Raw genomic sequence first — 72,089 nt, 5'->3', positions numbered from 1 at the left:
TGTATCTGCCATGGGTTTGATCCCCTCAATCTCCACCAGGAGGAACCTGAGTGCAGAGCCAGGAGTAAGACCTGAACATCATAATATGCACATCCTCCACCAAAAAAACAAACAAAAAAAAAAGTCATAAGAAAAGCCATTCCATACTTGTGGTTCAACTATACATTTGGCTGGGGCAGATGGGTGACACCTGGCAATGTTCAGGTTTTACTCCTGGTTTTGGTCTCAGGAACCACTTCCAGTGGGCTCAGGAGACCGTATGGGAGCTGGACATCAAACTCAATAACCCAGGTCAACTGTCTGCAAAGCAAGGAGTGCTCTACCCACAGTACTGTCTCTCTAGTCCCAACCTATGTATTTTAAATTAAATATCAAAAACTATTTTTATGCCTCAAGTCTCTCAGTTTTGGAAATATCTAGTGCATAATTTTTTGAAATAAAATATTTTGCTCCACAAAAGAATAATTTCATATATACTCAAAGAGACTTTCTGAAGGGACAAAAGTGAAGAGGAAAACACCAGATGGTCCCCCCAGGAGCCAGTAGGTATGATGGTGGTGGCTGACCAAATAGCACCACCAACCCTGGACTGTCAGGATCATGACTGGGTAGCATCACAGGGAGTGAATTCCTAGAAAGAAGAATTAAAATTGATTCAAGTTTCTAAAGTGCTAGGAAGCTTATTGGAACAAAATGAATACCAATCAGTGGATAATAAATAAAAATACTAAAGGAATTAATTCCCTAAGTTTTTATTTTTTATTTTATTATTATTGTTTTTATTTTGTATTTTGGACCATACCTGGTGATGCTCAGGGGTTATTCCTGGCTATGCGCTCCTGGCTTGGGTGAACATATGGGACGCCGAGGAATTGAACCATGGTCCATCCTGGGTCAGCCACATGCAGGGCAAATGCCCTACCACTGCGCCATTACTCTGGCCCCATCAATTTCCTATGTTGACCATATTTTATAATTATTAACGTAGATGACTCAATACTTTGTATGTAATCAAAAATTCAAGTCTATGGTCCCACAGATTGGGCCTTTTCTACTATATACTTAGGAGCCTATGGAATGAGTAGCTCATTTGCCATTAAAGAATTGTATATTCTTTATACAATTTAATGCAATTTATACAATTTAATGCCATTAAAGAAGTGTATATTAAGAATATAGTGTTGGGGCCCGGAGAGATAGCACAACGGTGTTTGCCTTGCAAGCAGCCAATCCAGGACCAAAGGTGGTTGGTTCAAATTCCAGTGTCCCATATGGTCCCTCATGCCTGCCAGGAGCTATTTCTGAGTAGACAGCCAGGAGTAACCCCTGAGCACCGCCAGGTGTGGCCCCCCCCCAAAAAAAAAGAATATAGTGTTGAGGCCAGCGAGGTGGCGCTAGAGGTAAGGTGTCTGCCTTGCAAGCGCTAGCCAAGGAAGGACCCTGCGGTTTGATCCCCCAGCGTCCCATATGGTCCCCCCAAGCCAGGGCAATTTCTGAGCACTTAGCCAGGAGTAACCCCTGAGCATCAAACAGGTGTGGCCGAAAAACAAGAAAACAAACAAACAAAAAAAATATAGTGTTATCTCATGGTAGATTTTTGAAGTCATAACACTGTAAACCTGAAACTCTAATAGAATATATTTCGTAAAAAGATTGTATATTGGGGCTGGAGAGATAGCATGGAGGTAAGGCATTTGCCTTGCATGCAGAGGGACAGTGGTTCAAATCCTGGCATCCTATATGGTCTCCTGTGCCTGCCAGGAGCGATTTCTGAGCATAGAGCCAGGAGGAACCCCTGAGCGCTGCCAGGTGTGACCCAAAACCCAAAAAAAGAGGGGGGGGGGGTTATATATTAGAGGCCGTTAGGACAGTACAGCAGTTAGGGCATTAGCTTTGACATGACTGACCCAAATTCAATCCCCAGCACCCCATACAGTGCTCTGAGTCCCACCATGAGTGATTCCTGAACCCCAAGCCCAGAACCAGGAATAAGCTCCCCCCAAAAAAGTATAGTGTTTTTTGTGAAGGCTGAAGTGATAGCACAGTGGTAGGGCATTTGCCTAAATGTGGCCAACCAGGGATGTACTAGGGTTTGATTTTCGGCATCCCATATGGTCCCCTGAGCCTGCTAGGAGCCATTTTTGAGCGCAGAGCCAGGAGCAACATGAGCACCAGTGGGTGTGGCATGAATAAAAAAAGAAAAAAGAAAATTTTTTTTTGTTTGTTTTTTTGGTTTTTGGGCCACACCCGGTTGACGCTCAGGGGTTACTCCTGGCTATGTGCTCAGAAATCGCCCCTGGCTTGGGGGGGACCATATGGGACGCCGGGGGATCGAACCGCGGTCCGTCCTAGGCTAGCGCAGGCAAGGCAGGCACCTTACCTCCAGCGCCACCGCCCAGCCCCTGGGTTTTATTCTAAGTTATTTATTCTACTCTATATCCCATCATAGAAAAACACCATCTACACATTTAATAGATTTTAATCACCAGAACCATACCTGGTGAATCACTCCTGCCAGGCTTGGGGTACCATATGAGATGCCAGGAATCTAATGCTGTTTCACCACATACAAGGCTAGCACCTTCCTGCTTTATTCTTCCTCTGGCCCCAATTATAAACTCATGATTGCACTCACATGACTATTAATGAAGTTAGTTTTGTGTCACTAATGAATTTTATGCTATGTTTTCTTTTTTAATTGAAAATAGTTATGTTTTCTATCCTTTTTTTCTTTTGGGGGGGTACACCCAATAGTTTTCAGGGCTGAGTCCTGGCTCTGCACTCATGGATCACTTCTGATAGGGCTTGAAGGAGTTTCCACAGTGCCATGTAATGGACATGGGTTAATCACAGGAAAGACAAGTGTCTCACCCACAACTCTCAGGTTCCATATAATATATATAATATATGTATATATTATATATATTTAGATTAAGGATGTTCAGATCGGGGGCCAAAGTGGTGGAACGAAGCGGTAAGGCACCTGCCTTGCCGGTACTAGCCTAGGACGGACGGTGGTTTGATCCCCCGGCGTCCCATATGGTCCCCCAAGCCAGGAGCGATTTCTGAGCCCATAGCCAGGAGTAACCCCTGAGCATCACCTGGTGTGGCCCAAAACAAACAAACAAAAAAGAATGTTTAGATTGGGGCTGGAGAGATAGCACAGCAGTAGGGCCTTTGCCTTGAACACAGCCAATTCAGGACCAAAGGTGGTTCAACTTCTGGCATTCCATATGGTCTCCCCAAGCCTGCCAGGAACGATTTCTGAGCTCAAAGCCACTAGTAAACCAAAAACGAAACAAACGAAAAAAAAATGGGGAAAAAACGATGTTCAGATTCTGTACTTAGTTTCTCCTACCCAATATATTTACCTCTGTAATATTCCTGCAAGTAGCTATACAATCATAAATTTTGGTGTCACTTATCTGTCTTATTTTATGTGAAATATCTTGTCACTGCTATAACTGCAAAGTCAGTTATGACTGTGGACATATACCCATTATAACACATAAAGCCTTATCATTTATTTAAAATATTAGAATTAATCAGAAAACATGTTATTTTATATAGAATTGTTATGGTAAAGAATCCAATAAATATATAGTCAAGAATAACTTATTTCCATTTAACGATGAAGGACTCTGTAGATCACAATTATTTCAATAAAATTAGTTTTTAAAAAGTTTCAAAAAAGAATAACTTATTTTTTTCTTTATCTGCATTGGTGAGATAGCCTTGGCCAGGAGAAAGGAAGAGGAAGAGAGAGATTGGTCTGGGGCCAGGGCAAGGTCAGATTGAGGGCCAGGTAAAAAGAACAGGTATACAATGTAAAGGGGATAAATAGTCCAAAAGGATAGAGCTGAAGGTAACCTAAGGTCTATCAAAATCAGGGAGAAGAGCCATTGCCAGAAGTAGAAAGTTGGTCCAATTGCTGCTTCAACTGTCTTTTTAACTGCCTCTCAACCCAAGCTCTTCTCAGGGGCACGGGTGGGTTATGCCCCTGGCCACCCTGGCTGGTAAATTTCCATATCTCTCTCTCTCTCTCTCTCTCTCTCTCTCTCTCTCTCTCTCTCTCTCTCTCTCTCTTTCTCTCTCTCTCTCTCTCCTCCCTCTCTCTCTCTCTCCTCCCCCCCCCCCCTCTCTCTCTCTCTCCCCCCCCCCCCCGTTAGACTCTCCTTTTCTCTTTTCACCCTCTCTCCTTCTCTTCCTCTTTCCCTATCCCACCCCACCCCCCAACTTGTGAAAAACTGCCAGGTGATTCTACCAAATGGTGCCCTTAACAGGCAGGTGAACCCTAGATACAATAAGGACTTCAAAAAAAGAAAGTAAAAAGATGAATGACTCAAAGAGAGATTTGAATTAATGTAGAAAAAAATGAAAGACATAATTTAAAAAGAAATTGAGGAGGGCAGAGAGATAGCACAGCGGGGTTTGCCTTGCAAGCAGCTGACCCAGGACCTAAGGTGGTTGGTTCAAATCCCAGTGTCCCATATGGTCCCCCGTGCCTGCCAGGAGCTATTTCTGAGCAGATATCCAGGAGTAACCCCTGAGTGCCGCCGGGTGTGGCCCAAAAACCAAAATAAATAAATAAAATAAAAAGAAATTGAGATAAAGGTAAGTATGTATTATACAGAGGAAAAAGGATTCAGAGAGAAAAGAAATTGAGCAAAAGAGATTTATTATATAAAGAAAAGAGATTTAGACAAAAATAGACAAAGAAAATAAGCATAAGATTATATAGAGTAAAAAACAGAGAAACAAAGAAAAAATGAGAAAAGGATTTTTTTATAAAGAAAAAGATAGGGGCTGGAGAGATAGCATGGAGGTAAGGCGTTTGCCTTTCATGCAAGAGGTCATCGGTTCGAATCCCAGCGTCCCATATGGTCCCCCGTGCCTGCCAGGAGCAATTTCTGAGCATGGAGCCAGAAGTAACCCCTGAGCACTGCCGGGTGTGACCCAAAAACCACAAAAAAAAAAAAAAAAAAGAAAAAAAAAAGAAAAAGATAGACATAAGAGAAAGAGAGAAAGAAAAAGTTTAGAGAATATTTTCCCCTTAGAAATAGGTGAAAAACTCTGATAACCCCAAAACTGTCCCCTATCAGAAGGAAGCTGCTAGAAAGGATTTATTTCCCCTTTACCCAAAAAGATTGGAGTTTTTCCGCTTTCAGCTAGGAATAGCTAGGAATTAGGAATAGGCTTGATAAAAGTTATTGGTTTGTTTCTTAAACATTATTTCATTTCTTCCCTACACCTGTCTCTTAACTGTGGAGTTTTTAAATGAACTTTCAGAGAGAAATGCAGCTGACAACCACCATGGCTTTTTCAGACCATCATCTGAGAACTTCACCAACCACTGAAGATAAATCTACATATATCTTTTAAAAGACATAAAAGGCAGAAATCTGCTGATGTAATGGTAGTTGAACTTGGACACGCCCTTTGGATACCCCACTGTAATGACAGTTGAACTTGGACATGTTTCCTGGACACTCCCCCTTGTCACGCAGGGAATGAATTGGAAAACTTGAACCAATGGAGAGGGGCCCAGGATAGTGACCAGAGTAATGCCTGCAGGGTCTGCAGGGGTCCTGAGATTAAAGCATTACATGCTGCCTGCTTTGTATCTATTCCTCCATTTCTCTATGGAACCCAGGATTACAGGCCTCCTGGCCACCTCTAGCAGGTGAATTTGGCAGGCAGCAGCTGCAGGCCTCTTTCTCCTCCTCGGTCTTCTCTCTCCTCCCCTCTCCTTGGTGAGCAGTCGCTTCAAGATAGTGCAAGGGTTATTCCTTTTATACCAGGAATAGCGGTTGAGCACTGCCAGGCCTAAACACTCCTCCACAAAAAATTAATTATTCTTATTATCTGTAGTATTATTGAACTTAGTTTGGTGAGTTATCAGTCCTTCTCTTTGTGAGTGATGGGCTACCATGCTCTATATATCTGTTGAGTGGGAGGACAGTTGAGAGGAAGTGAACTGAGACCACAGACTCTCACTAAGCAACCAACAATTCAGAGCAAGAAAGCACAATTTATTTACTAATTTAACACTTAAGTGCAATTTATCATATGCCAGGCACTCCCAAGGTATTCACAAATATTAACTCATTAATCTTCATTACAGTTCTAAAGTAGATACCATTTATATACTGAGTTTATGTGTTCCCGTCTATGCTCCCCAGTGTCAAATGCAGGCTCATTTAGCAACAAAAGCTAAGTGCCAGATTTAGAATGCAAATGAAAGGGCATAATCTGCTAAACGCATTATTATTCTACAGTGAACAATATTGTAGTGTCTCCTATAATGCTGATTAAACTAAAATTTGTTCATCCTTCCAGTGCAAAAAATAAGACTCTTTGGGTTTTATAGCCACCACCATTTATAAGTGAAATTTAAACTGAGTAAAGAGGGCATAAAAGTTATAACAAGTTATGAGGCCAGCGACGTGGCACTAGAGGTAAGGAGTCTGCCTTGCGAGCGCTAGCCAAGGAAGGATCGCGGTTCGATCCCCTGGTGTCCCATATGGTCCCCCCAAGCCAGGGGCAATTTCTGAGCACTTAGCCAGGAGTAACCCCTGAGCATCAAATGGGTGTGGCCCGAAAAAAAAAAACGTTATAACAAGTTATGAGGCCAGAGAGATAGCACAGCAGTAGGGCGTTTGCCTTGCATGCAGCTGATCCAGGACAAATGGTGGTTCGAATCCTGGCATCCCATAGATGGTCCCCCATGCCTGCTAGGAATGATTTCTGAACACAGAGTCAGGAGTAACCCCTGAGCACCAGGTGTGACCCAAAAACAAAAACAAAAGTTATAACAAATTAAATTTACATTATACTTTTGATAAAATGATTGGTGCTGCATGCTGATAATAACACAAAGAAGTAGAATATGGGCTTTTAATATCAAATGAAAACATAAATTTCACATGTCCACTGTTTTATTGCAAAGATTAAGATCTCTATTCTGGGTAGAGCTCAGGTATTTATATTAGAAATGCTTAACCACAACCACTGACACATTGACATGGCAGACACACTTTAATATGGATATTATTAAGAGTGAAATTACCATGACCATCTCCTTTTCTCATGAAGCAACTTCCTCATGAATCAACTTCAATATTGTGCCTTAGTAACCACAAGGCTGATGATTATTCTCTGGAATTAGCTGTCCCCTCACCTGCCTGCTCCCTTCTATGTGGTTCTACAGACCTGATACAACCTAAGTCAGCTTGGGTGCCTGATCCCTCCGTGGTCTTTCTTATATTAATTAATGCCCTCCCATCTACTTTTCACATCACAGATACATGAAAATCATTTTTCTCCCAAGAAGATTCTCTAAATATTTGTCTTTTCTATTAATTACCATTTTATTTCTGTGCCTTACCCACATACTCTCTCTACCTGACACAGTTTTCAGCCCTGGCCATTCTGCATCTGGAAATGTCCTAGATTTAGATCTCCTCTGGAAGTTTCTTGAGGTAGCTCTCAAAAACTTTAGGTTCGATCCCCCGGCATCCCATATAGTCCCCTCAAGCCAGGGGCAATTTCTGAGCGCTTAGTCAGGAGTAACCCCTGAGCATCAAACGGGTGTGGCCCGAAAAACCAAAAAAAAAAAAAACAAAAAAAAAAAAAACCAAAAAACTTTAGGTTCAACACTTATTGCACTCCAGATGTCAATATATCATGGTCATCAAACAACATTTTGTGTATACATTCTTAACAGAGAAGCTCCTTAGTTGGGGAGACAACTCAAGTGCCTTCCATGCAAGTCTCATCATGCACTTCATAGCACTCCCCAGCACTGCCTGATTTAAGCAACACCTGACAGTAGCCTAGGCACTGAACCATCAGGCCTCTAGAACTGGGCCCCAGGTCCCTCCACAGCACCACTGGAGAAGCACCAATGGAAATCAAAATAAGATGCACATGGGGCAGAGTATCTATGCTTTATAGCTGTCTCATGGTCAAAATCTATGCTTACAACTGGACTTCATAAAGTATTGACAGTACAAGCTGTGAAAATGATTGTTTTATCTTTCTCTTTTCAAGTTAATTTTAGTTGAACTAAAAACAAAACAGAGGGGCAGAATGGTGAAAGCACATGCCTCACATGTGTGAAACCCTGAGTTCAAACTCAAAACTAAAGGGAACAACAATAGGATAACATCTCCAATTGCTCATTGTTTAAGGTACTGACTGGCAAGTCAATTTCTATAAATTTATAAGGAACTCAAAAGCATCATTTAAATTGTGTCCTCACCTAAAATCACCACAGAAATAAAATTTATTTTATTCACATCTTGAGATGTGAATTTTAAATAAATTGTCTTTTCACAAAACCAATATTTTACTTTGAAAATTGGGGAAGACTAACTTTTGCTACCCACAAGAAAGCAAAGCCATTTTTTTCTTGTGATGTGATTTGAATTTCTCCTATGGTTATATCTACTTAATATAAATCCCAAAGTTCTGACACCAAGAAACACATAAGACCTTTAAATTATGACAATAAAAAAGAAAACAAACAGGAAATGTTCCCTGAGCACACAACCTGGAATAATCCTGAGGACCACTAAGTGTGGCCCCAAACCATAGGAATTAAAAACACAGAAGTGGAGTATGCAATCGTATCAACCAACCAAAAATAACAAGTGCCTCCCTGTTAATTCTGCATCACTCACACCTATTCAGGTGGCAGCTAATTGCCCTGAGCTCTGACTGTGTCAAATGAGAACTCGAAATGTCCCAATCTCTAGAGACACACATCTTGCTTCTCAACTTCCAGTGGACTTTTCACTTTTCCCTGACAAAGACCTTTGGATTTGATAAGGCTTTCTTTAGGTGCCAGAGCAAGCTCAAAGATCATAGAGCTCTGATGCTTAAATCTTTTAAGCTCTAAAATATAACTTCCATTCCTACAATGCTCCAAGTGCTTATCAATTAAAGTCAGATTCTACACCTACTCTCCTTCCCAGCAACCACAGTAGTCCTTGAAACTTCAAAAGCCAACTCCAGATACCAGAGAGAGCTCAACTAGCCAAATGCATGCTCTGCACCAGCAGACCCAGTTTAATCCCTGGCCTCCTGCTTATTGCCAAGAGTGACATCTGGCATAGTACTGCCAGGTGTGGTTCTAAAACAGGGATGGGGTAAAAAAAAAAGAGTTCATTCCACATAATTGCTGATAGCCATAGGTACCCAAGGCCTAAATAGTTGGCTTTGTGTCACAATTAACACTGAAGCTAATTAGAAACTCACAGAGGGGCAAAAGAGAAAATGCAGCAGATAGGGCACTTGCCTTGTACAAGGTCACCCTGGGTTCAATCCCTGACATCCCATATGGTCCCCTAAGAACCACCAGGTATATAATTCCTGAGTGCAGAGACACAGAAATATGCCCCCAGCACAGCCAATGTGCCCCCCCAAAAAAAGAAAGATAAAAGCAAACTAATAGAAACATCTAAATATAGTTTACTAATATCTAACAAATACAGATACAGAAAGTTCACCAGGTCAGACAGAATTTAAGTAGGTTCTAGCCCCACTTTGGACACTTTGTCTTAAAGAAAACTGTACAATCTTTTCTGAACTTACACACACACACACACACACACACACACACACACACACACACACACACTAAAAAAGATACTTCTTCACTTGCCTTAGCTATTACAAGAAACTAAGTTTTTTTTTTAAATATAAAATCACTTAAAGTATTCCTTACTTGATTCTATTTATTGGTTTTGTTTTTATTTATTTGGCTTGGGTTTTTGTTTTTCCTTGTGGCACACAGGATTTACTCTCTTTGTTCCATTTATTTGGGGGTTTTTTTGTTTTCGTTTTTGTTATTTTTTGGTTTGGGGCCCACACCCAGTAGTGCTTAGGGGTTACTCCTGGCTCTGTACTCAAAAATAGCTCCTGGCAGGCTCAAGGAACCATATGGGATGATGGGGATCAAACCCAGTTCGGTTCTGGGTTGGCAGCATGCAAGGCAATGCTCTACTGCTGTGCTATTACTCCGGCCCCCCTTCAGTCCATTTAAACACACTAAGCATTCATGCTGTGGAGTAAAGAGAAATGAAGTACACTGATATCAAAGTACAATGAAAGAGGAAAAGCTAGGAGTGAGGAAAACATTAATCAAGAAAGATTGCCCAAAGAAGTAATAATTTAAAAAAAATTCAAAAGAACGAGTAGAAATTTATTAGCAAAGAAAATGAAGAAGGGAAAAATGTAGAAAAAAGCTCTAGAAGAGAAACAGACGTCATGAAAAAAATAACAGTCAATGTGAATTTCAAAGACACATCATCTAACATTGTTTTTAATTCACAAACTACCCTTTTTCTTTAAAAAGCCCAATTCATCTAAGCTTTCCTAGAATTTGTTTTTTTTCTAATTTAATGGTCTAAGAAAATAATGGAGACCCTAATGTATACTATATATATATGTACACATATATTTATATATAGGCACCTACCATGTACTAATATTTTGAAAACAAAATATAAAGGTTCATATAGGAACTATACTTTGGAGCACAATAAAATTCTGAATATTCTTGTACCTACAGAAAAATTTAACATACAAGTTCGAAAATTTTAGTTTCATGGAATATTTTGTACTTAAGCATATGTAACACAATCTTTTTCCTAATATTTTAACAAAAATATTAAAAAGATTATGCTCTGAGGGTATTGCCTTGTCACAACGCTAGAATTTCTATGTTGATTTGAAAAAATTTATAAAATTTAACATTATGACTCAGTTTTTGGTTACTCTACAAGTTTTTTCAGTTTTAATATTCTTTGGAAAAAATTTGATAACTGAATCATGGTGTATATATATCTAACAGACATATTTTAAATACATTATAATGTATAAAGGTTTTCCCTTGTTGCAAACTGAGATGTTAAGATGATTCACCTGAAGATTTTGTTTTCCTAAGGCACATAGGATATAAAATCATTTTATATCAACATATGCCATTTATTTTCTTGAATTTCAATCCTTCTATTTAATTCCTTAATTTGCATGGTATCTTTATACAGATGTGAAGTGTTAAACTTCCCTATTCCTACAACTGCTAAAAACTCCTCTGTTCTTCTGATTTGCTATGTTTATTGTTTAGCTATGTCTCCTATCTTGTTGTAAGCTATTTTTTAATCTCCATTCTTCTATGTAAATACCTAATTTCTGCCATATAGTTAGCTTATTTATGTTGTTTGAAAGCAGTTATATTTTTTTCTGAGAGCTTCTATTAGCTTATTTCCAAAGATTTCTTAAAACAACCTGAGTGGCCAGGTAATCCAATATATCACAAAACCTGTTGTTATTTTTAAATTAAACAATTAACTCAGGCTATTAAAACTCAACAAGTAGAACCAACTATGTCTTATCTATACAATTAGTCACATATTATTGATTATTCAAAAATAGTAATATCATGGGGCCAGAGCAATAGCACAGCAGGCAGGGGGGTTGTCAAATTTTTTTTATTTTGATTCACATCCAGCAATACTCAGGGTTACTCCTGGCAGGCTTGGGGAACCATAGAGAATGTCCGGTATTGAACCAGGTTGGATGCATGCATGGCAAGTGCCCTACCTGCTGTACTATCTCTTTGGCCCCACAACCCATTTTTAAATAGTTACAAGACAACAAGCATCTATGGTTTAAGAATATATGAAGAGATTTAACAAACTAATGTTTTTATTTAGAATAAATAAAATTTATAAGGAACAATATAACTAAATTATAGGTATTATGTCCTTTCTAGTGATAATTTTGATGAGAAAATATACTTTATTATTCTGAGGAAGATATTTCTAACACTTTGCTATGGAGGTTTCTTTAATACTTTTAGAACATCAAAATGCAATGAAAGAGAGCAAGGATTTATGGTGAAATAAACCTCCATAAATAAATTTTATTGTCAGGAATAAAGCACATTGCTATCTTATGCCACCAAAATGAAGTCACTTGTCTGGGAAAAAGACTTAATTATACTATTTAATGAATACATTTAAGCATGATTCATTTAAAATTATTTTAGATAGAGCTTACTGAATATTAGAAAAGTGTATAGCAAATATTAAAGGGGTATTTTTAAGTAAAATAATATATTAAAATGTTCACTTAAAATTAGTGTATTTCATTCTAGATCAACTTGAAATAAGTTCCACAGGAAAAGAAAAAAATCTTGTTTCATGGGTAGACATAATGATGCCACTATTAAACTAAAATGTAACATTCTGTACCCTAAATGCTATCTGAACTTCCATATTTCAGCAACAAAAATTTAAAGTCATTTTTTTAGAAAAAAGTTTTTGGTTTAGTATTATCCAGAAATTAAACATTTGTTAATAGCAAGTATATGCCGAGTAGAACTGAGAGGAAGAAACTTTTAAAAATTGCACTTCAAAAATGTAGGATGTTTTGATAAACTTAATATGCTTGAAACAGCATTTCAACACTTTTTATTACTATGAAGAGAATACATGCATGCACAAAGCATAGATTTGTAGAAGAAAATTAACCCATTTGGAACAATTCTTGAACAAAAAATAATCACCTTGAAAATATTCTTGAGATAGTTTTCCCAATGGAGATTAATAGCTGCCCAACAATCCCAAAGGCAAGAAAGGAGTGGGTGATTAGAAAAGGGCCCCAAGTATCCCCGGGCTGAGAATGTCCTGATCTAGATCTTGACTGTAGTGGTCATGGATACACAGGGATAAAACTGAACAGAACAAGCAAAACTGGGGAGACAAGTTTTTATCACTGACAACATTCCCGTTGTGAGATCATAGTACTGCATGGGATTTCTATGATTTCTTGCACGTGCACGTGAATCTATAACTATTTCAAAATTATTTTAATTATAGGATACTTTGATTCTAAAAACTACCCCCTCTCAAGAAGGTATCTAAAAAATTACTCTCTGGATGGGGGAATGATTCCCTCAGAGAGTAAATATTGTCTAAATAATCATGCCCTGTTAATATGTCCTAAACATTATTTTAAGTATCTTAAACGAGTTTTTAAAATCACATAACAGAAATTATTTCTCCTGCCACCGTGGTGATAACTTTGATTGCAAAAGGGGGGATCACAGTGGGTCACTCTCCCTCTGCCTCCCTCCCCACTTCCCCTCCTTCTGGGAGGCTTAAGATAAGCTCCGGTGGTGGAAGGGCTGAACTGTATCCAGCGCCCCAAGTTGATGTACATCTTCACCTACTCTGGACGTTGGGGCTAAGGGGCATCAAGCACATCACTGCTCTTTTACTAGCTCAAATGGCGTTCCTTTGTTAAGGGAATGGTGATCAGGGCACGCAGAGGCACCCAGATAAAATGAGGCCATTAGGGTTCCTGGGTAGTGAATGCCTTCTGGTTCTTCCAATGACCCCAGGGGTCAAGGTAACCAAGATATGCTCAGAGACAATCGAAAACCTCAGGGCCTCCCCTGAGCTGCAGACCCACGGAGTTTAGGAGTGACTCCCCCCTTCCCTGCAAAGCTCAGCCCGACGGACTGCGGGGTGACTGGAAACCGGGGAGTAAGGTAAGTAGTGGGTGTAGCGAGAGATGGGGGGTCGGAAGAGGTGCAAAGCGGAAACTCGGACCTAAGAAAGCCGAAGGAACGGGCGGTGGGGGACAGGGACACCGAAAAACGGGGGTTCGATGCTCTGGGTGCAGGAGGTGACGTCGGGCGGGCGCAGCGGTGGGCTCGAACTGGGATATGGGGCGACCTGAGCCGCCCAAGCGAGCCAGCTGAGCGCCCGGCGGGCGTCGGAGCTGGGGCTCCCCGCTAGCCGCAGCTGTTTTGGGGAGCCGGCGTGAAGCCCGGCCGCCTTCCCTGTTCTGAGTCTGGGCGTCGGGCCTTAGCACCATAGACAGGCGGCCCGTCGGGCCCCACACCCGCGAATCTCCGGCAGCTCCTGCCCCCTCGGGGCGTCGAAGGGGCGCGACGGTCGGCCGGTCCCGCTCTCGGCCGCCACGACGACGCGGCCACCTCGACTAACGGTCCTCTGGGGACCCCCGTCTCCCCGGCAACCGGCCGGAACCGGAACTCGGGCCTCACGGGGCCAACACCAGGCCCGCTTGTGACGTCACGGCCGCCTCCCGACGTCCAGCCAAGCGGATCGGTGTGGGGAACTAACTGCAAGGGCAGAGGCTCCCTGGGAAGTGCCGACCCGTGCCCCAAGCGGTGTCACTTCCCCACCACTGGACCCCGAGCACTGTCACCCACCCAGATGGGGGTTTCTGGCTGCAGGAGGAGCAGGACTGCGCGCAGAGACCCGTCCAAGGGTAGAAGTATGCGCAGTAGACCCCCGGCCCAGACCGCCCTTGATTTCCAGGTATCTTGGCCAGGGACTGGGTGGTTAATACCGGCTTTCCCCTCCACTTTGCTTTGACTTTTTGCCTGGCATTTCTGGTTTCAGGATTCCTGGAAGGTCGCGATAACCACCTTCAGGCACATAATTACAACGTGGAGAAAGCAGTTAATAAGCACTCCCTTGAGTCCAGAGTCAAAAAGCCGAGGAGGAAACAATGAAACAACCGTCTTCCTTGGATCGTTCTTAATTGCTGCTAACCTGGCTTTTGCCTCACGTGTGTGATTTTTTAAAACACTTTGCCTTTGTCTTTAAATATATGTTGTGACTGAAGGACTATTTCCAAAAGCAAGGGGGAGAGTCTAGATTCAAAGGATTTTTAAACAGACTTTCCTAACTTCCGTAGATACCTAATCTCTTGACTCAGCCTTTTCCAAAAATGAAGCATTTAGTTTTTCTTAGTGGTTTCTATCTTGTCTGAAAACTATGTCAAATGTTTCCATGGCAAGTGTCGACTTGAACTGCTTCTCCATCAGAAACTACAATTTCACCAGGTGCCCACTAGTTACTTAGCCACAGCTGCCCGTGGAGTAGAGCTAAGACCACGTCTTGACATCTTGACAAGAAAACTTGACATCTTCCGCAGTGGAAGAGAACATGCAAACTCAGCTGGGTCTCATGTTTCCGGGTAGTTTTAATAATTAGTAGCTTTTGTGGACTTCCTCTGACTTAAATTCTCTGAGGGAGTCCTGATATTTTGTGGATCCCACCACCGAAGTAGCTGTGTAATGGGCCAGCAATCAGTGAGCAAAGTTCCTGCAACCACTAAAGGAGTTAGTTACTCTTCTTGGATCAGAGTTCAGAAGCCTCACAACCCTTTATCACAATTTCCCACATTTTCCCTGAAGAAACAGGTTCTTTAAAATTAAAGACAGTGTTCTCTTTTAGAGATGTAAGGGAAAACAACCTGAAGCAGATCATTAAAGCTGCAAATAAGCCATTCTAATTTTGTTTTCAGTTCCTCATTGCATTATTTCTTGAAGTCCCCTTATCACTAAGAGGTTCCATATTCGGTTTCAGTCCTTAAATAAGCCAAACTCCTATCGCTGCCTTTTGTTTGTTTGTATTTTACTATGTATTTTTATGCTCTAAAATTTTTGATATGAGCTCAGTAGCAAGAAGGGGCTCTACCTCCTACTCTATAAACTATAAATAGCCCACTTAAGGAACAATACAAAGTGAAAACGTGAGTTCAACTTGTGTATAAAGTATTTTAACTAGATTCTGAATATCAGTTATTAACAGTGTCTACAGGTTAAGTTGTATTTTTCTTGCTAAAACACAATGTAGGGATTCTACTTTATGTCTGCAATTGGACATATTAAATCTAGATCATTGCTCTTTTTGCTTATGTATTAAATGAAGAAATGTAACACTGTTCATGGCATACATACATTTGTATGAATAATTCACATATAAAATATGGCAATAGATGATTTACTGACAAAAGTACCAGTCTATATTTTCTGACTCACTTTCAACTAAAAAAAAATGTTTTACAAAGTTAATCAGATGCCCCATGGTCACATACATTCTTCTAATAGTTAAGCATTAAAAAGAAAACTTCAAAGAAATAGTTGTTTTTTTTTTTTTTAAAAAAAAAGATGTGTTATTTAAGATTACTATTCTTAAAATACCAGCTGACTTTAAATGCAACATACAATAAACTAGAATTAGATATTATTCAAACAATGTGGGAAACTTTTTCTATAAATAATAAAGGACTTGTTTGAAAGTCTTTTGTTTCTTTTTTTGGGGGGGTCACACCCAGCAGCGCTCAGGGGTTACTCCTGGCTCTATGCTCAGAAATCACTCCTGGCAGGCTCAGGGGACCATATGAGATGCCGGGATTCGGACCACCGACCTTCTGCATGCAAGGCAAATGCTTGACCTCCATGCTATCTCTCCAGTCCCAGTCTTTTGTTTCTTTTGTGACAAACTAATCATACAAAACTTTCAAATAACTTTGATTTTTATTTCTCTCCTTATGAATTGAGCCTGTAAAAGACAACAATATAAAGCCAGATTTAGAACTCAATTTTATCTTTAAAAAAATCATTGAAAATTCAGAAAAATCTCACTATCATGGAGCTGTAGTCTTCACAAACCTAAAGAAATTTTGTTAATTTTAACAGAAGTGAGTTGCATATATCTATGTACATATACATGTGTGTACTTATCTATCAAGTCAAACTCATTAAATATCAATGTGTGCCTTCCATTTTGCACATAACAAGATGTGCTTACTTTCTAGGACAGGAAGTTTTGAAGAGGACATACCTGTAAATCAAGTATTATTTCATTTAATAAGCACACACTGCAGGCTGTTACCATCGTTTTAAGGGCTCTACTAACTTTAAACACTGTAGATGCTTAGGAACAAACATGAACTGAGGTAAATCCAGGTGAAGAGATGAGAATATCTTAGAACATCGCCTAAAAAATACAGGACTTCTTATTTTTAAGAAAATTTAGCTGTTTAAATTTTCCTGTCCTCTTAGATTTAACACATAGTGATGGCATATAGTTAAACACTCACTTAGGAATCTAAAGTAAGTATTCAAGTTATGAGACTACAACAATCACTTGCCAACACATAATTTGAAATTTCTGAAATAACGTCATGTTTGCACAGCTGCATTACTCCATTAATACATTACTCTATATTGGCTCATAATATCTAAGATGGCAGCTCTTGAAATAATGTATTGCCCCACTTTGGAAAATAATTTCAGAATTTGGGGATGAATTGGAAGCAGGCCATCTGATTGTGCTATTCATCTAGGCTTGTCAAGTAGGACATAAGAAACTTCCAACTCAAAAGACTGACATTTCTGTGTTGAGCTTGTCTTGCTTCTTAGCCTTTCCTTTTCAGTTCTACTAATGTAAATTCTTTATTTTTTCAATGTTTACACTGTGTGTGTGTGGGGGGAGGGTTGGTTGCTGCATTGTTGGGCTGGGGATTCAACCCACCAAATGCTTACACTTGCAAGGCAAGTAAGTGCTCTACCACTGAGCTACATCTTCAGACCCAAAGTTTTCCATTTTTAATTAAAACTTTTACATTTTGTGTCAAGGTGAATAAAATGTTAGAATGAGGGTGATATTTGGCTCCCAGCTTTCATACACCTGTATTTGCTTTTTTCCATCGGTTCAATGGAGGCAGAGATTGTATGCATCGTTTTAACACACAAAGTAAACTGGAAAGAGAAAATTCCGTACACGAATGTTTTAAGGATAGTATAGTACATGATTAATGTAATTGATATTTGTTAATGCAGAGTTTTGCAACACAGCATTTTGTAAGTCAGAAGCACATGCATTAAAGTCAAACTATTCGTTTACTGTATGATAATCATCTTTCTAAAGACATGATTGTTCCGTAAAAGTTGCTTCCAGATTCCACATCGCCAGTGAGAAGTGCCTGGAAATCGGTTACTTCACGCACTCCACACCTGCATGTCCGCAGCCCTCTGAAGCTCTGGTACCCAATGTTGCACTTGATCTCACATGAAGTAGTGTCCCTGGGATTCCCGTCTTTTTTCTTTTAGGTCATCAGAGATACAAGGTGGGGAACTGTCCCCACAGAAACTACCCCTCAGAATCCATCTAGCCGCCTCCCTCCCCACAACCCTTCATGCTCCTGGACTGGGTCCGCTCAAAGCTCGCTCGGGAACCGTTGCCGACGGGGCGGCTTAACCGACGTCACAACGCGAGAAGCCCGAGGCAGCCGGTGTGGATGGGCGCCGAGTGTCGGGCTTCAAAGGACTGGCCCGGGAAGGTTAGGTGTCAGCTGGGGTGATGGCGCCGAAGGGAAGAGAAGGTTGTGCTGCGCCCCGATTTCCTCCGTCGTCGTCGTCCCCCCCCCTTCGGCCCCCAGTCTGGCCAACTCCAGTCCCAGGGATGCTGTCTGGTCTCCGAGTTCTCTAATGGGCGGGTTAGGTGACGGGAATCGGTCGGAGCTGGGGGTCAGGGCTTGGGATTTGAAAACCGCGAGACCTCGGCTCTGAAATCGAAAGTCGCGGGCAGGGCAAGACAGGGGTGCGCGAGGTGCAGCGCGGGGACCCGGGCGGGAGGAGCTGGGCGCAGGGACGCGCGGTCTGAGAGCGCCGGTGCGGAAGCGCTGAGCCCGCTCGGCCCGGGGCCTGCCGCCGCCTCCCGCAGCCTCGGAAGCGGCCCGGGGCGGGTGCCAGCGGGGGCAAGTCACGCTCGCTCGCTTCTAGGCGGCCCCGCGGGGCCACGTTCGGGGGTATCTTGAGGGCAGGGGCCGCAGGGCAAAGGCCGTGACCGCCTCGGGTCCAGGGGCCGGATAAAGGCTGCGGTCCTTTCGCTCGGCGCCCAGGGTCAGGCCTCCAGCGGGAACCGCACCGCCACGCGGGCTCTCCCGGAGGTTCCGGGTGGACTGCGCCCCGCGGCGTGGCGCGGCTCGCCCGAGCGCGTAGGACGGGGCCGGCCAGCCCGTCTGCAGACCCGGAAGGGGACGAAGAGCGACCCCGGGGCCGAGGTTCCGCGGCGCTGGTGCAGCCTGAAAGGCTGGCAGCGGCCGCGGGGCCCTGCTTCCCCCTTTTTCCTTGCAGGCCCGAGAGCGCGCCCCGATGGTGGGGGGAAGGGGAGGGAGCCCGCGGACTACTTTGCTAGGGATGCAATGAGGAACGTAGCCCCACTTCTCACAGGCCAGCACCCCGAGACCTCAGGGCGCCGGCCGGACCCTAGAGGGTGGACGGAGACTCAACGCTGCTTTTAAAAAAGGAAAAAGAAACAGCTGCACCTCACTGCGCATGTGCGAGCCTCAATTTTTTTGACGTCATATCGCTCGCTCAAGCCCCGAGCCCAAACTTCTTGCTCTTTGATGACTCAGAAGAATAACTGAGTGTACACCCGGACACCTAGCAAATAGTGCCGTGGACAGGCTCCCAGGTTTCCTCGCCATTGTCGGGGATTTCCGCTGCAAAGAACCTGGGAGCAAAAAGGAACTCCATAGAAACGTAGCTTAGAAAGCTACGTAATGGCTCGCAATTTCAGTCTTTCAAAGTTGCGCTGCAAGATTGCATCCTTATCATCCAAGTATATTATAAAACATAACTACTATCTAATTAGCTTATTCTTTGATATTTTAAAGGAAACGTCTGAATATTGCTATAGCTCTATTACTCTAAATTGCCACCTACTCCAACAATCTCCCATATTTGTTTTAAGTAGGGAAGTTTTTTTTGGGGGGGGGGGAATAGTTTATATGATCACAAAAATGAGTACCTATGTGAAGCAATTATGAATGCATCAGTAAGACATTTTTTCAAAGAGATAAATTCTTAGTCTGGAATTTTAGTTTAGGAATACTTTTTCTGATGAAATAATGTCATTGCTTATCTCCTTTAAAAGACAATAATAAAGGTCTTGGGAGTTTAAAAAAAAAAACTTGGAAGTATACAAATATGCTGTGACCAAATTCCAAAGAGAGAAGCATGAAAACTCTTGGCTTAAGGGGCAACAAATGGGTACACCAAAGATAGAAACTTCTTGCAGCAAAATAGAATCCCCCCAAATGGATTTTTTTTTAAAATCTGGTGCTTATGTATATCTTAACTGTATGACAGAAATTTGAGTGATATCTTCTTTAAAAAATGTTATTTTTAGAACCCACTGCAGACTATGAATCAGATTTCTCCTGTACTGAGAAAGTCTCTGTGAATTGTGTAGGTTAAATATATTATGAAGATCCATTTTCTTAAGTATTTTAAAGGTTGCTTATATTTTTGTTGTAAATTTACCTTACAGTAGGGAATTCCCTAAAGTGCTAAGACGTGCATGCGTTTAGCATAATGCTTGTTTGGAAAAAGTGAATAGAGTTCCTTGTATCTCATAACTCCCTTTTCCTTAGAAAGTAATGGTATAGTGTGAAGAGAACCCACGTGAAAATACTTGTAAGAAAGTGGTCATGAAACATATTTAGAAACAGCTGGTAAACACATTTTCCCAAGCGTATTGACTTGAGTTCTTTACACTAGAATACAAACTGTAATGAGACATGTTCAAAGCAAAAACACTATCCTTTCTTAATTACTGATAATTTTGTGATTCATGGATACTGTAGATGTTTTCTAAACATCTTCCCAGAACAATTTACATTCAAGTATTTTAGAATTGTGTTGAATGTAGGAGCTATATACAGAAGATTGGAAAAGAGTCAAAAATTATGTAGTAACATTGTATAGAAATATAACTAATTCCAGTAAAGAGTCCTCTGTAAGGAAATACATTATGGAAATGACGTGGCTGTCAGACCTAATTGCTTGGCTCTGAGTCCTCATGGAAGAAATTCTACAGCCTTAGGGGTGTAGACTAAAAAGCAGCAGTGTTTCTGGTTTCAGTTTAAATAAAACAATGAAATCCATCATTATTCAAGTCAATAGCGATAATTCATATGAATATGAATGCACTTTGATCTTATCCTTCAATTCTTTGAAAGACACAGTCGTAATGAAAAAGGGAGATAATCTCTTTAACTTGTTCCAAAGCAAGTTGTTGAAGCTTTTCTTTTTTGAAAGACCATAGGAATTTTTTTTTTTTACTAAAGCCTTACTTTCCCTAATTTTTTTCCAGGTGGACATAGGGGTGTTTGGGTAAGCTACCGGTCATTATGTTGCACTCAAGAAGCAAATAGTGTTAACTTTCTTCTTTAAAGTAAACTCTCATTTCATGAACTTGGTGTTTTTGTGAAGCTTAATGGTGAACCACTCTCTTAAGATCCATCACTTTAGAAAGAGTCATTTTAAGAAGTATTGAATTTAGCCCCCATATCTGATCAAACCTATTACTTTTTTTATACTTTAAAGCATATTTAGACTTTCAAGATGCATTTAGATATGCAAGACTCAGAAATTCCCATTGTATCCTGAAGACAGTAAATACCTGTGCTTTATGGAAGTATGCAAGTTACATGAATAATCTGATTTTACTCAGTTACATAACCGATTTTCAGATATTTTGGGAAGGAAAATAGCAAGGTTATAAATTTGTATATAGCCTATCATTCTTAAAATTTTGGAAACATTTGCTAATTTTAAGTACAATGACCACTTTTGTAATACAATTAGGTTAAATGCATAAATGAGGATATCTAATGAATATTCCTTGGCAAGTTTAACTTTCATTGAGTTCCTTAAACATGTTCACACTTCATAGTAATGGTTAGTATTATTTTTTTAAGTTTAATTGGGATTGTTGGACTTCTGCAACTCTGTGAAATTCAACAAATATCTATTCTAGTGAAAGGACTCGGGGTTATACAAAGATGACTGCGATTTGGTGCTCTAAATTTTAAAGCACATCTGCACAACTTTTTTGGCACATCTGTGACTACATAAAACCCAGGTGATTGAGTGGGTATTAAAGACGGGATAATTCTTTATGGAGAAGCAATTTCCCGGGTCATCTTATTTGTAAAATAAAAATCATTGCACAGTAGTTTGGACTTACATATTTTCAATGAGACTCATTTAAACCACTCAAGAATTCTAGTTTAAACAACAGCAACAACAACAACAAAACCCACAGCAGGGTCCTAGAACTAGTTAGTTGCCAAGGCAAAGAGAGATGCCTAAGGGTTTGTGTCCATCTTTATGCATCAAACCATCATCAAATTCAGTCCACACTGCCAAGGGCTGATGAGACAGACACTCATCGCACGAAATGGAGGCAAAGTGCTCACTCCACTTCTAAGAGCACTTAGGCATCTGGAACGTAATGTTTCCGCCCACGCGGATGGTTGGGCAGTGGATTTCACGCCAACTCTTGGTGGGAGACAAAGGAGAGCGAAGATGGTCGCGCCTGTTCCGTGGCTCTCGCCCAGAGGAAAGCAAGCTACGGTTCCCAGGATCAGACACCTCCATGAGCTCTTTGTGTGGACGCGCTCAGAAAGGAGTGGCCGTCCGTCTTGTCTCCTGCTTTTACCCCTCTTCTGCCCCCCACCATCCAGTGTGCTGATGTCAAGGCAAGTCCCCCCAATATACTAGCCCTCGACAAAAAAAAGCCTTTGGGCTCCAGTTGGGGTCGCGGGGCTGGGAATGAATGAATGAAGCCAGCCCAGAACGAGGTTGGGAAGCCGGCTCGGGTGCCGGTTCTGCGGGAGGCGCGCGCCAGCCGCCCCGATCCTATTGTCTGCCGTGGGGTGGGGGCAGGGCCGGGCCCGGGGGATCCCCGCCCGTTCTGGAGAGCGGCTGAAGGGGAAACTGAGGACCCCGGGCCGGGGACACGCGCGGGATGGTCAAGCCAGCCAGGCCACCCCCACCCGAATTGCACGGGCTCGACCCCGAGGTGTCCGAGGAGGCAGAGGCAGAGGGAGCGGGAGCGGGAGCGGCGGCGGCGGCCCAGGCTGCAAATCGCCGTCGTGTGGTTGCTACTGGCAACCGAGCCTGTGCCGAGCGCGCAGCCCCTGGAAGGAAGGGAGGCAGGGAGGCAGGAAGGTGGCGGCGAAGAGGAGCCACGGAGGCGCTGCCTGGGCCGCTCACGTCGCCTCCCTCGTTTGGCCAGGGCCGCCTGCGCTCTTTTGGCGGCTCCGACCCCGGGCCTGGTGGTGGGACTGAGGGGCCGCCTCGGAAGCGTCAAATTTGGTGGGGGGGGGGGGGGAATTTTTGTAAAAATTAAAGAAACAAAACATGGCAGCTCGAGGACCGGCTTCCTCGGCTCGTGCAACAACCGGCTTCTCAGGGGCGCCTGGTGGACCTCACTCGCCCCCCCGACTTCGAGGCCTTAGCACGGCGGTGGGCGCCCACTCGTCTCCCATTTCCCCTCCACCCCCGCTGCAGCCCTTTGTTCTCCACACGGTGGGCGCCTCCCGTTTCCAGAGCTTTTTCCACAGACACCCTAGATTAGGGGACGCGGCCACCCGGGCAGCGACCTCACACCCCAAACCCAACGAGGCCTCTGAGGAACGGTCTGGCGCACCCGACTGCGCACGCGGGAAGCCCCCCGAGGACACGCCCCTCGTCCGTCGGGCGGCTTCTGATTGGCCGGGCCGCGGTTGTCCTTTCCCGCCTTGGGTAATCCCGGAAGCCCCCTCGAGGACACGCCCCCGTCGGGCGGCTTCTGATTGGCTGGGCCGCAACTTCCTTTTCCCGCCTGCGCTGGGCTTTTGAGAGGTGTGAAGGACCTGGGGACGCACAAAGCCAGCTGGGTTCCACGCTCCGGGGAGGGTGGGTGGAGAAGATGAACCTAAGTAGGGACTGGAAAGCTGCGGAATCGACTCAAGCCCAACTAAATGGGGAGGGAAACTCCCCTTGGGCTGCCAGCTAGCGTTAGCGGGGCCGCCGCCATCGCCCCCAGAGTCTGGGCTCCCGGGAAGAAGCTGAGCGGGGTGTGACAGGAGCCAGGCCTGGACAGCTGTCGCCCCGTGCACCGAGATTGGGGAGCAGGAAGCCAGGCAGGCGTTCGTCTCAAGGCAACAGCGCCCGGCGGCCCCGCGCTCTCGAATCCCACCGCGCCACGTTCCCCAGCCAGCTGTGACGTGGAGCAAGCACAACGTGCGGCTGAAAATGCCGAAACCCGCCGCCAAATGGCGGCTCCCGCAGGCTGCCGAGGCGATCGAGGCGACGCCCATCGGCGGCTGCTTTCAGTTCTCGGCGGGCCCCCCACGCCTCTCCATTCTGCTCCCCGCAGCCTGCCTTCCTTTCTTTGCCTTTGGCTCGCAGCACCCCCGCGTCCCAGGAGCATGAGCGCCCCGGGGATCATCAGCCTGAGGCGGCGGGCTCTGCGGGGGAAATCGGCTGCGTCCCTCCCGTTCCCCGTTGCTCCGAGGTTCGCAGGCCTGCCCGGGGGATAGATAGTCCAGCCCCAGAGACCCATTTAGGCGTAGCTTCCCGGGCCCTCCGAGCAACATAGACTCGGATAATTGATTCGCGAGCCCGCAGCCAGCCATCCCTTTGTGACGGGTTTGCTTGCCCGGGCCTGAGTCCGTCCTCGCCGCCGAACCAGCCGCACCAAAAAGGCCCCTTTCCCTTTTCCCCTTTGCAATCGCCGTCCACCAAGCGGGGAACCTTCAGGAGAGGGGAAATCTTTATTGTTTTAATCATTGATTTCGCAGTTTGGCCCCCCTCCATCTCCCAAAAAGCTCAGCAGTGCGAGGCGGGCCCCAAGGCTAAGCGATCATCTGGAATTCGACGCGCTTTTCGGGGAAGGGGGGAGCCGGGCAGGTGATGCCGCCTCATGCCCGCACTTTTGGGGTGGCCTTCCCGCGGCCCCGGAGCTCCCGGCCGTCGCCCTGGCAAGCCGCGGGTCGCAGCTTCGCACCGACGACCTCGATTTCCCCGCGCCGGGCCCGCGGGGTCTGCGACTCGGCCTTTCAAATTTGGCGGGAGCCGGAGCGGCCCAGCCGAGAGCGGCGCGGCGCGGGGCGAGGCGAGCGGCGCACGCGCAAAATGGCCTCCCACTGCCGGGCGGCCTGGCACCCGCGTAGCGCCGCGCCGCGCCGCCCCGCTCCGCTCACTCCCCGCTGGGCGATCGGCCGCCCAGGCCTGAGCTGTAGCCCCGTCCTCGCTTCGGGGAGCGGCTGGGGCGGCGCAGAGGGCCCCCGAGAAGGCCGATTTCCTCCGTGGGGTGGTCTCTGGGGGAAAAGGCTTCCCTGACCTTTTCCTACCCAGGCAGAGCGCCGGGGAGAAGGAGGTCATTTTTCTCCGGGTTGCCGGCCCGTGCCCGCTCCATCAGGCACCAGAAGAGAAGCAGCATTTTGTGTTTGTCCTTCCCTTTTTCTTTTTTTGGGGGTCAGGGGGAGCCGTTTTCTCCTCCACCCCTACCACTCCTTTCCCCCCTCAGTCCAGGCTTTATCTTCCTTCCATGCCACGCCGTGCGCTCCCGGTCTTGAGCTTTTAGCTTGATCTCTGGTCTGGACTAATTCGCGGGGGTTGAGCCTTTCGCGCTCCCTCCGGCGGCGCCTACACGGACTTTGTCTGGCTTTGGTCACCTCTCACCTGTTCTGGCACCTCGTAATTTTTGACACGTCTCCCCAGGACGCTGGTTCTTTCCCCCTTCTTTCCCCCCCCCCCAAAAAAAAAGCCTTCCCCAACTTCGGCTCTAGTTGACTTTGGAGAAGAGAGTCATCTGCAATGAGATGGAAATCACGTTCGTTTGCAGTCTGGGTTTCATGAGAACCCCACAATCAGAGCCAGAAAATAGTGTTTTTTACTGAAATGTAGATCAGTCCGAGGGAACCCAGCCTGCTATTTCGGGGAATTCCTTCTCAGAGTCGAGATTGAACGGCAAGAGTCTGAAAATGGGAGGATTGAACTCATTCTTGGGTTTCTATTGAGGGATCATTTATTTGGAGGGTTCAATGAAACCGGGGTGAGTCTTCCACAGGCACTTTAACTTGTTAGAAAACCTACAAAAGGTTTCAGAGTAGCTTTTCCAGTGATAAATGACTCTGGAGGTCGTCGACTTGATGAAGCCATTAGTTGATATTCAAATTTCATGCAAGACTTCTAGAAATTGCTCACTAAGAAAAAGAAACTGGTGCAAATAAAGGAAATCCGTTTTAAGAACCAAAGGAAGAAAAAAAAGTTAGAAAATTAGCTGCGGAAACAGGAAACACTCGACTGTGTAAACATATTCGGAGACTTCATACTCAAAACCAAGCGATCTTGAGATTTGTAAGATCCACAGGTTTGGTCAAGGTATTCCCGGGAGTATTTGCCAAGTGGGTTACTGGGAGACTCTTAACATGAGGTACTTTCTGGCTCATTTAATTCTATGGTCTCTGTAATTCTATGAACTTTTAGTTCAAAGTTCACTTCGGGGGAGTCAGACTTTTTTTTAAAGGACTTTAGAAATAATCACCTGTTGTGCTCATTTTATATAGAAAGACCTTCAAGTGAAACGACATAACTAACCCAAAAGTCTTATGTTGGGAGCTACTTAATACTTTTTGCACCATGCTAGAGGTCTGTCTGTCTGTCTGTCTGTCTATCTATCTATCTATCTATCTATCTATCTATCTATCTATCTATCTACCTACCCATCATCTATCTCTTTTAAAGGATCATTATAAAATATATTTATCAAGACTTTCTGCATCTTTTTGGATGTGAGGAAGACTTTTAAAGACAGTATTTCAGAATCTTCATTTTATAGAAGCACTAAACTAAATCAGAATTTCCAACTGTTATTCCAGGAACAATGTGAAGAGATTTGCCAAACCTCTAAAATATAGAAAGCAATGAAAAAAAACTGTCATCCTTGCCTAAAGAATTCCAAGAGACAAGGACCCATAAGCAGATTTTCTGAAGTTAAAACCCACCCCCTGGAAAATTATAAACTTTAAAAAAATCAAGCATTTTGATTTCTTGTTTGTCAGTGCAAGTATTTCATGGGCAGTTTTTAAATTCTTACTAATTCCATATAAAAATTAGCTTGATAGGCCTATGGGAAGAGTGAATCAAAACACTTCACAAATAAATGAACTGCAACTCCAAATACTGGGAAAATAGAGTAAGGGGAAGAAGAAAACCCTGACATTTCACTCTGCCAGCTGCCTTTTACCTCCAAAGATCGTACATTTGCACATATAGACATGAAAACGAAGAGGTAAGGTTGGCAGAGTAAGTGAATTGAAGGGTAACTTTTTTTCCAACCTAGTGCAATTAACGGCCCGCCGGCAATTTTAAAAGTAAAAGTACTTGTAAAGCTGTATGCATGTGTAAAACAAGATAGATCACTATTGACACAGCAGCAACAAGCCTCATTTTCCTTTTGCATTTAAGCGAAAACCTGTGAAATCAATTTAGGATTTTTCTGAAGACTATTTTGCCAACACTAACTTTGTGAGATAGAATTGTAGGATCATTTTTAGAAGCAAATGCCAAACTTCAAGCTAATTTCTCATGAATGTAGCTTTGACTGCTTTGAGTTACAAAGTTAGCAGGTCTCACATAGGCGTTTTTAAGTAGAAAAAATTTAAATGGTAGTTTAAGATCTTACTTGTTAGTACTATGATGGCTGGTTATGAGAAAATGCAACACAAAGTTATACAACAGTACTTATTTAAAAATCTAGTTGAAATATTCCTAAAATGTAAGCAATTTTTAGGGAAAAATCCCCTTTCAAATGGAAAATTTTCAAGCATGGTATATTACATACTATGTGATATGCAATATCTAATATTTGTTCATTTCAACAATAGGTCCACTATAAAAAGATTAAGAGATATGAAGTCTTTTAAGTTTCATGTTGACCTTTTAACTTGATTTTTTGTAAATTATTTGATAGTCCACTGGTATTTCTATTCTTTGAATGTTTTTTATCTTTCCTAGAATCCAAATTACCAAAAACTTATGTTAGCTTTTGTCTTTGAGAAAAGCCTAGAAAAATAAGTTGAATTCACTAAAGTTGGCAAACATGGGAAACTTTTACTTCAAAGATTGTAGAGTAAATAAACAAATACATCTTCCATTGGGCTTTCAAGCAATTATACAACAAAGCATGTATTTCTTAGCAACATCACTATTTAAGACAACAATGGGTTCTCATTAGCTTTTACCTGTCATAATCCACTGTAGGGGTCCAAAACACCTGCACATTGTGCTTTTCATATCAAATTTTTATTAAAGTCTTAGCTATTTTCTAAATGAATATCCTTTTTATTGGATTTTTTCCAATTACAAATGAAATTTAAATTTACATCTATAATTAGAAACAACACTTACAATGGGACTGTACAAATTCAGGTCAAAATAAAAATATATGTATTTTGTGGTTTTCATAAAATGTCATTTACTGTATTGTTAAAGAAAGCAGAAGTAACAGTGATATATGTAAAAGTAATGATTTAATGACTATAAGCAAGACAAAGCAATAGAATTGTGCTTCTTTTGCGGACTGGGACAATGAAATGTTAAGCTACGATTTTCCCATACAAACATGAAACAATATTCATATAGAATAAACACCCTCATAAATAACTGATGAGTGATGAACACACACCAAGTTCGACCAAAGCAAAACACAAACTGAAAATATTGGGGCTATTCATATATTAGAGTCAACATGCTCACTCTACTTAAAAATTACCCATAGAAGCTCATAATAAATTGCTTCTATTTCCAGACATTAGAGAGGACATTTTCCATTGCAGACCATTGGAAAAGCCTCTCTGATGATTTGAAATAACTGTTATATCACACATTAAAGTCACTTTAGATAAAATGCCTTCATCCAGCAATTTGTTGTTTTATTTAAAAACTGGTTTTAGAATTACAGCAATCAATATGCATTTTAAAAACACATTAATTCCACCAAAAACAATGGGAAACTATTTCAAATCCCTTAGTTAAAAAGTTCTTCTTTACTCTAACAATTACCTTAAAAAGTAAACATGTATTTCTAGAGAAATATCCAGATTAAGATTTGCCAATTGCTTCCAGTAGAAGAGAATTTAGAATTCATTAACCATGTGAAAAATATCCTAGGCTGATAAGGCTTAAGCATTGGGTATCTGCAAAGGTCGAACCAGTTGGGAGTATTTTAACAACCATTTCTGAATGCATGAAACACAATATTTTCTTTATAGTATTTATAAATATATCATACAATACTGTTTCCTGTTATGTCATATACCAATATGGCATTGTCCAACAAGCATAATGCCATCTGATTCTTACAAAAGTGAATCATTTAAACAAGTCAGTAAAATAAACGGTTGTACCCGCTTTTAGGCATACAGACTGTAAAACTGAAGTTTACTTTCCTTTGATCGGCTTTGTGTATCAACAGAGAAGTAAAAATCAAACAGGAATCAAATGGCTAAATATGCAAGAAATTGTTGTTCACAGTGACATGGCTACATAGAATGCAATCTTCTATGCATATTCTTTCTGTTGAATTTCAAGATAAAAAGCACTTGTTTCCTACAGGTTCACAAAACAGCATAATAACAAGAACAATCAAGGAGAATGTAATGATGTAGGCATTAGTTGAGATTAACAAACTCTGGCCCAAAGTTTATATCCACCGCAGAGTATTTTCCCATCTAAACAATGGTTTACAGAAACCATTTCACATCTCTTCTAACACACAGAAAAGAAATCTGGTCTGTGTTCTCAGAAACCAACTCTTCATAAGAACATTCTTTTTCATTTTAACGTCCACATGAATATCATATCTTAGTTCATCTTTTATAGCCGAATGTAATGTCACTACAAAAGAAAGCGAATTGGACGATAGTCACATGTATTAGCATCTATAAAGCTGTAATGGCATGAAGATAGCTATATAAATCAGGAGTTTAAAATGGTTTCCTCAAGAGTCTCAGGGATCAACCAGAAGATGTTGCTGACGACCCATTTACTGATGATTTCCGAGGTCTGTTGGCAAAGGAAGATTGGTGGTTACCGCTGGGACTGCTGCTGGTTCCATTCATAGTACTGGAGATATGAGGAAACTGTGGATGAGGAGACTGCACTGGAGTACTGGGACTAGGCAAACAGGAAGAGGTGGAGGGAATCCCCCCTGCTGGGCTGTTGGCCTTCTCACTCCCAGAGTCACTTTCCAGTTCTCCAGCATTTGTCAGTCCATCTCTCTGGTGACTGATCTTCATTCGTTTACAAGTTGGTCGAACTCTGTATTTCAAAGGAAGAGGACCATTCTACAGGGTTAAAAGAAAGAAAAAAAATATCAGTCTTAACTCTGTTAAATAAACTTGACACAATCATCTGACACTCATTAGATATGCTTCTTACCCTTCTCCAGGTATAAATGTAGGCAATATCCATTAGTGTATAGTAATCCTTTAATGGTTCCTCTTCATACATAACATCAATCTATTGAGATAGAATATTTCAATTAAAAATCACAAAGATGTTATTTTTTGCCAACTGAATATAATTCAAAACATTTTTAAACTACTTCTTCCAAACATTTGGACAAAGGATTTTGACTCGATACTTTAAATGAGGAAAAACATTTCTTGAAATTATTAAGAGATTTGTTTTCTCGGCATAAACTAGAATTCATACCAAATAGAAAATATTTCCAATTTAAGTGCTAATTTTTTAAAAAAAGATTTTTGCTTATCTGAAATCAGAATCAGAAAAGAAACAGTTAATAAAATTAAAAAATAACGTCATAAAATTCATGAAGATACCTGGAAAGTATTAGGAATATCCATTTTACTTCTGAGAAACTTTCTCAGGTGCATCACAGTCATTGCTGCTGGACATCGCAAATATCTTTTATCATTCACCTACAAGCACAGATCGAAAAGTGATTCCTTTTCAATTCCTTTTAAGTCAGAAAACATTTCAATCATATAGCTTGACTACAATAAAAGGTCCAATACCAAAACGGTTATTAATGCTTCTCGACTATGATTTGAGTTTACTCTTTTATCAAACTACCAAGTAACAAAATCCTAAGAAACTAAGAATATCAGAGCATTAAGCACAAATTGAAATGTTTTGTAAGAATAGTAATCTTAGAAAATAATTTCTAACAACTATTGGATACATATCACTCTTGAATATCCAACCCTATTCTTTTATTTGACGTCATCTGAGAGGAGATAGTCAACAAAAAAACAAATGATCAGAAGAAGTAGAATCCAATACTTTTTCTGTCTTTGTAACATCCAACATACCTCCTCCTTAGATTTCTCTTTGTCTTTGTTTACTTTCCGATCCAATCTAAGAAAAAGAGTAAATTGTTAGTGAAACAATGTATTTCATTAAGGCAACAAGATGAAACAATTCCAAAAAATTGTACCTGTTTTGGTCAAAGAATTCAATGGATAAACTTATTATCTCATCATCAGTTATAATTCTTTTATCTTCATCTGCAACTTCTCCTCTATCTTCATTAGAGCCATTAGCAGCTAAACAGACATTTTTAGAATTAAAAATTTCAAAATTAAACATTTATTATACACAGAATGGAAATACTATTACAAGATAAATTTTCCCACCAAATAAAATGGTTTTCCCCTTTCAAAGACTTTACCATCAGCTGAGGGATGAGCTGCATAAAAATCTCTTCTTCTCTTCATCTCATCTGAAGGGAGAGATAAGACATATTTGGTAAAAAGTTTAACTGATTTAATTTTCTTTGATTTAATTTTAAGCAAGTGACTTACTTTTGAAAAGCCCTGGAACTAATTTGTATACAATATCTTGAAGAGTTTTATCAGACCTGAAAGGGAACAAATTAGAAAAGTAAACGCAATCCAACCCACATGACAAAAAGCTAAAAATGCCTGTACTATTATGTATTCTTTGTTTTCTTTGCACTATAGTATTTAACTAGGTTGACAATGTCTTTGATTTCTTCTATAATCATAAAAATAAATGTATGTATAGCACTCAGAGTAGAAACATTTTATATTCACTACTCAATTCCTCACTTTCACTGTATCAGTATTTCTTTCAAGTTACTAAATTGCTAATATGAATATAGACTAGAGGCGAGAATGAAGCACCTGAAACACCACCATCCTGACAGAGTCAAGAAAGAATGCAAAATTAGAGAATTCACTTTTTCCAAAGATGCTTAGAAAAATTTTAAAATCACTTAAGCAACACTGAACTTTGAATAAAATTAGTCATCATTAACATAGCAAGAGGAACCCTCTACAAAGCAGATTAGGAGGATAGGATAACAGTAAAGGGTCTGTGCAGAAATAAACAGGGCAGCATTCACTAATTTATGCAACTCCACTCACAATTACAAATGGTAATGTCAAACATTTTCCTACCTTATATTCAAAAGTGGCCTGGTTTTGTGAACTTGGACATCACAAATAGGACAATACTTGCTGGTCTCCAGGTAACGCACGATACATGTTTTACAGACTAGAGGCAGAAACAAGGTTCTTGTAAGTGTAAAAAAATATCAGACTGCTAAGCCTTAAAATTAGTGCCAGAAACAGAATTAAGTGCAGCCAAAAATATTTCTATTAAATAATTCAATGATCCGTAAGAACTTAAGACCATGCATCTTTTTGTTAAATGTGTGTTAAAATCACGGTATGTGCCCAAAGAAAATGACCCCATCACTTTGTACTTGCTGTGATATACAGATTTCATATTTTGGTACGCAATGTGCAATTTCAGGGGCACAAAGGAAATCTAAATTCTGTACTTACAGGAATGTAGACATTCTATTATCGTTGTGGCATCAATGAAGTATCCTCCACAAAGTACACACATTAGGTGAGGATTAAGCTCAGTGATCTTGATTCTGGTTGTTCGATGCATTTCTGCTTGATGAAAGATCCTGCAAGACAGATAGATTGGCCATAATTCAAAGAGAATTTGAGAGGATCTCCAATGCACTCTGAAACACTCGAGACTTCATAACACTGTACGGCTGGACCGTCCCACTGTTTTCCACAGGAGGAATGAAGCCATCAGACCTAAATTAAGGCCACTGAAGTGGTGGGAAAGGACCCATAACTTGTGATTCCTCGGGTCATTCCAGAAGAGAGAGAAAGAAAAGGTCGGGGTGGGGGCTGGGAGCCGCGAGCACTCGGATCTTTCGCGCATTTGTCTTCCAGCCCAGCAAGTCCCACCAGCTGCAGGAGCTGCCTGCCACAAGGTCCCGGCAGCTATTTCATGCACCAGACCACTGGGCTGGCTCCGGGTCTCCAGCTTTCGGGTGAAAACTTCCTTAGGAGTCTTCAATGGAAAACCCGGGAGCTTATGCCTCCCTCCGCTGCCCAGCGGTTCTCCTCGTTGTCGTCCTCGGCGGCGCCAGCAGTCGAGTCGATACAAAGGGAAAACAAATTCTGCTCTCTGCATCCCTGGCATTTCCGGAGCTGGGGTGCCGAGGCCGCAGGAGAAGCACCTCGAGTAGAGCCGGCCTCCGGCTGGGGCCTGAGCGTGGACGCTGGGCCGGACTGGGATGCCAGGGGGGGGATCGGCCGGCGGCGCCCCGGGCTCCGGGCTCCCTCTCGCTCGGGATTCGGAACTCTTCTCGGTCGGGGTTTCCATAGCAACTTACACTTACACTTGGCATCCGGCCACCTCTGCAACTCCGTGGAGCCGGGCCGCGCCGGAGCTTCAGGCTGGCGTGCGGGGTGGACGGCGGGCGGGCGGCGGCGGCGGCAGCGGGCGCGGGGGCGGGGCCGGCGCGGAGGCGGGGCCGGCGAGGGGGCGGGGTGGGGTGTGGGCGCTGCGGCGCGGGGGTGGGGCCGCCCTGTGGGGCTGGCGGGCCGGAGGGCAGGAGGCTGGCAACCTGGGGCACCCCGGGGGCGGGCAGACGAGGGGTAAAGGAAATTGCAAAGGGAGACCCTGGCCATTTAGGAGAGGCTCTTTGGGGGGCCTCTTTTCCACGTCGACGGGGTGCGAAGAGTTGCTTTCAAATCTGGAGTCTTTTGGTCTTTCCTGGTAGCAATCACTAGGTCAGAAACTTAAAACTTCATGGAGGGATCTTTCGAAAATCGTCAACTGTGCACTTAGCCTGAAACTGTCAGGGCTCAATTCGCAGAAATGTTTTACTGAACTGAACTTCTTTTTTAAAGCTGCTTTCTCTAATATAGTTCTGTGCATCAGAGGAGCGGTTGAAAGTTGGGGAGAAGGTTGAAATTAAAATCTGCTTGACAGGAAGACAAGAGGGCAAAACCCCTGTTTTATATAAATTAATTAGAGGCAAGAAAAGCTACTTTAAATGGCATGACAGCGGCAATATATAAAGAACCATGTGACCAGACCATTCCCAACGCTAGATCAACACCTTGTCAATCCAGAGCAACCATGGGCAAAAAAAACAAATGCCATTTTCTCAGCTTAACCTCTCTAACAACCCCCAACACGATGAGATGGTATTTCCAACAGATAACATACATTGCAGAGCAGTCACGGTGGGTCATAATTGACCCAGGGGGGGTCAATTACTGCATGCAATGTTCCTGAAAAAAAAAAATTACTTGCACTCCTTTCCTTTCAGAACCTGAAACAAGACAAAGCTATCTAGACCGTCAGAAGTACATTCTCCAGCTGCACTAAATAGAAATCAGGGAACCTGTGAAACTTGAAGATGCATCTGAGTTTTAATTCTTAGGGAATGGAAATGCAGAAGAGAAACGCCAATCAACATACCTCAGTGGCTGAGACCAAAAGCTTTAGAGTACCAAAAAAAAAAAGTTAAAAAACAAAAAGACAAAGCCTCTTTTATGAATGTGGAAATACTGGCAAACTAGCGACTTTCACCAGAAAACGTCAAGTGGGACTCTTCAGTTATCTTTAGATTACTTGCTCAGAAGAATGTTGTCAACGTATTGTTAATAGAACTGTAAGTGGGGCTGCAGAGGAGCTGTAGGTGGAGCAGAGAGTAACAATTTTAAATCCATTGTACTGAATGATTAAAAACAAGCCTTGGGTTCTTCAAGAAACAAAACAAAACAACAACAAAAACCTCTCCTCGTGGAGCCACTGGACCGTTCCTAGAAAGACAGTTGGCAAGGTGAAACCTGTCTGCCTGTGAAAGCAACAGCACACAAAGGTCTCCCATCACCAAGTTTAAGAAGAGGCTTCAGTGAAAAAAACTGTCCTTATTTCTCTTCTACTTTCCAGAAAACCAACACCAAGCACAAATACTGAGGCACAGAACAATCAAATGTCAGGGAAGGGTTATCTACTGGTGGCTTTGAAGGGTTAAGTCCCATATACTTAAACAAAACCCTTTCAAATTCAACTTAAGTCTTAATTCACACAAGTCCTCTACCTCTAGTTCAGAAGAACTTTGTCACAGTCTTATTACCATTTATAACTCTAGTAAATGGAACTTTGTTACTTATATAAAAGTCAGCTACATAATTAAGACTTCCAGAGCAGTCTGGCATGCCTGGTAAGGTTTAAGAAACAATCTCATGCTCCTTGGAAATGAAAACTTTCTAAGTCCCAACACAGAATCTGCCAATTAAGCAAGCAAAGTACACCACACACAATGGTACTAATATTCCATAGTCAGAACTTGCCATGTAACACACTCATTTGGGGCTGTCAGTTTAGTTGAAGGCCTAACACCAGTTATGTCAAAATGAAGGAAAACAGAAGCAGATTCTTATGTTAACAATCGGCCAGACTATTGAAATCTAAGAAATGCAAATGAACTCCATAATCTCGGTTGGGGCTCACAGTTCAACACAAGCTTGGGCTAGGGTGGTGTTAATTTGAGTCCCAGGGAGAAATTTGCCTATCAGAGCATCTAATGTACACCCAAGAACAACTTGATGGTAGAGGATAGGAGATTTATCAAGTACAAGTAAATGCTCAATTTTCTCACAAATGCCTGTGTTATGTATGTCTCTACGCTCATTCATTCATGGAAAGTTCTGTTTGACTTTATAGATAGCCTTACTAAGTATATTAGCTGAACAGGTACGTTATTTCAAATACCTCTGTACCCTGGGGCAGAAGAACAGAAATGAACTAAAATATTAAGCAGCCTACCAATTTACTGATAAAAGGAGCCTCTCAGGGTCAGCCTACTGAAAATACAATTTAAGTGGTAGTAAGCTATAACGAACAACTTGTAAACTAAGTATAAGTCCTTAGGGTAGCTTGATAATGTGTCTCCAAAACTTGAAGATTCAAGCTCCTATTTAAAAAAAAAAAAAGGTTGAAAGGTTGAATTGTTCATAACCTTCCAGGTATCACCAACCGACAGTTGAATTTGGATGAATATGCCCAGAATTTTGCCTACTTTAAGGGAAGGGGTTAATACATGCTTCTCTTTCAAATATTGAACCGTGACCACTAAGCCCACTAAATCCTTTTATTGCAATTGGGAATGATCAAAGCCTCTTTACTTGTTTACTTCCAATTATTAATTGTTAATTCTCCAGGGGGAAGAAACATCTATGCCGTGTCGCTGTCAAACCCAGAAGGCTGCATGCACACAAGGCAATCAACTTTCTGATGCTCCTTTGCCAAAGCATCCCTTTGCCACACACACTCCGACCTGGGCTCAGAGTGAGCCAAACCCACAAAACGTTCGGGGACTCAACCCGAACGTGGTGCTAAGTGCATCCTACCGTCGAGGTGGAGAGGGAAATTGCTGGGGGGCCGGGGGACTCGGGGGGGGGGAGATAGAAAAGAGGAAGGAGGAAAGAAAAGGAAACCTTCATCCAGGCGAATGTCCAGTTGCCATCATCACTCCCACCCCCCCTCCAAAGCTCTTCCTTTCCAAAGCCCACTTGCCCCCAGAACCCGTCCCGAGGAACGCTGCGAGAAACTCACCCGGGACCCCCGAACCCATCCCACCTCGCAAGTTTGCCCCTTTTCCCACCCAAACGCAGGAGGACCTCGGAAACAACCGGGGACCGCCATCTTACCAGCCCTCCACTTTCACACAAGTGTCCCTCCAAGTTAAGTTAATAACATTCGAGCGGAGGCTCCCCGCGGGCTAACAACCCCCGGGGAGGGAGGGCCCACCCCCGGGGAACCCGTCCCTATAAAATGGGGGCATTCTTTGGCGGTTGGGACCCCCCCGGAGCCCCTTTTCCCGGAGAGGCGGGCCGCCAGTCGACCCGAGCAGCGCCCGACTCGAGGCGCCCGTCCCCGTCGGGTCCCGATCTACCTCTCAACAAAGGGCGCCGCGACTGGGGGAGCCGCCGAGGCTGCCGAGGCAAGGGCTCCTCTCGGGGGCCATGTGCGTCGCGAGGGTGCCGAGGGGCGCTCCGGGGAGAAAGGAACTAAAACGTGGGGCGCGCGGCGCGGGGAGGCGCGGGGAGGCGCGGCGCGGCGCGGCCGGGGCTGCTCGGAGCGGGCGGCGGCTGGAGCGGCGCCGAGCCCGGCTGGCGGCGGTGGCGGCGGCGGCGCGGCGCGGCGCGGCGCGGGCTGCGGGTCGGTCCCGGCGCCGCGGGAGTCAGCGGGCGGCGGCGGCGGCGGGCGCGCGCTCGCGGGCGCGGGGCAGCGCGCGGGGCCGGGCGCCCACGCCGACTGTCAGCGCCCTCCGGGCCGGCGCGGGCGCGGGCGCGGGCGAGGCGCCGGGGTTGGGTGGGTGGGTGGGTGAGCGGGTGGGTAGGTCGGTGGGGGGTGACGCTCCCCGTCCCCCCGCGGCGCCCCCGCCGGGCCCCGGCCTCGTCCCGCGGGCGCCCGGCCTCCTACGTACCCGGAAAAGGCGGCCGGCGAGCGGCGATCGCGGCGGCGGAAAAGACAATGAAAGTTGCGAGTCGCTCAGCAGCGAGCGCACGGGCGCCGAGCGGCCATCTTGGAGCGAGCTGCAGGCGCCGCTGTCAATGGGCCACGAGCGCGGCCGGCGGGAGGGAGGGAGGTCGGCGGCCGCCGCGCTCGCTCGCTCGGCTCATGCCGCCGCCCCGGCCCGGCGCGCCCGGCCTCCTCCGCCTCCTCGCCCTCCTCCTCCCTCTCCTCTCCTCCCTCTCCCTCCTCCTCCTCCCGCCGCCGCTGCTGCTGCTGCTGCTGCGCCTCGGCCTCCTCCTCCTCCTCGGCCTCCAACGCCTCCTCCTCCTCCTCCTCCTCCTCCTCCTCCTCCTCCTCCTCCTCCTCCTCCGCCGCCGCCGCCGCCGCCGCCGCCGCCTCCCGCTCCTCACTGGGGGAGGGAGCCTTGGGCTCAGGCTGCGGGGTGGCCGCCCGGAGGTGCCTGCGATCCCGAGCGGGGCGCCCCGGCCCCCCACCTCCCCATTGTCTCGCCCGGGCCGACTGCGATTATGCTTCCCCACGAAGTGGCCTGCCGCGCCGCTGCTGGTGCTGGCGAGGGCGGTGTGGGTGTGGGTGTGGGTGCCCGTGTGTGGCGTGCCGAGGGGGAGCTGGAGGGGAGAGGCGGGGAGGGAGGGGAGTGGGGGAGGGGAGGGCGAAGCCCCCAAAAAATAAAAAAAATAACCACCGCGCGGCGCAGCAGGCAGAGTGGAAACTGACACCGGCTCCAAAATGGCTCGGCGTCCGCCCGCCCCCTCCCCTCCCCCTCCTCCCGCTCCCTCCTCCCGGCCCCGCCGCCGGGTCACGTGCTCCCCTCATTCCTTAAGGGCGGCCTGGGAATTAGTGTCGGTGTAGTCGGGCTCGGGCTCGCGGTCACCCCCGTCGACGGGTCGGAGGAGCCGCTCCCCCCCCCCGCCCACCCGCCCGCTGAGACATTTCTCCACTAGCGCCACACGCGCCTCCCGCCCTTCCTCCCTCCCCTCGCTCCCTCTCCGGCCCCGCGCCACGCCGCGCCGCCCCCCCCCCCCGTTATTTATTTTTCCGCCGCGCGCCCGGACTCCACGCAGCGCTCAATTGCGCGGCCACCCCGCTCGTGCCAGGGCGAGCGCCCCCGCCCCCAGGCGCAGGTAACGGGGAAGGCGCCGCCGCTTCCCGCGCGGGGCGCTGCACCCCCAAATCTTCTCCCCTCGCAGACACCGGCAGCCCAGAGAGCCCGCGATCCTCCCTCCCACCCACACCCCGGAGGATCGCATCCATCCTTCCCCACCACCCGAGGTCCCACTCGGAGCCCCTGGGATCTGCACCTCCGGAGTAATCATTAACACGCCAACTCGGATCAAACAGACTCGCGCCTCTCGGGTGGCGGAAACCCAGTCTTTATTCGCAATAGAATACTACTACTGGTCGCTTCCCTTTGTGAGATTCGCCCGAAGGGATCAATGTACAGTTAATACTCCAAGACGTGTCGAAGACTTAGCGTGTCCCTGTCCTCTCCCGCCTTTCCACGAGTGTAAAAAAAAATTATATATATATATATATATATATATATATATATATATATATATATATATATATATATATATATATATATATATAAAGCTTCAACAGTGATGAGTGGCACAGACTGCAAAGAGATGGGAATTTTTGTTTGGGGTCTTGGTTTTGTTTTGTTTTTTTCTACTGGAAAGGACGATGTCCAGCCCGCAGAGGCGGCAGTTCCGCAGCTCCTCGAGACCCGTGGGTCGTGTGGGTCGTTAGTCCCCAGGTTACAGCTGAGTAGCTCTCTCCAGGCTTTTGGAGGCATCCTTAAGTTTCCCCACTAAGTCCTAAAAACAAAACAAAACATATACATAAAACCCCGTGTACAGTTCACCTTTTTAAAGGCTGAAACACAAGAGGTACCCACTTTTCAAAGAGGCACCAAAAAGTCGGAGCCACTTTCTAAAGTTTCAATTTCACGAGGATTTTTAACCTTTGACAAGTCATTATCTGTCATAGGACTGTGGTTGGTTTTCTTCCTCCCCTCTAAAAGAGCTCATTTTTAAGTCGACTACTTGCCCTCCAATTTGAAAATTTGGAAAGAAGACTTCTAATCGAATCCTAATGGACAAGGTCCATCTCAATTCAATCTCAACGATGCTATCTAGGTATATAGGTTTGCTTTCTCTCTTGCTAAAAGTTTTAAAGTTTCACTCATGGTTAACATTGAAACGACTTTGTGAGAAGTGCCTTTTGAAAACTTTCATCTTAATTTCCAGTAATGATCTTCATTTTGAAAATGGTGGTTAGAAGCAAATTCGTTGTCACGACCATTTTATCAACACAGATTCTGAATTCCCCCAGTCTTGAGAAGAAAAACTTTTGGAATTTTACATACGCTTTTCCTTCACAAAGATCATTTAAAGTACTGTTTTAAAATTCTCAGAAAGTTTAAGTCAGTTTCTTAAAGCAAAAAAAAAAAAAAAAAAAAGTCATTTTCAAAGAGATACTCTTTGATTTTACTTTGCCCTACTGGATCAAAATCAACACAAGTGGAATCCACCCTCAAAAGTATACTTCACAAGTTATTTTAATTAGGAGACACCAATCAACAGGGACTAATTCTTAATTACTAATATCTTCGTTTCCAAAGTGAAGACTAGGTTAAATATTGCTTTGGAAACCCCTCCCCATTAAGTCCTTAACAGCCTTCATAACTACTGAGAGATGGTTAGATTAGCTTCCTTCAGCATTAATCCCAATTAAACCTCTATAAAAAGATAGGCAGGGCCACAGATCCTAATACTGTACCTGTAATTGTTCCATGCTGCAACTAAAACTAATCTCTGGGTTGGATCGGGAATCAGTGTTCTAAGGAAGGAAAAAAAAAAGAGTTGTTTTAATAAAGCTTTGAAATTACATTACACATTTTTTAAGATAGAATATATGTGTAAGTACCTCTACGTTTAAGGTCACCAAATATGCAGGTCTGTGTATCTTATAAAGTTGATTGGTCTAAAAGAACATAACACAAACATTTCAGCTTTTAACTCTGTACTGGAAAAGTTCCCTAAGTCCCCACAACAGCGAACAGTTTGTTAAATTTTACCTTTATCTGATATTCCAAACGCCAAGAAACATCGGTTATGTGAGGGAGAGTTCTACCTATACTGGAAAATACAATGATAATTTTGTAAATCCTATCTTGAGACAAACTGATCAGGAATTAACTCCAAAAAAGAGTCTACCTCACCACTTTCACCCCCACCTTAATTGCATTCATCCATTCTTAAGTTAAAACAATGTTAAACTTTACTTTCAAGTAAAAGTTTTCAGGTTATATCAAACTTTGTGATCTTCAAAGACAAAGTTTCACTTTGTTTCATCTGCCCTGACCCTTTTACTTTAGGCTAAGAGCACTGATTTATTTCACACCAGCAGCTCTGCATTCATACCTGCAAGTGAAAAGTGGCTCAGCTTGACATCTTATACTGTACCTACCTTCCCAGTAGAATTTCTAGAGAATTCTTATTATTCTGGAGGGGAAAATAAGACAAAAAAAATCCACATTTTTGCAAACAGAGCAGAAGAAAATATAGCATTGTAGTTTAAAAAAAAATCAAGTAACCTGATATTCCGTGCAAAACAGCTCTATTCGCTCTGTATTAAATTTGCAATCTTCTAGGAAAGTGCTAGAAAGGGAGGGAAAAATCCAAAGTTCAGTCTGTATTTTTTTTAAATTGCCATTTAAAAAAATGGGTCTTTAAATAAATTTTGTACCTTAGCATTGACTTATCAGCTCTTTGCTTTCCTGCTTCCAGTATGAAAGTTGCAGCAGCCGCATGACAATGTTTTAAAACCACTGGGTCGATATGCTTCAAGTCAGGGTGATCTAAAATAAATTAATTACCCGTGATGCTTAGGACAATGCAGTTTTTAAGTCAGTCATCTTTTCTGTAAGTGTTATTTTAAGTTGGATGAAGAAAATCCTTTAACAAGATAACTAAAATAATTCAACTATACAGACTGGCAAGAGAAGGGCATGGTCAAAGGCACAGCATCAGTAATTCTATTGCTTCCTGGTCTCAACTGCCTTCATCTGTCTTACAGTTTTATTAACGCGTAATATTGCCAGAGAAAAGGTAACTGCACCGTGGTTTTCTAACACTAGCTGGAGTAAGTTAAGAGGAAAATGAGAACGTAAATCTTTTACAAGGTGAGAATTCAAGACTGAATAAACGTTTCCTCTAAAGACGGATTGATTCATTGGAGGGTAACACCAGAGACATTAATACATCAAGGAAGGCGACAGAATGGCACTTCTTGGGAATTGAAAATACACTTTTCAAAACACATGCAAACTTTGACAGCTATTTTTTCTTTCTTTTTTTTTTTTTAAACTGAGTCCAGGTGGTGGTTCCCATTTCCGTTTAAAGAACTTCCACTTTCATACTTTGGGGGGTACAAATGCGCAACACTATGAAAACACAATGTGAATGATTGGGCTACTTCTATTTAAGGAGTCTGTACAAGCGATTTACTTCTTAATGTGCCTTTAATTCACACGGTCACCGCACCCCGCAATCGCTGAGGGGGGCGATTTAGAGTCGCCTCCGGGCCACTGGCGCGGAACCAAAACAGTCTGCACCCAGACTCTAAGATTTGGGTTGGGACCTATGCAAAAAAAAAAAAAAAAAAAACCTTAATGAACAAGAATGTGGCATTCACCAAGGGAAGCGGAGGTATTCTCTACGCTGGAAAAATGTCAACACTCTTTGACCTCGTAATTAATTGGAAACCCCCCCTCCTCATTTCAAACGTCTGCCGGCCTAGTCCCGGCCAGCAGGGATTGTCAGGGTGCTCCCCAGATGCAGTCAAGTGTCAAATCGCCTGTGCTTCGGCCCGGGCTAGAAATGGGGGACGTTTAGGCCACAAAACCAGCCTGGGAGCAAAGGAACAAAGAGCCTGGAAAGGAAAAAATCGGGACGGGGACGGGGAGCTGGCAGCGTTTGCTTGCAGGTGCCGATCACCGCAGCCCCAACACACAGACACACACACAGATACAGACACACACACTCCGTCCGGAGCGAAGTGCACACACAGCTCAGCCCCGACTTCCTTCCTCTTCCCGGGGCTTTCCGAGAACCCTCGCGCCCGGGCTCGGGCTCACTCCCGCTTCTCCTCTCGGCTCCGCGCTCTCCTCTCCACCCAGGCCGGTGCACTCGGAGCCGGAGCCGGGGCCGGGGCCGAGCGGCTTACCTAGCACGGCCTCGTCGGCCTGGGCGTCCAGGAGGCTCTGGAAAGCCGCCCGGACGAGCCGCGCGAAGGCCGGCGAGTCGAAGGCGCCGGGCTCGGCCAGCAGCTGCAAGCCTCGCTGAACGTGCGCCGAGAACTCCATTGTGAGCGCGCCGTGACCTTCGACACGCGCACCACGTGACCCGCACACGCCGCGCGCGCTCGGCTCGGCCGGCAGCGCGCGCACGCGCCTGCGCCTGGGGGCGGCGGCGGCGCGAGCTCAGGGGCCGAGGGCCTGCCCGGGAAGCTCGGGGCCTCCCCCACACACTCCGCGGCCGCCCGCCGCCGCTTCCGTCCGGTTTTCCTGTGTGAGGGGGCCGCGAGAGAGCCGGAGAGACGCTCCCCTTCCCTAACCCCCCGCTGAGCCGCTTTGTGGCTGCCACTCCGGGCGGCTCCCCCCGCCACTCCCCCGGCCTCACAGCTCCTCAGAGGCCCCCGGGAGGTGTCGGCATCCCGGCCCCCACTTTCCCGAGGCCACGCCCCCTCCCGCCTCAGAGCCCCAAGCGCCGGCCCTTCCCTCGGGAAGCTGCAGTCCAAGGCGACCGCTGGCTGCTCTTGCTTTTTCCCCGACCCTCCGCTGGCTGCCCCCGCAGCACTGGCTCTTTGTGAGCCAGACAGTCGATGTGTAATTATGTCCTCTCCTCCTCGTTGGGGTTTGGTTTTCTTTTGCCCCCCCCCCTTCATTGTGATTTGTCCACTACGCCGGTGGGATTGATTCCTTGCACACACACACACACACACACACACACACACACACACACACACACACACACACGTAGGAAACCTGGGTGGACGTGGGTGCTGGACAGTATGTCAGCGATTTGAGAAATGCATCCATCATTCACTTTCAGGCTTTGCAGATTCACACTGTTCATGTGCCACTTTGGCAGGGACTACAATAGCTTTCCAAAGGGAGCAGGCATTCGGTGCTACTGTAAGTCGTTACCGCTATGGCACCAATTGTCCAGAGGTTGTGCCTCAATTCAGATCAGACAGCTTGGTACAAAACACTGAAGAAGGGCAAGATCTTCATTAGAAGCGAGGAACTTTTGGTTCCCCCCAGGCTGTCAATATTTTCAACTAGTAGGTAAAATAGAGCTGCTTTTATAACTCGACGAAGTTGGGAAACAGGGTGATTCTTTTTTTGTTGTTGTTTATTTGTTTGGGTTTTTTTGTTTAACTGCGAAGCAAAATGGAACACGCATTCTTTTCATTAAAAGAATTGGTTAGAAAAACAAAAACTTAAAATGGGAGTACTATAGGGGAGGGATAAAGAATGAAGAGGTTTCAGTCTTCAAGAGACATTCATTGATTCAGACTAAACTTGAAACACTTCCGAGCATAATTTAGTTGGTTTTTTGTTGTTTTTTATTTTATTTTATTTTATTGTTCTACTCAATACAGGCAATATCAAGCTTGGCACCAGTAAGTGAAAAACACCTGAGTTTCCAACAACAAAGTTCCTGGGAATATAATTTAGCATCAGAAACAGATTCAGAAACTCCTCATTTTTTAAATCCAGCCTATTGGAGCATGGAGATTTAAAATATCTTTGTAGAATCTTTAGAAAAAAACATTTCATATTTATCTTTTCCTTTGTCATTTTCTTTCTAAATTCCTTATTTCCAATGAGTGGTAAAATGCCACTTGAAAATGTTCCAGGTATCTGATTTACATAGGGAATATTTTATTTACAAAGAGTCCATTTGTGTAAATATTAACCAGTCACAACAACACCCAAGTTATACGTGTGTGTATCACGTGTGTATTTTTAAGTTCTTAAGAAATTAGTGTTAATTTCTAATAAGATTTGAGTTGGTGATTCTAATCACAACAGGAGAAACAAAGCATTAATGCATGAGCATATATTTTTAAATGTTATTTTAAGAGTAAAATAAATGCGATTTACTGTGAACCTAAGTTCTCAGAAACTGTGTTAATAATATAACTCTTAAGTTATGACCTTATATATAGGTAAATACTTTCTCTTTCTTATAGGGCATTTATCCTCTTGCGTAAATATGTTAGGCCAAAGTGATGGATGGATACATTTCCAGCTCATACAGATTTTAACAATGATATATTTTGGTACTAGAATGATGATTTTTTTCCCCTGCTATAGTAATATATTTTCAAATTTTGAAGAAGACTTGGGATTAAGTATTTTAAATACAGATAAGACTGTGACTTTGACAAGCCATTCAAATACACTGAATGAGGAGAATTAATTATCCAGATCTAGACTCTTGGTTACTGAGATAAAAAAAAATCTATAGAATAAGTATGTATGAATATACTCTGAAAATGTAAGAAGTGTTATTTCCAATGTTTCTGTCACTGAAAACAGCATTGACATTTTCTTCATCTTCTAAAAAGTTGAAGCCTCACAGCCAAAAAACTAACTTTGGCAATCAAAGAGCCTTTTTTTAAAGAACATTTATATACAACTGAAAATATCAAAACTTTCTAACATCCTTATTTAATATTTTTGCCTCCTAAACAGCTAATTCCAAGGCAATACTGATAAGTTTCTTTTTTGGGAATCTAGGAATTATTTGATGAATTAGAAAGTTTCATCTTATATAGTGTTTTAAAAAATGAATCGGAATTCTTTTTTTTGGTGGGGGGCCACACCCGGCAGTGCTCAGGGGTCACTCCTGGCTGTCTGCTCAGAAATAGCTCCTGGCAGGCACGGGGGACCATATGGGACACCGGGATTCGAACCAACCACCTTTGGTCCTGGATCAGTTGCCGGGCCCAATGAATCAGAATTCTATGCAATTTAAAACATTATTATTTTATTTTAACACCACTGGCCTCTATACTGAGAATACATTTTTTTTTTATTTTTAGTTTTTGGGTTATACCTGACTGCTCAGAGGTTACTCCTGGATGTGCATTCAGGAATCACTCCTGGCATTGCTTGTGGGACCACATAAGGCCTGGGGATTAAGCCTGGGTCAGCCATGTGCAAGGAAAGTGTCTCACCCTCTATACTATGTTTCAGCCCCAAGTATTGAGAATATTGAGAATATTATTAAGATAGGTTGGGAAATTTACTGAATCTATGTGATTGGTCTACCCCAAAGACTATTGGTATATTTATTAAATGTATAAAGTACCTAGTTTTCAAGTACTTGTTATTAATATACATGTATATGTATGTATGTATGTATATATATATATATATATTTTTTATTTTTTTTTTTGCCACTTCAAGTGGTGCTCAGGGATTATACCTGGCAGTGTTTGGGACCATATGGGGATAGGGAATGCCAGGGATTGAACCTGGTTTAACTGTGTGCAAAGCAAGAGCCTCACCCATACTATTCCTCTGGCCCCTACTTCTAATTATTTTTAAGATTAGATATATATTTGATTTTGTGCAAATAAAGCTGAAGTATTCCTTAAAGAGTGCTTTGAACATTTGTGGGGAGATAATAAAGTCAAAATACTTAAGTGCTCATGAGCCATCCAGAAGTTTTAACCCACATGTATTTTATGTTTTCTTGTGAGATTCTATTTTATACCCACTCATTTTTTAAAAGAGAAAAATGTTTAAAACACTTGCATATTGTCTATGTACAAAAAGCCATTAAGCTATCTCTGACCCCTAAAACTGATTAGTTAATAGTTAAAGGTCTTAAAGCTTTGAAATAAATATTAATGATAATAGAATTTATTATTGTAATACCATTTAAATCACATATGGACATTTGGAAGGACTATTTAACTGAGTTATACTTGACATTTAAGAATATAGGTCAAATGATTTCAGTGACACTTATAACTGTATCTGGAAGGAAAAAATCTATATTCATTGACTATCTTACTTCAAAAGGAATAGATTGAGACTCAGAATTTGAATTGTCACGTTTTTCTTTTCACATTTATGATCAGGGTTCAGTGGTGTCAAATTGGCTCATGTAATATGTGTTGTTAAAGAGACTATTGAGTTTTCAGAGAGGACAAGAATGCTCTGGCTTTCAAATTAAACTCAAATTTAATTCAATTCCTAATTATTTGGTCATTGCTGTTATAATGCAGGCACATGTAACCTACCCCTCCCCTCACATAATATAAACTATCCTTCATGTATTGACTTTTAGGTAAATGCAAATTGTGTCATAGTATTTGAAGGGAAATGAAAATCTATCTTGAAAGAAACTAATTCATAGAAATGAAAAGCAGTGAAGTCAAACTAGAAAGATGAAAAATGTAATTTGATTTAAGGAATGAAGACAATTTTTTGAAGACAACTTTTATTTTTTAAAAACTATTTAAACACAGTGATTACATACATAATTATATGTATATATATAAACACCCCCTTTACCGTGCAACTTTCCCATCACTAATGTCCCCATCTCTTCTCTCCCCCACCCCCTGCCTGTATTCGAGACAGGCTAATTTAAAGATAAGGGAATTAGGGAAAAAATGAAAAGTAATCATACTTCATGCCTTTTTTTTTTTTTAACAAGATAGGAATAAGGCAAAGTATGTCTTGGAATTTCTCTGCATAGAAAATACTAAAATACTTCCTATTCAATAAGAGATTTAATGATTAAAATTAATTTCTGCGTGGAATATAAAAATGAAGTTTACTCCTTAGATCATAAGTCACTACTCTTTGCCAATAAAGTGATATAAAGATTAAGTGACTCATCATCTCATCAATCCCCTCAATTCTGTGAAATAAATGCTTTAGATAATAAGCACAGTTTTCCCCTACACAATGGATTGATTCTCCCCACCCCACATTATAAAGGTTGCCCCGCTTGCATTTACTACTGCAGTGACTTAGAGTCAGTCACAATGTAATATGGTTTAGCGAAGGGAAGCAAGGACTCATGTTAAACAAGCTTTATCTGAACATGTCTAATTCTTTCATATGCACACAGGGGGTCATTTAATTCAGTATATTTTAAGGACAGTGAATAGTTTTTGTTTGTTTGGAGCTCACAATCATCTATGCACAGGACTTACTCATGGCTCTGCAGGACTTACTCCTGGTGGGGATTTTGGGGTACCATATGGGGTGCCAGGGAACCAAGGTCAATTGCATGCAAGGCATCTGTCTTACACGAAGTACTATCTCTCAAGTCCAGAGATCAGGCGTTTTTACAAAGAAAAGAAGGAAGGTAGTGAAACAGAGACAGTGACAGACATACAGATATTTCCCGAGTATATGGTAAGATTATTATTTATTTTATCCAACACAGTTCATACATAACCCCAAGTCTCTCAGCTAAACTCAATTCTACTAAACCTCACACTCTTGCTCGAAATGGACTCAATGTTCATCTGCAGTGTCCAAAACTATCTTTATACAACAATAAAGACTAATTTTTTTTAGTGGGGCTGGGGGAGGTGGGAAGAGCTTGTTTCTGGTTTGGGTTTATTTTTCTGATATTTTACTAATTTATTTTATTTTATCTTAAATCACAGAAATTAGAGTTTTGTTCACATCTATGAATTCCAACAAAAATTGAGCATATGGGCCTACTCCATGAAATGTGATTGTTTAAAACCAACACTTTAAAAAATCTTAATTACATCTTTTTGTTGGTTTGTGTTTTGTTTTGGGGCCACATCTAGATATTTATACTTGGAGATTGCTCTTGGCTCTGCTCTCGGGAATTATTTCTGGCTGTGCTCAGGGGACCATATGGGATTCCAGGGATCAAACCTAGGTCAACTTTATGTAAGACAAGTGTCCTACCCACTGAAATATCTTCTCCATAACATCTTTTTAACATTAAATTAAACATTAAATTAAATTTAAATGTAATTAATTTACAAATATTCACATCATTTTGTTTAAATGAATATAATTTCTAAAAGAAAAATGGAGTGTGAAATTATACTTACCTTATAAAATGATTTGACTATGTTCCCTTATCAATGAACTATTTCAGAACAGAATTTATATTAAAAAAATCATTTATCAGTTAACTATTTCAGAATGGAAGTTATAAAAATGCCTCTTGGGGCAGCGAAGATAGAACAGTGGGTAATGTGCTGGCCTTGCAAACAAACCTGGCTGATCCAGGTTTGATCCTCGGCACTCCATACAGTCCCCAGCATCACCAGGACCAATTCCTAAATTAGATCTAGGAGTAACCCCTAATCGTACATGGATGTGGCCCTAAACCCTCCCCCCAAAAGAAAAGCCTGGAGCCAGAAAGGTAGTTGAGGGGGTTAAGGCATTTGCTTTACACACACTTGGCTTTACCGCAGGCACACTGGCAATACACATTGTCCCTTGAGCTCCATTCAGAGTGACCCTTGTGAACAGAACCTGGAATAGGCCCTGAGCACCACTGTGTGTGGCCCATCCCCCATCAAAAAAAAAAAGCATAAACTGAAATACAAATACTAAACAGGCTATATTAATTGTGTATTTTTATTCATTTAAAGTAATAATTTTAGCCAAATTTAGCTTTTATGAGATTACCTATCAAAGAAAGGTTGTGATGTTTCAGTCTTTTGAGATGTGTGTGTGTGTGTGTGTGTGTGTGTGTGTGTGTGTGTGTGTGTGTGTGATAGTTGACAGAATATTGCTGAAGAACTAAATATTTTATTTGGGGGTCATCCTCAGCAGTGCTAGAGTGCTAGGGATAACTGCTGGTTCTTTGCTTGTCAGGAATCAGGAATCATTCTTGACAAATGCTATGGATTGAACCCAGGTTGGTTGTGTGCAAGGAAGGCAAGTGCCTATCCACTGTACTCCTGCTTAAATCCGAACTAAAAATTTAGTTGTGATTTTCTTGAATATGTTATTTTCAAGAGACTACATATATATATATTGGTTTTTGGGTCACACCTGGCAGTGCTCAGGGGTAACTCCTGGCTCTACACTCAGAAATCTCCCCTGGCAGGCTCGGGGGACTATATGGGATGCCGGGATTTGAACCACAATCCTTCTGCATGCAAGGCAAATGCCCTACCTCAATGCTATTTCTCTGGCCCATTTTTCTTTTTTTTTTGAAATAAAGCAGACTTAAATAATAATATGTAAAATTTGGTTTTATTTGAAATAAATAAATAAATAAAATTTGAACTACATTTCAAAAAGCCTGAGTAAAATACTCTTAAACTCTCACTTATAGCTTTGGCATAGATACCCAGAAAATACCTTAATTATTTGTATATAACTGATGTTGACATCATGGTAAATGTGTAAATGTAATTTTGTAAATTTTTGTACTAATGTCTATGAAATAGATAAAACTTTTTTATTCCCCTCCACCATAGACTCAATTCTTTCTAAATGTCTGTGTGATTTTTCTGTCCACATTAAAATATAAAAGCAGTTCTAAATTTTTAAATATAATTCTCTTAAATTGAACCAATTGTTGTAACCATAATAATTGCTAGCAATAGGCTGAGAGGGACAATTATTAATATCTTCAATTTAGTTCACTAGTATTCATATAATCAATTTAGTTCATGTGTTTAGACACTTGGGCTTGTTTTACTTATATTTGGATAACTGTTCAATTGTTGAAATATTTTGTGCTAAAGGGAATAGGTATCATAAATGTGTAGAGAGCATTCTAAATTAAATAATAGGTCTTTTTTGTTTTGTTTTGTTTTTGAGCCACACAGGGCAGGGTTACTCCTGGCAGGCCCTGGGGATAAGATGCGATGCCAGGGCTGGAACCCAGCTTGGCCTCATGCAAGGCAAACTCCCTACCAGCTGTGTTATCACTCCAGTCCTTAACCAGCGACTTTCATTTGAATCGCCATGCTTTGCTAAAGCAGTTGGCATCAACCACTGTTTTATGTATGAACTGGTGCTGACCCGCAGGTGAGGGAGGCTGCAACCACTGGTCTCCAGCCTCCCCAGCTGCTGGTCCAATATACAGTCAGGCGGTGGGCTGCAACAGTAAAAAGGCAGAAGAACATTGCTTTAAACTATATATAAAGAAATGTAGGAAATAATAATGAAGATGGAAATACATGGGGAAATGAGGCCTCCGAAAATTAAATTCTTTTTTATAAACATGAAAGTGAAGGCAAATCTTAAATGAGACCCAAGTATAAAATTTGCATGAAATCATTGAGAAAAATTTAACTTTGAACTGCCAAAAATCAAAATTTAATAAAAAATATTTGTAAATTAAAATGAATCATTTTATAAGAACAGCGGGGTCAGTATATACATGTGGTATTTAATAAATTTATAAATATGCAATTGTGGGTGATACTCAGGGGTTATTCCGGCTCTACATGTAGAAATCACTCCTGTCTGGCACAAGGAATCATATGTGTTACTAGGAACTGGACCAGGGTTGACCCCATTCGAGGCAAGCACCCAACCTGCTGTATTATCTCTCTGGCTCACAGATAATAGCGGTTTCTCAACAATATGTGCTGAGATCATAATAGAAGAAAAATATTTTAACAGAAACGTTGCTGTTTTGAAATTTGCTTTAAATTAATTTTTGTATCAAGGTAGATAAAAATAAAAATAAACAGATATTTGTGAGATAGTTTAAGTACAGATTAAAGCTTTTTTAGAAACTTAAAATCATTTTCAAGTGAATACTTTAACTAAATTCAATTTAAAAAACTTTAAATAAGAGGTTTTCTTTTCACTTTTTTTCTGGCTACATCCAGCAGTGCTCAGGGGTTATTCTCACTCAGCACTCAGGAATCGATCCTGGCAGTCTCAGGGGACTATATGGGATACCAGGGACTAAAGCCTGGTCAGTGGCACACAAGGCAAGAAACTTACCCATAGTACTATCTCTTTGACTTCTAAATAAAAAAGATTTTTAAATTAAAGTTTTACTTTTACTTGTCTCAATAAGTACCTGTGGTCAATATTGTAGAGATGATGATATTCAGTGTCAATTGGTTTTCATGATGAATAATAACCTGTTACATTAAAATCAAAAGTGACTATGGAAAGCAGTCATTTTCCAACCAAACATTCTGTCAATTAATGTGTCACTGAATAACAACTGTAAATGACTAGTTAAACTGAAAGAAGAAATTACATTAAAAAAAGTCTATAAGTTCTTGTCATACTTTTTTTTCTCTCAACTCACCTTTATATTTTTCAAGTTTTAGATAATGTCTAAAGATAAAGCTGAGTTTGTATGTGAACATGATTTCTAAGCTGGATGGTTTAGAAACATTTGCATGTCACCAGGATCTTGGGCATATTATAAAATGTTTAAATGATAATCCTATAAATGCATATATATAAAGAAAAAATGCAGGGCCCAGGCAGAGAGTATAGTGGGTAAGGTATTTGCCTTGCATCTGGCTGACCTGAGTTTGATACCAGCGCCTCCCTGAGCATAGATCCAGGAGAAAGCCCTGAGCACCACCAGGTGTAGATCAAAAACCAAATCAAACCTGGTAATACTGTGTTTTGTTTGTTTGGGTCTCACACAGGGTTATTTCTAGAGATACTCAGAAACCATACATGGAACCCAGGATGGAACCCAATTCAGTCACAAGCAAAGCAAGCACCCCTCCCACTAGAAAGCATAATCCTATTTTATAGGATTATTTTATAGGAAAGATAATCCTATCTTATGTTTTGGGAAATATTGAATCAGTTTTTAGATGAAATAGTTGTTGAGATTAGAAATTTTATTGAAAAGGAAAGTAAAATATCATTTTGGAGTTTTAGTCAGAAAAAAGTTGAAAATCTTTTGAACTAGAGCGATAGTTCAATGATAGGGTATTAACTTGTATGTGACTGACTCAGGTTCTATTTCCAGCATCTCATAAGGTTTCCTTCCCCCCAGGACTTCCAGGAGTAATTCTTAAAAGCAGAGCTAGGAGTAACCGTTGAGCACTGCTGGTTGTGACCCCCAAACAAATAAATCAACAAATCTTGAACCACACCAGGTGGTAATGGAGAAACTCCTGACTCTGTATTAAAGTATGTCTTCTGGTAATTCTTGGAGACCTTGTGGTGTTGGACCTCCTGCATGGAAAGTGTGTACCCAGCCATTGACATACTTCTCTGGGACCCCAAGCAATTCTTTTGTTTTGTTTTGGGAGCAGACCTGATGATGCCAGAGGTCATTCCTGGCTCTGCACTCAGGAATCACTCCAGTGATGCCCAGTGGATCATATGGGTTGTTGGGGATTGAACTCATATTGGTTGTGTGCATGACAGGCACCTGACCTACTGTACTATTGCTCCAGGCCCCCAAAAATATTTTTTGAATAGGGAGGTTTTCATTACTTTGTGTTGGGTGTTTATTTATTTATTTTTGCTTAATTGACTGTTAGAATTACTATAAACCTATGTAAGTTATAGTTCCTCAAAGTATATTAACGATCACAAGATTTCAAACTTTAAAGTTATTACCTCTTTATTTTTTCTTTTCTTATAAAGAGTTCTTTTATTAGGCAAATAACTAATATGTAACAATCAAGAATATTTGTTGAAAAAATAGTATAGAATATGGAGTTGGAGAAAATTGGGTTCAAATTACTACTCAATCTCAATTTTTGCTCTATTCTAGTTCAAGAATTTGAACTTATTTTCACCCAACCTTATTTTTCTCAAACGGACAATGGAAATAGTTACAGCATCTTTTCCACCGGGTGTTATGAAGAACATTGAGAACCAATCCTTACCGTGGACTCCATTCACACAATGTTAACCAAACAATGTCATTTTGCCATTTTGAATTTTGTTTTTATAGGCTTTTTGTAGGCTTTTAATTAATTCATTAAATTTTATTAGTTTGGGGGCCACACCCAATGATGCTCAGGAATTAATCCTGGCTATGCATTCTGGAATTATTCCTGTTGGTTTCAAGGGACCATATCGGATGCTGGGGATTGAACCAAAGTTAGCTAACCTAAGTTAGCTGTGTACAAGATAAACACTCTCCCCTCCAAACTATTGCTCTGGCTCCAGGCATAAGCATTTTAAAACATGCAAATTTATAATTGTTGTGCTCTTGATGCAGCCATTTGAGGATGCCAGGCACATAAGCCCCTATTTAGAAAATGAAATAAAAACCTTCTATGCTGCCTAGCAGTTCTTTGCTCCAATGTGAATCTTCTAGAGTTACTTAAATGGCATCAGATACCCTCAAAAACCTTGCTGACCATAACTTTCTCAGTCCTCATTTATATCCTCCTTGCAAGGACTCTGGCCAGTTCCTATTATTATCAAGTTATTAACTACAATCTTCTGTTCACTTTCTTTTTCCCTTTGACTGTGGGAATGAGTCCAGCCACAACTCTGTCTCCTTTGCCCTAGGTCCCTCCATCCTAAGAAAGTCTAGTGGTTCTTTCCCTCTCTTCCAGATGGTTGTTACTCTGGTTTTTCTTGAGTCATTTTCTTTTGCTTAACAGCACTGTAGACAATTTCTAGGAGCAAGACAAAATGTCTTTCCGTTTTCCTCTGAAATGTTTCTAGTCTAATTTCAGTGAATGACTATCTCATACTCCAGCTAAAGCATACTCCAGTTTTAGTCTACTGTTAGAAATGGAGATAGATACGAAGCTATGAACAATTCAGTAAGTTAGGGCAAAAAATGGTATGTGGTTTTGTAACCACAATACACTGGAAACAGAGCCTTGCCATAATACCAACAATTTTTCCTTTTCCTCTTTGCAGATATGTGATCTATCCTCCTCCTGAACTTAGCAACCACTGATCAGACTACTTTGTCTCACTATTATCATGTCTTTTCAGGAATATCTTACATAGATATGGACTCGATCTTTCTGTTTCTAGATTTTGTGGCTGAATATTCTTACCATGTATTAAATATATACCTCACATTTTGGAAGTTTGTTTATACATCTTTACTTTATAGGAAGACTGACATTGGTAACATTTTTTAACAGAATAAAATCCAAAGGCTTTTTTTTTTTTTTTTTTTTTTAAAGGACAGATCCTGAAAAGAAAAAAATAACATTCAGCATTTATTTTACAGCAGTTTTCCCAAAGCAGCTTTACCCTGAAAAGAAGAATAGGTTCTGCAAATTTCTTCCCTGGAATTGCCTTTAAAAGCTGTGTAATTAACAGCTTTGTTTTGTTTTGTTTTGTTTTGTGGCCACACCCAGCAATGCTTAGGGCTTATCCCTAGATCTGTGCTCAGCAATCATGCCTGGCAGTGCTTGGGGGATCAAATGGGGTGCTGGGGATCAAACCCAAATTGGCCACATACAAAGCGAGTGCCTTATCCATTGTACTCTCACTACAGCCCCAGTGTTCCTGCTTTTATTATGTACTAGCCTTGTAGGTCTCATGTATTGTTGGGTATGATTTGGATGGACTGGGAATACTCAAAACAGTTTATATAGAATAATGGAAATAATGTTATTTTATACTTAGAAAGGCTTCATGAAAACATTTTATCTTTGGATAGTGGAAAAGCTATAAAGTTTTTGTGATTTATTGGTGCTAATATGTGTATCAGTAATATATTACTTCCTATTGATAGATTCTTACCTTGTAAGATTATACCATAGTTTATTTAGTTGTCATCATTTCATTTATGTTTATTACTTTTTTTTTTTTACTAAAGCACCATGATTTACAAAGTTACTCAGTTGGGTTTTAGATATGCTATGTCTCAGCACTAATTCCATCACCAGTGTGACTTTCTCTTCACCAGAGTCCCCAGTTTTCTACCCACCATCATAGCAAATTTACTTTTATATTTATTTGTTACAACACAAAGGCAAATGGTATCAAAACTTCAGGTCAAGTGTCAGTTTGAAATAATCGTCATGCCGTTACTAAAGTAGTTTCAAGGGATTTATTGGTCTGTGATTGGTTCCAGCTGAGCCATTTGTGATACTGTTTAGACTTACTGAGCTTGGTAAATTTCTATATAACTTTCCCAAAAGATTTCCTGGGATAGTATTGGGCTCACACTACTATAAAATTTGGAGGTCTTGAGCAGCTACTTGCAGATGCATGATCCAAGATTTATAAATCTGATGTAAATTGGGTGGCATGACAGTTAGATAAGGTTAAGTCACGGAACTGGGCTATTTCAGAGGGTAGAGAATGTGGCGCTGGGTTGCTGTGTTCATGCAGAAAGAAGAATCTGCCTGCATCCATTCTGAGAATTCCATAGATGTGTCAGCCTGGACCAGACTACTCGGAAAGTATTGGTGGCTCTTAATTTCATTTGAAACTTGGTAGAGGATCTGGAGCATTTTCCTCTATACCACTCTACTATACCACTTATATACACAGATCCCCTGGACCCATATTTCCCATCTATCACTTCTCCCACCCTCATTTTCTTTCCTTCTCTGCCTTTCTTTATAAGTTGGAGCCAACAGCAATCTAGGCATCCTCTCTTTAAAATATTCCACACATTCTCTTTAAAACATTCCAATTATTCTATATATCATATATAAGTGAGATCAACCTGTTTGTCATTTGATTTATATTTAAATTGTTTCTAGGTCTTAGAGATTCTGAAGAATTAAAATGTGCATGCTGGTTTTGTTTAGGTATATAGTCTTATTTCTTTTTTTATGATGGGGGAATTTGAGCCACGCCAAATGGTGCTCAAGGGAGCACTTTCTAGCTCTTCTAGCAGTGCTTGGGAGACCATACCTGGCACTAAGGATTGATTGAATCAGGGTCAACTGTATGCAAGACAAAACCTTAATTCCTGTATTCTCTCTTAATTCTCTCTCTGACCCCTCTTGTTCAAATTCAATTAATTGTATATGTTTTGTTCAATGGAATTTCTATGAGTATTGATCTACATGTCCATACTTTTGCCAATAACCATGTGCTCTCAATGTTGTTTATCTAAGTCTTCAAGTCAAGTAGTGTGAATCTTCTTAACTTTGTGGTAATTTTTTAAAATTACTTAAGTAATTTTATTTTGTTTGCTATATCCACCAAAGTTTTGATTCTGATTGCTGACTAATTATTTTTTAAGATACCTTTTGTGCAAGGCTAGAAAGATAGTATAGTGGATAGGTCACTTGCCTTGCATGTGGCCCACATGAGTTCAATCCTTCATACCATCTAATGGTCCCTCAAGCCCATCAGGAGAACGAATGCAGATCTGGTGGAAACCTGACTTTTGTAAATAGAGATAATTTATTTTTTTCTTCCAAATTGGTATTTTTGTTTGTTTTGGGGTAACAGCTAGAGATACCCAAAACTAACTCCTGGCTCTGTGCTCGGATATCATGCCTGGTGTGCTTAGGGTAACTATATGAAGTTGGTGAGAATTGAACCCAGGTTGACCAGTGCAAGGCAAGGCCCTATTCATTGTACTATCACTCTGGCCCCTAAATCTGTATTTCTTTATTGTCTTGTTTTATAATGCTTATTTGGAACTCTATAGGATGTTGAAAAGGGAATAGTAAAAGTAGGCACTTTTGTTCTTCATCTTCAGGAAAACATTTGGTCTTTTGGTATTAATTGTAATGTTAATTGAAATTTTCTCAGAGATGTCTTTCCTAAAGTATGGAACATAGGAGCACTGGGACATTTCTTGTATTCTTAGCTGGTTGTTGTATTTTATTTTATTTTCATCATTGTTTGGTGACTACACCAGCAATGCTTGGGGTTACTTCTGATTATGCATTCAGGAATTACTTGTAGCGGGGCTCAGGGGAACATATGGGCTTTTGAAATCGAATCTGGATTGGCTACATACAAAGCAAGAGCCTTACCCACAGTGTTCTTCCTCAGACCCCTGTTTTATTTATTTTTAAATCATATTGAACTTTTTTTTGGTTTTTCAGGCCACACCCATTTGATGCTCAGGTGTTACTCCTGGCTAAGCACTCAGAAATTGCCCCTGGCTTGGGGGGACCATATGGGATGCTGGGGGGTGGGGGGAATTGAACCCTGGTCCTTCCTTGGCTAGCGCTTGCAAGGTGGACACCTTACCTCTAGCGCCACCTTGCCGGCCCCCATATTAAACTTTTTTAAAACCTTTCTTTGTATCTATTGAGATGACCATACAGTTTTTATTTTTAGTTTGTTAACTTGACAAATGAATTATATTCACAGATTTTCAGCTTTTTTAAACTAACACATTCACTGGGTAAAGTTCACTTGGTCTTGACATATTACTTTTTTTAATATATTGTTGGATATGATTCATTACATTTTCTTAAGGATTTTTGTGAATGTTTTTATTAGGTATATTGGTCTAGAGTCTTTATGTTCCAATGTATTTGTCTCATTTGTAATGTTGACCTCCATCTTTTTCTGGAAAAAATTGTATATAAATTATTGCTAATTTTCCCATAAAAATATATGGGTTTGAGAGATAGTACAGTAGTAAGGCACTTTTCTTGTGCATGGCCTACCCAGGTCCAATCACTAAGTAGAATCAAGAATAATTCCTGAGCTCAGAGACAGGAGTTAGCTCTGAGCAAATTTAGGTGTGGTTCTAAAACCAAATAAAATTAAAATATTTAGTAAAATTCACAAGGGAAGCCTGTTTCTAAAATTTCTTTTATTTTCAGGCCTGAACTATGCATATCAAATGAATATAATAATATTAAATTTTGATGATTCTTTTTTTTATTTTTGTTCCATGACTTCTGGTGCTCAGTGAAGCATATGTACTTTTAGGATTCGAATCTGGATCAGCTGCGTGTAAGTCAAGTACCATACCTACTGTACTATCTCTCTGGCCCCTGCCTTTTTATTCTTAAAATAAATTTTGCTCTTTTCTTTGTCATTCAAACAGAAAAACATTTTACACTTGTTAAGGCATTTAATAAACAGAGAGTCCAAGTGATTGTATGTTCTTGAACAACACATTAGTGTGAAACAGCAATGCTTTACACAGTCAAGAAGAAATCAGACTGAATCAAAGGAAACTGGAATTGTAGAGACTAGAATATGGGAGTCAGAGGAGAGGGGCTGAAGGTAAAAATGAAGAAGAAAACAAGCAATTAGAAATTACTCAAGAATGTGGTACAGGTTCAGAGGGATAGAACAGCAGGGAGGGAGCTTGCCTTGTATGTTGCCAGCCAGGGTTTTCTCCCTGGCATCCCATATGATTCCCTGAGTACTGCCAGACTTAGTAACAAATATGAAGCCTTACATTGACCATTTTACTAGCCAAAAGCAGGCCCATAGTTCCCATGAAATTCTGTTAAGTTTGTTGATTTAACTTTACTTGTTCTTCACTTTAAATACTGTATTCCTGTTGTGCTTTTTACTTCAAAATAAGATATGTGCAGTGTGCACAGGAATTTGTTTATAGCTTTTTTTACAACTATAGTTCATCCCTCCAACAATCTAAGGGACAGTGAACTAGTTCCCCATTTAAAAAGCTTGAGGACCCCTGACATAAATAATATAAAAATGTAAAACAGCATAAACCATTGCTGAGGTGTGGCCAGGTCCGCAGGCAATCAGAGAGGGCTGTGATATAAAATCTAAGATGCTCAGTTCTAAGTTTGAATTCATGATGAACAACGAATATTTTGGTATAATTATGTTACAGATATTGTATTGTATCTATGTACATTTAAGATCCTTTTTATTTATCTTAAATTCACATTTCACTAGATACTATGCTTTCATTGTTAACTCTGGAAATCCTATTATAAAAGAACTTTGATTTCATTATGGACACTGTTGATGAGAGATCCCCAAAGGAAAGACCACAAAGATTTTGAAGGGATCCCAAAAGTCTAATCAGCATAAAAGAAGACAAAGCTGTTGATAACTAAAGAAAACTTGGATTATCAAATTTCCTGGTTACTCCTAACTATGGAATGGTTAATACAAATGTTAGCTGCATTTGAATGCTTTTCTCAATAATGTTAAAAGAAAATTTAACCAGAAGAAATAATACACTTAACACAGTATTAAATAAATGCTTGAAAGGCACTAATCTCTAATCCCTGGTAACATACTGTAATGGCTTTGTATTTTGTCAGTCTAGCTAAATTGGAAGTATGGTTCCTCAGATTCTCTTCTTTGTTTAGAGTTTACCATGAAGAAATATATGCATGAGGGAAAGGGGAGAGAGAGGGGGGAAGAGAGAAGAGGGGAGAGAGAGAGAGGAAGAGAGAAGAGGGGAGAGAGAGATAGAGAGAGAGAGAATGGAGACTAAGACTCTTGCCTTGCATCCTTCTCATCCTTGGCACCATAGTTATAAGCACTGCCAGGAGTCACTCATGAGTATAGAGCCAGGATAGTGTCTAAGCTCAGAAGGGATCCATTCCTTCTGTCCCCACACACACCCCAAAATAATCTGTGCAAGATTTCGAGCAAAGAAATGAAGCACCAGTCATTATTACATTGCAGGCACACTCTTGCTAATGCTCTGGCTCAGTTTGTTGGCTGAGGACTCCCTTGTTCATTGCCTGCCAAGCTCCTCAGCTGCTTTCAATACTGAGCCATTGGGTATAGGCAGAGGCAGTAGAAAGGCGCCATCCTTCATTGCCACAAGCGAGGGTACTTGCTCTCTACTAGCTCATGCCCAGAGTTTTCCTCACCAACTGCCTGCCCAACTGCTCTGCAGCAACTTCAAAACCTTTTCACTGTCTTATTGTGCTCCCATTTACATTTTTCTGCTGGTGACTTTTTATCGCTAGTTGCTCCCACTATTCCCCACCCTTACTGTTTTTCATTAACCTTTCACATGGCCCATAGCACTGTCCGTGGAAGACAGTTATGCACATGGAAAAGATAAGGCATGAGAGAGGGGAGAGAGAGAGAGAGAGAGAGAGAGAGAGAGAGAGAGAGAGAGAGAGAGAGAGAGAGAGAGAGAGAGAGAAGCATTGTTCTTTGCTCATTCAAGAATGTCCACAACTGGTGTCATCTGTCATAGGAACACATGACCTTGGTGTCTTTGTGTTGATATCTCCTAAGAGCGGCCCAATTAATGTGGTCATCTGTTCTCACTTAGGTGAGAGAAAAATAAGAGAGAGATGCATTGAATATTTTCAACCTAGCTAGGAGTCTAGTTCTATCTCATAAAGAGGTTTTTCCAGAGACAGAAAAGTTTAGATATTGGGTGGCATAGATAGCAAAAATGTTTTCCCATTCTGTTCTCTCATCCATAGACAGTCTTTTCATACTAAGCTTCCAGAAACAGAGGGAAAAAAAAGAAAAAGGAGGCAGGGAGAGATAAGAATTTAAAAGAAATAATTTGATTAATTTTATAAATAATTTCCCCCCGAGCAACAGATATGTGTTCATCTCCTTTACTAAAGTGTTCAGTCCCAAATGCTCATTGGTAACTGAATCCAGTTGCTGATGGTAAGTCAGGATCTCAGGAAGATGTGCATTGTCTTCTTCCTTTCTGGCTATTCTCTCAATATTTTGTGTGCAATAGACTGGTGAAAGAGCAATGACAAAGTCAATTTAGATCACCCACAAAATGTGGGGGAAAGACAGCTAGGGAGACAATGGAACTTAGTTGACTTAATATAGATATATACCTGTGTAAGGAAAGAAATAGTCCCCCTTTATAGCAAGAATCTTTTGGCTAGGTAGATGTTCTTACTTCCTTTACCTTCAACTGATTTGCATTTTTAACCCAAAGTGATAACTCAAACCAACACTTCTGAATTAATTGAGCCCTTAATGGGCCTGCAAATTAAAAGTTTCTATAATCTTCACCACTGTCAATGTAATGTTAGGTGGTGAACAAGCAGTCTAATGACATTTTCTGTTTATAATCAGGAGTACTCATCCTAGAAGACCACCTAAAGCATTCTTAAACTGCTATTCACTGACATGTGAACCTAAACCGGTCATTGACCCAGGAAACCCATGGCTGATGTCTAAGGAAGCTTTCTCTTTGGGGTTTTAAGATCTCCATGTCAGAACCAGCGTCACTGGAATAGAAAGCAAATATTTTGTGCACAAATCACAAGGTGTGATTGTAAATTGTCAGTAGGAGGAAGGTCTTCTGTTTTTTGGTTTCCAGGTTAATCTCTACTAGCTGTGAGAGAGATGTTTGCTGCTTCCCACAAGAGCATCAGGTATCAAGGACCCATGTCATCATCCCAGCGCTTTATTAGACTGACTACTTCTGGGTGATGAATATGTGATAGGTGAATTGTATGGCTAACAGCTCACCTCTTTGCTCTCTTATTTTCATTTTTTGTTGTTACAGTTGTTGTTTTAGTTTTGCTTTTGGCCACACCCAGCAGTACTCCTGGCCTATTCTTGACTCTATTCCAGGAGTAACCCTTAGGAATGCTCAGGGGACCATACAAAGTGCTGGGGATTTGAACCAGGGCCCATGGTATGCAAGGCAAGTGCCTTAGTTCTGCACTGTTTCTGGCCCTCGTCTTTTTTCTTTTTTCCTAAGGGGAAAGTTAAATTTTGATGGGCTTGTCTTTTTTTTAATTTAAACAAATTTATTACATACATGATTGTGTTTGGGTTTCAGTCATGTAAAGAACACCACCCATCACCAGTGCAACATTCCCGTCACCAATGTCCCAAATCTCCCTCCTCCCCACCCAATCCCTGCCTCTACTCTAGGCAGGCTTTCTATTTCCCTTGTACATTCTCATTATTAGGATAGTTTAAAACTTAGTTATTTCTCTAACTAAACTCATTCCTGTTTGCGGTGAGCTTCATGAGGTGAGCTGTAACTTCCAGCTTTTTTCTCTTTTGTGTCTGAAAGTTATTATTGCAAGAATGTCTTTCATTTTTCTTAAAACCCATAGATGAGTGAGATCATTCTGCGTCTTTCTCTCTCTCTCTCTGACTTATTTCACTCAGCATAATAGATTCCGTGTACATCCATGTATAGGAAAATTTCATGACTTCATCTCTCCTGACATCTGCATAATATTCCATTGTGTATATATACCACAGTTTCTTTAGCCATTCATCTGTTGAAGGGTATCTTGGCTGTTTCCAGAGTCTTGCTATGGTAAATAGTGCTACAATGAATATAGGTGTAAGGAAGGGATTTTTGTATTGTATTCTTGTGTTCCTAGGGTATATTCCTAGGAGTGGTATATCTGGGTCGTATGGGAACTCGATTTCCAGTTTTTGCTTTCCATAAAGGTTGAACTAGATGGCATTCCCACCAGCAGTGGATAAGAGTTCCTTTCTCTCCACATCCCCACCAACACTGCTTGTTCTCATTCTTTGTGATGTGTACCAATCTCTGGGGTGTGAAGTGGTACCTCATAATCATCTCCCTGATGATTAGTGATGTGGAGATGGGCTTGTCTTTTCCAAATATTTGTCCACTTCACTGAAGTGCAGGTGAATTAAACCTCCAGGTGAAGGAATAGTTCCTGAGGCTGTCAGATCTGACATGATGAGCTTCATTCAGGTGAGTCCTCAGGGATGGGCTGTTTCTTCCTGGGAACTTGTTGACATGGGGGGAAGGGTACACGGATGCTCCAATGGTCTGAATGTGGCCCTTCTTTGTTTTTGGGTCATGTCCAGTGATTTTCAGGGGTTACTCCTGGCTTTGCACTCAGAAATTACTTCTGGCTGCTATGGGGACCATATGGGATGCTGAACCCAGGTCAACTGCAAAGCAAGGCAAATGCTTTACCTGCTGTTCTATGGCTCCAGCCCCAAATGTGACCCTTCTTGTCAGGAGTGCTCTTGCTCTAGCTAAGATAAGGAGTCATTCTGAAAATTCATTTTAGCTCATGTATTCCTTTATGCTTTAGCAAAAAAAAAAAAAAACTAGATATAATAGGTGCTCAGAATTCTAGTTGGCCTATGTGAGAGGAGCTAAGATAAAAATCTCATTTTTATTTGTTTCAGTCTACACTTATGTAATGTCAACTGTATGCAAACATTGATTCAACGACTTGGACATAAAACTACTTGGAACAAAAGAAAACAAAAATCCTTGCCTTCATAGAGCATATGCTCAGGAATTAGAATTAGTTCTGAGCCAATTTTCAGTACTTCCCATTTGCCTCTCTATTTGCCTTTATGTTCATTTATCAATGGCATGCAGATGTCTCTAAGAAAGTAGAAATACTTCTTGATACATGCATTTGGCCTTGTTATACCTTTTTCTTCCTCGTGCCCCAGCACCCCCTCCCAACTTCCCTTTCAATGCTGGGATTCTGTGGATGTAATGTGGATAAAATATGTATGTATTGTTTATTGAATTGAGTCAGGATCAAGAATACAATAGGGTGAGTGACCGAACTCCACTTTTAAGACACATATAGCAAATCCCTGCTTATTTGAATTAGAAGTTGTTAATTTTTTAAAATAATTGTTAGGAATGAGAACCTTTCAAATGGTACTTAAGAGACTTTGGGGTCACTCCTGTCCATAGAATGCTACTCAGGCCTATCCTTGCTAGGGGCCACAGGGCTAAACCCAGCAGTTGCTCAGGGCCTTGTGTGGAGCAGCCCTTTGAATGATCTCTTCAAACTTGTATATCTTATGCACACACCCCCAGCACTACCTGGCATCCACACTATCCTAGCATGACCTGATTCTGCTGGACCCAAAATCAGTGGGCCCAAGCAACACTGCATTGCTGCTCAGAGAATTGAACTCATATAGCTCAGATGAAGAAGTATTTGGATTAATGCTTTTTGGGAAGTCCCTTCCCCCCAAAGAGAGTGTAGAACAAAGTTCTAAGCTGAATGATTAAAATAACCTAGAATAACTTAGAATACACTGAAACTCCAACTTTTATTGAATTTCTTTTTCTGTTTTTGTTTTTGGGCCACACCTGCCTGGTGATGCTCAGGGGTTAACTCCTGGCTATGCACTCAGAAATTGCTCCTGGCTTGGGGGACCATATGGGATGCTGGGGAATCAAACTGCAGTCAGTCCTAGGTCAGCCGCATGCAAGGCAAATGCCCTACTGCTGCACCACTACTCAGGCCCCTCTTACTGAATTTCTTTTTTTGTTTGTTTGATTTTTTGGTTTTTGGGGGGGCCACACCCGGTGGTGCTCAGGGGTTATTCCTGGCTGTCTGCTCAGAAATAGCTCCTGGCAGGCATGGGGGACCATATGGGACACCAGGATTCGAACCAGCCACCTTTGGTCCTGGATCGGCTGCTTGCAAGGCAAACACCACTGTGCTATCTCCCCGGACCCCTCTTACTGAATTTCTATTGCCAAAATATAATGAATAAAAACTTGTAATAAATATTTTATTTCTGACCTTACTTCAACCAAAATTCACTGTATCTGTTTCTTTTCTGCATGTATATTCACTCACATACATATATACACTTATAGATACATTTGCACTCATCCATATATAAAATAATATGAACACACCTCCTCAACATACTACTGAGTGAAAGTAGCCAGATACTAAAGAGCACATGTGTATAAATGTATTAGGTTCAGTAGGCAACAATTGTCAGTCTTCCTTGCTACAAGTCTGATGGTTGGCTGCTGAGGAGATTGTGACCTTCTTGAGTGGGAAGTGCTTGTGGGATGCTGATGTACTGTAGCTTTTTTTGGGAAGCACTATTTCTGGTTCTGTTCAAGAGCGACCTTTGGCAGTGCTCGATATCGGAATATTCTCTTGCCCCAATGTTGTTTCTTGAGATGTTGCTATTTATTTGTTTATTTAGTTTAGAAAAGGTTATGATGTATGCCTTACTGACAGTCAAAAGATTATGATCCTCTTATGATTAAAATAACACATTTTAAAATTAAAGTTTTCAAATTATTTTTTGTATCATATATTTACAGGCAGGTTGGATCTAGCAATTTTTTTTAATCTTTACCTAGGCACCATGATTACAAACACATTTGTAGTTGGGTTTAAGTTATAAAAAAAAGAACACCCCCTTTACCATTGCAATTTTCCCAATACCAGTGCCCCCCTTCACCTTCCTCCCTCAATCCTGCTTTCAAAATATTTTAGAAAGAAAATTATGAGGCCACCAATAGCATGCTTCCTTGACTGAGTCTTCGTACATTTAAAACAAAGAGTGAATCTCGGGCATTTTACAACTTAATTACATTAGGAAATTCAATTCTACTAATCTTTTAGGATAAATATTCTTTAGAATTATGGGCGACATTGAGACAATTAAAACTGCATGTACTTAAGGATTTGACCAGCAGATGAGTCACTAAGGACTGTATTGCTTTAAGGCAAATTTCAAGAGAAAAGAGCTGGAAGTTGCAGCTCACCTCATGAAGCTCACCGCAAACAGGGGTGAGTTTAGTTAAAGAAATAACTACGTTTTGAACTATCCTAATAATGAGAATGTACGAGGGAAATAGAAAGCCTGTCTAGAGTACAGGCAGGGGTTGGGTGGGGAGGAGGGAGATTTGAGACATTGGTGATGGGAATGTTGCACTGGTGATGGGTGGTGTTCTCTACATGACTGAAACCCAAATACAATCATGTATGTAATAAAGTTGGTTAAAAAAAAAAGGCAACTTTCAGTAATCAAAAACTTTCTGCAAAAGTTGAAGCCTCTTTTCACAAAGTGCAACTGACTACTTGCTGCAAGTATCTATTAGTTATACATTTGTAATTAAAAAAAAAAAGAATCAATGTGAGACTTTGTTGTATATGCTGATTCTGTTAAATCCCATTCTAGTCCATTCCATGTGTACTTCATAAGTCATGAACTGACAAGCTCATAAGCACATGCTTGCGACAGTCATTTGGATCTTCTCAGCTGGAATTCCTGTTCTCAGCACCTGTACTCCATGCACATACGTCATCCCTGGCTGTAATCCCTGTGCCCATCTGCTGGCCTGGCTTGCAGCCCACTCATAAATTTGGACTCTTGCCCTGATGTAGGTGCCAAGGAATAACAGTTTACACCAACAGCCTGGTCAACCATGTGAATACTTTCTCTGCCCAATGTCTGGACATGGCACCCCCTAAACTGAAGATCTGTGTGTCCTTCCCTTTATTACATCACAAAGCTTCTTGAGTGAGGTATAGGAACCAACAGTGGAGGTTGGAGGAAGAGGTCAAGGGAAGTAAGTGCCTTTGTATTTCTCCAGGTGAATTTCCCTGGGCAGCTCCACTGGGGGCCTGGATTGTCCTAGAAGGGTTAGTCTCCACAGAAGCAAGACCAGAGCCCACATAGAAAACATTTCCACCCCCAGTGAAAGCAGTCACAACAGAGAGCTGAGCCACAAGGCCACACACCAAAAGGATAATGGTCTTTCTCCTTTACCTTTCTTGAGGGATCAAAGGCTAAATTTATCTTATTTTTAAAACATTTTTGTCCATGATGCCACTTTACCTCAGATTTAGGACAAGAATTGTTTCTTTTTCATTCTTTCTTTTTCTTTTTCTTTCTTTCTCTCTTCCTTTTTTTCTTCCTTTCTCTTTCTTCCTTTTTACTTCTTCCCTTTCTTTTTCTCTTTCTCTTCCTTCCTTTTTCCTTTCTTCCTTTCTCTATTTCTTTTTCTTTCTTCCTTTCTCTTTCTTTTTCTTTCTTTCTTTCTTTCTTTCTTTCTTTCTTTCTTTCTTTCTTTCTTTCTTTCTTTCTTTCTTTCTTTCTTTCTTTCTTTCTTTCTTTCCTTTCTTTCTTTCTTTCCTTTCTTTCTTTCTTTCTTTCTTTCTTTCTTTCTTTCTTTCTTTCTTTCTTTCTTTCTTTCTTTCTCTTTATTTTTCTTTCTTTCTTTCTTTCTTTCTTTCTTTCTTTCTTTCTTTCTTTTTCTTTCTTTCTCTTTCTTTTTCTTTCTTTCTTTCTTTCTTTCTTTCCTTTCTCTCTTTCTTTCCTTTCTTTCTTTCTTTTTCTTTCTTTCTTTCTTTCTTTCCTTCTTTCTTTCTTTCTTTCTTTCTTTCTTTCTTTCTTTCTTTCTTTCTTTCTTTCTTTCTTTCTCTTTCTTCTTTCTTTCTTTCTTTCTCTTTGTTTCTTTTTTTCTTTCTTTCTTTCTTTCTTTCTTTCTTTCTTTCTTTCTTTCTTTCTTTCTTTCTTTCTTTCTTTCTCTCTCTCTCTCTCTCTCTCTCTCTCTCTCTCTGTCTCTTCTTTTTTCCCCCATATCAGTGGTGCTCAGGGGTTGCTCTGCACTTAAAAATTGCTCCTGACAGGCTGAGGGGAACATATGGGATGCTGAGAATCCAATACTGGCTGGCCGTGTGCAAGGCAAATACCCTACCTACGGTGCCTTTGCTCTAGCTGAGCAACAAGAATTTTCTAAGTGTTTCTGATGATAGTAGTGAAGGAACTACAACTAAGTGGATGAAAAAGAAATATAAAAGTCTGCTGTATACTATCTGTTAAAATTTTTGGCTATTTTTCATTGCTAGAATTGTGATTATGTTTAAACATAAAGTACTTGCATATAAATATCATGCCATTTTCTCTGTGTCATTGTATCCAGAGTAGATTACAGGTAGATGATAAAAAAATTATTTACAATTAATTTTCTTTTGTTTAGATAACATGGCTCCAAATAGCATCAGTATTTATTATTGATATACAAATTTCAGGCAGCCCACTAATTCCAAATCTTCAGGTAGGTGATGGACTCTTAAAAGCAAATATTTTATTTTATTTTGGGTTACACCTGGTAGGGCTTTATATTCAGGAACCACTCCTGGCAGGGCTCAGACAGCCATACATGGTGCAGGGGATAGAAATGTTAAGTGCTGGACCCGGAGAAATAGCACAGCAGCGTCTGCTTTGCAAGCAGCCGATCCAGGACCAAAGGTGGTTGGTTCGAATCCCGGTGTCCCATATGGTCCCCCGTGCCTGCCAGGAGCTATTTCTGAGCAGACAGTCAGGAAGAACCCCTGAGCACCACTGGGTGTGGCCCAAAAACAAAAAAATAAATAAATAAAAATAAAAATAAGAAATGTTATGTGCTATATGCAAGTCAAGTACCTTAACCGCCCCTTTTCCTCTTTCTCTCTCTTTTCTGGTGCCAAGCAAAAACTTTTAAACACCTATGTATAATTTAAAGTTAAAATATTCAAATATAGAAGAGGGACAAGAATCATATTCAGATGGAAAACACAAAATAGTATAAAATATGATGATTGATTCTTAGGTTGAAAATTATTTGAGGCATGAAACCCAGTAATCAATCTTGTAAATTCTTGAGAGATTCAGAAAAATTTTTTCCATTAGAAAAATAAAGAAAAATGTATGTATGAATAGAAGTCATGGATTTTGTGACTTTTAAGAAAACTGGGATAATAAATATGAAACTTTATTACATTTGGGATTAGTATGTTTTTGGCTAAATGACATGCACTATCTTTTTTCTATATCAAGTCTGATAAGTCAGAGCAAATAGATATGGAACTGTTTTACTCTAATTGCTTTAAATTAAGATATTAAGTACCTATTGTATACCTTGCATGTGCTAAGAACAAGGCATAGAAAACCCCTTGTAAAATTCAGGTATTGTATTGTTTGGTTGGGGTAGTATGTCAGTTCTCAGGGGACTGTGAGTTGCAGGGGATCATGAGGGTTCCCTTATGCATAGCCTATGCTCCAGCTGGAGCGACTTTTCCAGGCTGGCAGCAAGACTTTTGACCTGAAGGGTGAAGAGTGGTAAGTTTGTATTGGGATGGAATCTGATGTTCTGTTTGTGATATGATAGGCTAGAAATAACAATTAGACATGCATATGATGACACCTAAACAGGATTAAGGTGGGAGCCCAGAACCCAAGTCTGAGCAAGAAAGACAGCACTGAGAGTTGTCAACACAGAGAAAGTTCTTAGAGTCTAGGCATTGTTTGCAATCAAACCAGGACAAAGGTGCCTGGCCCAAAGATGCCTCTGAGTTTAGACTTGAAGATGACAAGGAGCAGATTAGAAGACTGAGAAGAGCATTGCCAGAAAAAATCAATGGGAAGTCACTGTGTTTTGTTTGCAAGAGGCAGATTTTGTTTGGTTTGAAGTTAAAAATCAACTGTTTCCCAAACAATATTATACTTCTTACCAAAAACTTGACAGTAGTGTGTAAAGTGGTATTGTTTCTTTTCTGCAAACAAATAGCCTATTTAGTGCCATTTAGTGTTGGAGTGCCATTAAATATTTAGATAATTAGCTGCAGAACTAATTGACCTGTGAGGGTGAGTCTTTGTAGCCCACTCTAGAAGGTCAAGTGTTTTGTTTTTGAATAAATAAAAATTGTTGCTTGAGAGCATGCAAATTAAATTCTCAGGCCAATTAATTGGATATTAAGGCTTGTTAAGAATGCTTATGGTGAGATTGTTCTATGGTCAGCTGTAGTGAGAAGCCAACTGATATTTGGGGACATGGCAAGTCTGTCTTACAGGAATAATGTCAATCAAAGGAGATGGCTGTTAATTACATCCTACAAATTGCCTGCTTGTTTTAGAGTTGGAGTTTCCCAGCCAGCTGAGTTCATTGCTTGTCACATAGAGGAGATTAAATTTGCCAGTACTATTGCTGGATATAGGAGGCTTGAAATAAATGTATCACCAAACTTACCACTTGAAGTTTGATTTCTTTTTTTTTTTTTTTTGGGCCACACCCATTTGACGCTCAGGGGTTACTCCTGGCTATGTGCTCAGAAGTCGCCCCTGGCTTGGGGGGACCATATGGGACGCCGGGGGATCGAACCGCGGTCCTTCCTTGGCTAGCGCTTGCAAGGCAGACACCTTACCTCCAGCACCACCTACCCGGCCCCTGAAGTTTGATTTCTAAGGAACAAGATGTAATGACAAGGGAACAAAGAAGAGATTAGGGTTTTAGCATTCAGAACTGAATATGAAAAAGGGGACTGATAGGCAAAAGGGTAAAGCTAAGAGTGGAAATGATCACTGTGGATACCACCAGCTATATTCTCCTCTTCTTTGCTAGCTCAATTCCTCTGCTCCTGTTTTCCATCTGGTAGCCTCATAACTCACTCTTCATACTATCCCACTTATTTCATTAGTTAAGACATTCTTGCTCAGGAACTATCCCAAACCAGTTTGGGCAGCAGGACATACAAGCATTTTGCTTAGGAGCCAGATGGAATCTTACTGTTAGTTGTTACACAAACCAGGTGTGATAGACACTGCTACTGGACCCCAAATCCAATCACCAGCTCCCTAAAACCTTCTTGGTTTTAGAAGACACGGATCATGAGAATAGGCATTCTCTTTCTGAGGCTCCCCCTGCCTTTGTTGTTGGAGAACACAATCATTTTATCTTATGGAAAAAAGACACCTTTCACAGTGCCCTGTCTGAATTATACCATTGAAATGGACTGCAACCTCTTGGGCGCTCATGGGGTTTCTCTGCACTCGTTGCTATACTGGTTTGCATTCCTTAATGTTTGAGTATTTGGTAAATTCTTTGAATCTAGGTAATGGGTCTTATTTTCATTTGATTACTTCATGTTAAGTAGGGGCAATTAAAACATTGTTCTGTATTAAACTGTCAGAGTAATTTCTGTCATATTCGCCACCTCTTTCGGCTTTTTGTTGTTTTGATTTCACCAACTACAACAAGATATGCCAGGGTGGGGTTGGGGATTCTCCCAAAACAATGCAAAGAATCAAACCTGGCTCCTGCATAGAGTTCAGCCCTTTGGGCATCTTCCCACAAACCTCCCACCCTACCTGTTTCGGATCACGTTTTCCTTCTAACATTATTTTCTTTTCTAACCTTATTCTTTCCGGTGGAATAAATATAACACACAACATAACACAATAAACAATAAATCTGAACTCTAACTTGAACCTTGACTTAGGGAAGGTTCAGCTTTCTTTGTCCTCTTTTCTTGACAACAGTACCAAGAGGTATAGAATTGTTTAATTCTGTTTTTATTTAATAATTAGTGAAAAGTTTTCTTGAAGAATATACTCTCCTTGTTTCTGTTTTTGTTTTTTAGGACCTTGTAAGTGGTCTTTTCCTTTTCTGTGCCTTAAACCTGAATTCTTCCTTGTTTTTAGGAAATCTCCTCCTTTGGATAACTGCATTGATGATTCAGTGTTAACACTGCCTCTCCTGAAATGATCCTGCACCCCAATCAAGTTCACTCCCTTCTGCCCTTGAAAGAAACCTCAGAAACTTCATCTCTATCATTTTATTTATTCATGTCCTTCAGTTGAGTTATTTAAAGTCCCTTGTTGAAATACTATTCATCTCTTATACCCACTTAAAGTGCAGCCTCTTTTAATTTTACATCCATCCACCAGCATTTACTAATAGCATTTTTTCCTCTGCTGCTATTGCATTGACAATATGTAATTATAAAATGTAACTCAATTTAAAATGATTTCTGCTGTTAGATCTTATATCTGCAATAAATTAGGAACTCTTTGAGTGTAGGAGTATATATGTTTACTTATGTATAATTGTGATGAGTTGTAATTATATAATAACCAAATCACCAACTAGCCCAGGGCTGGGAGTATAGTGGATATAAAATAATACTGGTGAATGGACTGATTGGACAGGATTATATTCTAAAA

The 72,089-nt window shown here is 41.5% G+C and overlaps 2 protein-coding genes across 2 annotated transcripts; both read right to left on the bottom strand.

The window, feature by feature from the left end:
• Window positions 1–27,770: 27,770 nt before the first annotated feature.
• Window positions 27,771–37,682, bottom strand: BMI1 (BMI1 proto-oncogene, polycomb ring finger). The gene is made up of 10 exons (XM_049777809.1): window positions 37,485–37,682; window positions 32,515–32,645; window positions 32,125–32,221; window positions 31,507–31,562; window positions 31,374–31,424; window positions 31,140–31,248; window positions 31,015–31,060; window positions 30,523–30,621; window positions 30,119–30,199; window positions 27,771–30,024 (listed from the first exon to the last, which is right to left on the bottom strand). The coding sequence occupies exons 2-10, from the start codon at window positions 32,624–32,626 to the stop codon at window positions 29,695–29,697; spliced, it is 981 nt and encodes a 326-aa protein (XP_049633766.1). The 5' UTR covers window positions 32,627–32,645; window positions 37,485–37,682; the 3' UTR covers window positions 27,771–29,694.
• Window positions 37,683–39,121: 1,439 nt separating this feature from the next.
• On the bottom strand, window positions 39,122–42,939 carry COMMD3 (COMM domain containing 3). The gene is made up of 8 exons (XM_049777828.1): window positions 42,767–42,939; window positions 41,288–41,399; window positions 41,136–41,199; window positions 41,009–41,043; window positions 40,617–40,677; window positions 40,466–40,522; window positions 40,319–40,378; window positions 39,122–39,354 (listed from the first exon to the last, which is right to left on the bottom strand). Exons 1-8 carry the CDS (start codon window positions 42,903–42,905, stop codon window positions 39,295–39,297), a joined length of 588 nt encoding a protein of 195 aa, XP_049633785.1. The 5' UTR covers window positions 42,906–42,939; the 3' UTR covers window positions 39,122–39,294.
• Between the last annotated feature and the right edge of the window lie 29,150 nt (window positions 42,940–72,089).

The sequence above is a fragment of the Suncus etruscus genome, chromosome 7 (genome assembly GCF_024139225.1).
Source record: "Suncus etruscus isolate mSunEtr1 chromosome 7, mSunEtr1.pri.cur, whole genome shotgun sequence".
NCBI lineage: Eukaryota > Metazoa > Chordata > Mammalia > Eulipotyphla > Soricidae > Suncus > Suncus etruscus.
Note: the sequence above shows the minus strand (reverse complement) of the source record. Positions and strands in the feature narration are given on the sequence as shown.

Excerpts from the sequence above, each read along its gene's own strand:
- BMI1 (XM_049777809.1), bottom strand. The coding sequence starts at position 32,626 with ATGCATCGAACAACCAGAATCAAGATCACTGAGCTTAATCCTCACCTA. Across the intron at positions 31,425-31,506 it reads AGTTCCAGGGCTTTTCAAAA|ATGAGATGAAGAGAAGAAGA; the intron begins GTAAGTCACTTG and ends CTCTCCCTTCAG. Across the intron at positions 31,249-31,373 it reads AGCTCATCCCTCAGCTGATG|CTGCTAATGGCTCTAATGAA; the intron begins GTAAAGTCTTTG and ends ATGTCTGTTTAG.
- COMMD3 (XM_049777828.1), bottom strand. The coding sequence starts at position 42,905 with ATGGAGTTCTCGGCGCACGTTCAGCGAGGCTTGCAGCTGCTGGCCGAG. Across the intron at positions 41,200-41,287 it reads GCTGATAAGTCAATGCTAAG|CACTTTCCTAGAAGATTGCA; the intron begins GTACAAAATTTA and ends CTCCCTTTCTAG. Across the intron at positions 41,044-41,135 it reads TGTTTTGCACGGAATATCAG|AATAATAAGAATTCTCTAGA; the intron begins GTTACTTGATTT and ends TTTCCCCTCCAG.